Genomic DNA, 67,866 nt, shown 5'->3' with positions numbered 1-67,866 from the left:
CACCACAGAGACTGGGGCTGCAATCTCGCCTATGCCCTGACGTATGAGGCACGCTCGGCGTCGTTTTTTGCCCGAAGCCGGCACGGTGCTTGCCAATGGCGGGGGATTTCTCCCACGCCAAATGGTGGGGTCCTCAAAGCTGTGGCCAGCCCTCGGCCCCCACTGCCGCCGCTTCCACGCCACCACAGAGACTGGGGCTGCGAGCTCACCTGTGCTGCCTATGCCCCGATGTATGAGGCATGCTCAGCGGCGTTTTTTGCCCGAAGCCGGCACGGGGCTTGCGAACGTCCGGGGATTTCGCCAACGCCAAAGGGGCCAGCCCCCAAAGCTGTGGCCAGCCCTCGGCCTCCACTGCCGCCGCTTCCAAGGCACCAGAGAGACTGGGGCTGCAAGCTCCCCTGTGCTGCCTATGCCCCGACGTATGAGGCACGCTCGGCGGCGTTTTTTGCCCGAAGCCGGCATGGGGCTTGCGAACGTCCGGGGATTTCTCCCATGCCAAAGGGGCCAGCCCCCAAAGCTGTGGCCAGCCCTCGGCCCCCACTGCCGCCGCTTCCACAGCACCACAGAGACTGGGGCTGCGAGCTCACCTGTGCTGCCTATTCCCCGATGTATGAGGCACGCTCGGCGGCGTTTTTTGCCCGAAGCCGGCACGGGGCTTGCGAACGTCCGGGGATTTCTCCCACGCCAAAGGGGCCAGCCCCCAAAGCTGTGGCCAGCACTCTGCCTCCACTGCCGCCGCTTCCACGGCACCACAGAGACTGGGGCTGCGAGCTCACCTGTGCTGCCTATGCCCAAACATATCAGGCACGCTCAGCCGCGTTTTTTGCGCGAAGCTTGCACGGGGCTTGCGAACGTCCAGGGATTTCTCCCAGGCCAAAGGGGCCAGCCCCCAAAGCTGTGGCCAGCCCTCGGCCCCCACTGCCGCTGCTTCCACGGCACCACACAGACTGGGGCTGCAAGCTCACCTGTGCTGCCTATGCCCCGACGTATGAGGCACGCTCAGCGGCGTTTTTTGCCCGAAGGCGGCATGGGGCTTACCAATGTCGGGGGATTTTTCCCACGCCAAAGGGTGGGGCCCTCAAAGCTGTGGCCAGCCCTCGGCCTCCACTGCCGCCGCTTCCACGCCACCACAGAGACTGGGGCTGCGAGCTCACCTGTGCTGCCTATGCCTCGACGTATGAGGCACGCTCGACGGTGATTTTTGCCCCAAGCTTGCACGGGGCTTGCGAACGTCCGGGGATTTCTCCCACGCCAAAGGGGCCAGCCCCCAAAGCTGTGGCCAGCCCTCGGCCTCCACTGCCGACGCTTCCACAGCACCACAGAGACTGGGGCTGCAAGCTCACCTGTGCTGCCTATGCCCCTATGTATGAGGCACGCTCAGCGGTGTTTTTTGCCCAAAACCGGCACGGGGCTTGCGAACGTCCGGGGATTTCTCCCACGCCAAAGGGGACAGCCCCCAAAGCTGTGGCCAGCCCTCGGCCCCCACTGCCGCTGCTTCCACGGCACCACACAGACTGGGGCTGCGAGCTCACCTGTGCTGCCTATGCCCCAATGTATGAGGCACTCTCGGCGGCGTTTTTTGCCTGAAGCCGGCACGGGGCTTGCGAACGTCCGGGTATTTCTCCAACGCCAAATGGGACAGCCCCCAAAGCTGGGGCCAGCCCTCGGCCTCCACTGCCGCCGCTTCCACGGCACCACAGAGACTGGGGCTGCGATCTCGCCTATGGCCCGACGTATGAGGCATGCTCGGCGGCGTGTTTTGCCCGAAGCCGGCATGGGGCTTGCGAACGTCCGGGGATTTCGCCAACACCAAATGGACCAGCCCCCAAAGCTGTGGCCAGCCCTCGGCCTCCACTGCCGCCGCTTCCACGGCACCACAGAGACTGAGGCTGCGAGCTCACCTGTGCTGCCTGTGCCCCGATGTATGAGGCACGCTCGGCGGCGTTTTTTGCCCGAAGCTTGCACGGGGCTTGCGAACGTCCGAGAATTTCTCCCACGCCAAAGGGGCCAGCCCCCAAAGCTGTGGCCAGCACTCTGCCTCCACTACCGCCGCTTCCACGGCACCACAGAGACTGGGGCTGCGAGCTCACCTGTGCTGCCTATGCCCCAATGTATGACGCACTCTCGGCGGCGTTTTTTGCCCGAAGCCGGCATGGGGCTTGCGAACATCCGGGGATTTCTCCAACGCCAAAGGGGACAGCCCCCAAAGCTGTGGCCAGCCCTCGGACTCCACTGCCGCCGCTTCCACGGCACCACACAGACTGGGGCTGCGATCTCGCCTATGGCCCGACGTATGAGGCATGCTCGGCGGCGTGTTTTGCCCGAAGCCGGCACGGGGCTTGCGAACGTCCGGGGATTTCGCCAACGCCAAATGGACCAGCACCCAAAGCTGTGGCCAGCACTCGGCCTCCACTGCCGCCGCTTCCACGGCACCACAGAGACTGAGGCTGCGAGCTCACCTGTGCTGCCTATGCCCCGATGTATGAGGCACGCTCGGCGGCGTTTTTTGCCCGAAGCTTGCACGGGGCTTGCGAACGTCCGGGGATTTCGCCAACGCCAAATGGACCAGCACCCAAAGCTGTGGCCAGCACTCGGCCTCCACTGCCGCCGCTTCCACGGCACCACAGAGACTGAGGCTGCGAGCTCACCTGTGCTGCCTATGCCCCGATGTATGAGGCACGCTCGGCGGCGTTTTTTGCCCGAAGCTTGCACGGGGCTTGCGAACGTCCGGGGATTTCTCCCACGCCAAAGGGGCCAGCCCCCTAAGCTGTGGCCAGCCCTCGGCCTCCACTGCCGACGCTTCCACAGCACCACAGAGACTGGGGCTGCGAGCTCACCTGTGCTGCCTATGCCCTGACGTATGAGGCACGCTCGGCGGCGTTTTTTGCCCGAAGCCGGCATGGGGCTTGCGAACGTCCGGGGATTTCTCCCACGCCAAAGGGGCCAGCCCCCAAAGCTGTGGCCAGCCCTCGGCCTCCACTGCCGCCGCTTCCACGGCACCACAGAGACTGGGGCTGCGATCTCGCCTATGGCCCGACGTATGAGGCACGCTCGGCGGCGTTTTTTGCCCGAAGCCGGCACGGGGCTTGCGAACGTCCGGGGATTTCGCCAACGCCAAAGGGGCCAGCCCCCAAAGCTGTGGCCAGCCCTCGGCCTCCACTGCCGCCGCTTCCACGGCACCACAGAGACTGGGGCTGCAAGCTCCCCTGTGCTGCCTATGCCTCGACGTATGAGGCACGCTCCTCGGTGATTGTTGCCCGAAGCTTGCACGGGGCTTGCAAACGTCCGCGGATTTCTCCCAAGCCAAAGGGGACAGCCCCCAAAGCTGTGGCCAGCCCTCGGCCCCCACTGCCGCTGCTTCCACGGCACCACACAGACTGGGGCTGCGAGCTCACCTGTGTTGCCCATGCCCTGACGTGTGAGGAACGCTCAGCGGCGTTTTTTGCCCGAACCCGGCATGGGGCTTGCGAGCGTCTGGGGATTTCTCCAACGCCAAAGGGGACAGCACCCAAAGCTGTGGCCAGCCCTCGGCCTCCACTGCCGCCGCTTCCACAGCACCACACAGACTGGGGCTGCGAGCTCACCTGTGCTGCCTATGCCCCTGTGTATGAGGCACGCTCAGCGGCGGTTTTTGCCCAAAGCCGGCACGGGGCTTGCGAACGTCCGGGGATTTCTCCCACGCCAAAGGGGACAGCCCCCAAAGCTGTGGCCAGCCCTCGGCCCCCACTGCCGCTGCTTCCACGGCACCACACAGACTGGGGCTGCGAGCTCACCTGTGCTGCCTATGCCCAAACATATCAGGCACGCTCGGCGGCGTTTTTTGCCTGAAGCCGGCATGGGGCTTGCGAACGTCCGGGGATTTCTCCAACGCCAAATGGGACAGCCCCCAAAGCTGGGGCCAGCCCTCGGCCTCCACTGCCGCCGCTTCCACGGCACCACAGAGACTGGGGCTGCGATCTCGCCTATGGCCCGACGTATGAGGCATGCTCGGCGGCGTGTTTTGCCCGAAGCCGGCACGGGGCTTGCGAACGTCCGGGGATTTCGCCAACGCCAAATGGAACCGCACCCAAAGCTGTGGCCAGCACTCGGCCTCCACTGCCGCCGCTTCCACGGCACCACAGAGACTGAGGCTGCGAGCTCACCTGTGCTGCCTATGCCCCGATGTATGAGGCACGCTCGGCGGCGTTTTTTGCCCGAAGCTTGCACGGGGCTTGCGAACGTCCGGGGATTTCGCCAACGCCAAATGGACCAGCACCCAAAGCTGTGGCCAGCACTCGGCCTCCACTGCCGCCGCTTCCACGGCACCACAGAGACTGAGGCTGCGAGCTCACCTGTGCTGCCTATGCCCCGATGTATGAGGCACGCTCGGCGGCGTTTTTTGCCCGAAGCTTGCACGGGGCTTGCGAACGTCCGGGGATTTCTCCCACGCCAAAGGGGCCAGCCCCCTAAGCTGTGGCCAGCCCTCGGCCTCCACTGCCGACGCTTCCACAGCACCACAGAGACTGGGGCTGCGAGCTCACCTGTGCTGCCTATGCCCTGACGTATGAGGCACGCTCGGCGGCGTTTTTTGCCCGAAGCCGGCATGGGGCTTGCGAACGTCCGGGGATTTCTCCCACGCCAAAGGGGCCAGCCCCCAAAGCTGTGGCCAGCCCTCGGCCTCCACTGCCGCCGCTTCCACGGCACCACAGAGACTGGGGCTGCGATCTCGCCTATGGCCCGACGTATGAGGCACGCTCGGCGGCGTTTTTTGCCCGAAGCCGGCACGGGGCTTGCGAACGTCCGGGGATTTCGCCAACGCCAAAGGGGCCAGCCCCCAAAGCTGTGGCCAGCCCTCGGCCTCCACTGCCGCCGCTTCCACGGCACCACAGAGACTGGGGCTGCAAGCTCCCCTGTGCTGCCTATGCCTCGACGTCTGAGGCACGCTCCTCGGTGATTTTTGCCCGAAGCTTGCACGGGGCTTGCAAACGTCCGCGGATTTCTCCCAAGCCAAAGGGGACAGCCCCCAAAGCTGTGGCCAGCCCTCGGCCTCCACTGCCGCTGCTTCCACGGCACCACACAGACTGGGGCTGCGAGCTCACCTGTGCTGCCTATGCCCCAATGTATGAGGCACGCTCGGCGGCGTTTTTTGCCCGAAGCTTGCACGGGGCTTGCGAACGTCCGGGGATTTCTCCCATGCCAAAGGGGCCAGCCCCCAAAGCTGTGGCCAGCCCTCGGCCTCCACTGCCGCCGCTTCCACAGCACCACACAGACTGGGGCTGCGAGCTCACCTGTGCTGCCTATGCCCAAACATATCAGGCACGCTCAGACGCGTTTTTTGCGCGAAGCCGGCACAGGGCTTGCGAACGTCCAGGGATTTCTCCCATGCCAAAGGGGCCAGCCCCCAAAGCTGTGGCCAGCCCTCGGCCTCCACTGCCGCCGCTTCCACGGCACCACACAGACTGGGGCTGCGATCTCGCCTATGCCCTGACGTATGAGGCACGCTCGGCGGCGTTTTTTGCCCGAAGCCGGCACGGGGCTTGCGAACGTCTGGGGATTTCGCCAACGCCAAAGGGGCCAGCCCCAAAGCTGTGGCCAGCACTCTGCCTCCACTGCCGCCGCTTCCACGGCACCGCACAGACTGGGGCTGCGAGCTCACCTGTGCTGCCTATGCCTCGACGTATGAGGCACGCTCGACGGTGATTTTTGCCCGCAGCTTGCACGGGGCTTGCGAACGTCCGGGGATTTCTCCCACGCCAAATGGACCAGCCCCCAAAGCTGTGGCCAGCCCTCGGCCCCCATTGCCGCCGCTTCCACGGCACCACAGAGACTGGGGCTGCGATCTCGCCTATGCCCTGACGTATGAGGCACGCTCGGCGTCGTTTTTTGCCCGAAGCCGGCACGGTGCTTGCCAATGGCGGGGGATTTCTCCCACGCCAAATGGTGGGGTCCTCAAAGCTGTGGCCAGCCCTCGGCCCCCACTGCCGCCGCTTCCACGCCACCACAGAGACTGGGGCTGCGAGCTCACCTGTGCTGCCTATGCCCCGATGTATGAGGCATGCTCAGCGGCGTTTTTTGCCCGAAGCCGGCACGGGGCTTGCGAACGTCCGGGGATTTCGCCAACGCCAAAGGGGCCAGCCCCCAAAGCTGTGGCCAGCCCTCGGCCTCCACTGCCGCCGCTTCCAAGGCACCAGAGAGACTGGGGCTGCAAGCTCCCCTGTGCTGCCTATGCCCCGACGTATGAGGCACGCTCGGCGGCGTTTTTTGCCCGAAGCCGGCATGGGGCTTGCGAACGTCCGGGGATTTCTCCCATGCCAAAGGGGCCAGCCCCCAAAGCTGTGGCCAGCCCTCGGCCCCCACTGCCGCCGCTTCCACAGCACCACAGAGACTGGGGCTGCGAGCTCACCTGTGCTGCCTATTCCCCGATGTATGAGGCACGCTCGGCGGCGTTTTTTGCCCGAAGCCGGCACGGGGCTTGCGAACGTCCGGGGATTTCTCCCACGCCAAAGGGGCCAGCCCCCAAAGCTGTGGCCAGCACTCTGCCTCCACTGCCGCCGCTTCCACGGCACCACAGAGACTGGGGCTGCGAGCTCACCTGTGCTGCCTATGCCCAAACATATCAGGCACGCTCAGCCGCGTTTTTTGCGCGAAGCCGGCACAGGGCTTGCGAACGTCCAGGGATTTCTCCCAGGCCAAAGGGGCCAGCCCCCAAAGCTGTGGCCAGCCCTCGGCCCCCACTGCCGCTGCTTCCACGGCACCACACAGACTGGGGCTGCAAGCTCACCTGTGCTGCCTATGCCCTGACGTATGAGGCACGCTCGGCGGCGTTTTTTGCCCGAAGCCGGCATGGGGCTTGCGAACGTCCGGGGATTTCTCCCACGCCAAAGGGGCCAGCCCCCAAAGCTGTGGCCAGCCCTCGGCCTCCACTGCCGCCGCTTCCACGGCACCACAGAGACTGGGGCTGCGATCTCGCCTATGGCCCGACGTATGAGGCACGCTCGGCGGCGTTTTTTGCCCGAAGCCGGCACGGGGCTTGCGAACGTCCGGGGATTTCGCCAACGCCAAAGGGGCCAGCCCCCAAAGCTGTGGCCAGCCCTCGGCCTCCACTGCCGCCGCTTCCACGGCACCACAGAGACTGGGGCTGCAAGCTCCCCTGTGCTGCCTATGCCTCGACGTATGAGGCACGCTCCTCGGTGATTTTTGCCCGAAGCTTGCACGGGGCTTGCAAACGTCCGCGGATTTCTCCCAAGCCAAAGGGGACAGCCCCCAAAGCTGTGGCCAGCCCTCGGCCCCCACTGCCGCTGCTTCCACGGCACCACACAGACTGGGGCTGCGAGCTCACCTGTGCTGCCTATGCCCCAATGTATGAGGCACGCTCGGCGGCGTTTTTTGCCCGAAGCTTGCACGGGGCTTGCGAACGTCCGGGGATTTCTCCCATGCCAAAGGGGCCAGCCCCCAAAGCTGTGGCCAGCCCTCGGCCTCCACTGCCGCCGCTTCCACAGCACCACAGAGACTGGGGCTGCGAGCTCACCTGTGCTGCCTATGCCTCGACGTATGAGGCACGCTCCTCGGTGATTTTTGCCCGAAGCTTGCACGGGGCTTGCGAACGTCCGGGGATTTCTCCCACGCCAAAGGGGCCAGCCCTCAAAGCTGTGGCCAGCACTTTGCCTCCACTGCCGCCGCTTCCACAGCACCACACAGACTGGGGCTGCGAGCTCACCTGTGCTGCCTATGCCCAAACATATCAGGCACGCTCAGACGCGTTTTTTGCGCGAAGCCGGCACAGGGCTTGCGAACGTCCAGGGATTTCTCCCATGCCAAAGGGGCCAGCCCCCAAAGCTGTGGCCAGCCCTCGGCCTCCACTGCCGCCGCTTCCACGGCACCACACAGACTGGGGCTGCGATCTCGCCTATGCCCTGACGTATGAGGCACGCTCGGCGGCGTTTTTTGCCCGAAGCCGGCACGGGGCTTGCGAACGTCTGGGGATTTCGCCAACGCCAAAGGGGCCAGCCCCAAAGCTGTGGCCAGCACTCTGCCTCCACTGCCGCCGCTTCCACGGCACCGCACAGACTGGGGCTGCGAGCTCACCTGTGCTGCCTATGCCTCGACGTATGAGGCACGCTCGACGGTGATTTTTGCCCGCAGCTTGCACGGGGCTTGCGAACGTCCGGGGATTTCTCCCACGCCAAATGGACCAGCCCCCAAAGCTGTGGCCAGCCCTCGGCCCCCATTGCCGCCGCTTCCACGGCACCACAGAGACTGGGGCTGCAATCTCGCCTATGCCCTGACGTATGAGGCACGCTCGGCGTCGTTTTTTGCCCGAAGCCGGCACGGTGCTTGCCAATGGCGGGGGATTTCTCCCACGCCAAATGGTGGGGTCCTCAAAGCTGTGGCCAGCCCTCGGCCCCCACTGCCGCCGCTTCCACGCCACCACAGAGACTGGGGCTGCGAGCTCACCTGTGCTGCCTATGCCCCGATGTATGAGGCATGCTCAGCGGCGTTTTTTGCCCGAAGCCGGCACGGGGCTTGCGAACGTCCGGGGATTTCGCCAACGCCAAAGGGGCCAGCCCCCAAAGCTGTGGCCAGCCCTCGGCCTCCACTGCCGCCGCTTCCAAGGCACCAGAGAGACTGGGGCTGCAAGCTCCCCTGTGCTGCCTATGCCCCGACGTATGAGGCACGCTCGGCGGCGTTTTTTGCCCGAAGCCGGCATGGGGCTTGCGAACGTCCGGGGATTTCTCCCATGCCAAAGGGGCCAGCCCCCAAAGCTGTGGCCAGCCCTCGGCCCCCACTGCCGCCGCTTCCACAGCACCACAGAGACTGGGGCTGCGAGCTCACCTGTGCTGCCTATTCCCCGATGTATGAGGCACGCTCGGCGGCGTTTTTTGCCCGAAGCCGGCACGGGGCTTGCGAACGTCCGGGGATTTCTCCCACGCCAAAGGGGCCAGCCCCCAAAGCTGTGGCCAGCACTCTGCCTCCACTGCCGCCGCTTCCACGGCACCACAGAGACTGGGGCTGCGAGCTCACCTGTGCTGCCTATGCCCAAACATATCAGGCACGCTCAGCCGCGTTTTTTGCGCGAAGCCGGCACAGGGCTTGCGAACGTCCAGGGATTTCTCCCAGGCCAAAGGGGCCAGCCCCCAAAGCTGTGGCCAGCCCTCGGCCCCCACTGCCGCTGCTTCCACGGCACCACACAGACTGGGGCTGCAAGCTCACCTGTGCTGCCTATGCCCCGACGTATGAGGCACGCTCAGCGGCGTTTTTTGCCCGAAGGCGGCATGGGGCTTACCAATGTCGGGGGATTTTTCCCACGCCAAAGGGTGGGGCCCTCAAAGCTGTGGCCAGCCCTCGGCCTCCACTGCCGCCGCTTCCACGCCACCACAGAGACTGGGGCTGCGAGCTCACCTGTGCTGCCTATGCCTCGACGTATGAGGCACGCTCGACGGTGATTTTTGCCCCAAGCTTGCACGGGGCTTGCGAACGTCCGGGGATTTCTCCCACGCCAAAGGGGCCAGCCCCCAAAGCTGTGGCCAGCCCTCGGCCTCCACTGCCGACGCTTCCACAGCACCACAGAGACTGGGGCTGCAAGCTCACCTGTGCTGCCTATGCCCTGACGTATGAGGCACGCTCGGCGGCGTTTTTTGCCCGAAGCCGGCATGGGGCTTGCGAACATCCGGGGATTTCTCCAACGCCAAAGGGGACAGCCCCCAAAGCTGTGGCCAGCCCTCGGCCTCCACTGCCGCCGCTTCCACGCCACCACAGAGACTGGGGCTGCGATCTCGCCTATGGCCCGACGTATGAGGCATGCTCGGCGGTGTTTTTTGCCCGAAGCCGGCATGGGGCTTGCGAACGTCCGGGGATTTCTCCCATGCCAAAGGGGCCAGCCCCCAAAGCTGTGGCCAGCCCTCGGCCTCCACTGACGCCACTTCCACAGCACCACAGAGACTGGGGCTGCGAGCTCACCTGTGCTGCCTCTGCCCCGATGTATGAGGCACGCTCGGCGGCGTTTTTTTCCCGAAGCCGGCACGGGGCTTGCGAACGTCCGGGGATTTCTCCCACGCCAAAGGGGCCAGCCCCCAAAGCTGGGGCCAGCCCTCGGCCTCCACTGCCGCCGCTTCCACAGCACCACAGAGACTGGGGCTGCGAGCTCACCTGTGCTGCCTATGCCCCGATGTATGAGGCACGCTCAGCGACGTTTTTTGCTCAAAGCCGGCACGGGGCTTGCGAACGTCCGGGGATTTCTCCCACGCCAAAGGGGACAGCCCCCAAGGCTGTGGCCAGCCCTCGGCCTCCCCCGCCGCCGCTTCCACGGCACCACAGAGACTGGGGCTGCGATCTCGCCTATGGCCCGACGTATGAGGCATGCTCGGCGGCGTGTTTTGCCCGAAGCCGGCAAGGGGCTTGCGAACGTCTGGGGATTTCGCCAACGCCAAATGGACCAGCCCCCAAAGCTGTGGCCAGCACTCTGCCTCCACTGCCGCTGCTTCCACAGCACCACACAGACTGGGGCTGCGAGCTCACCTGTGCTGCCTATGCCCCGATGTATGAGGCACGCTCGGCGGCGTTTTATGTCCAAAGCTGGCACGGGGCTTGCGAACGTCCAGGGATTTCTCCCACGCCAAAGGGGCCAGCCCCCAAAGCTGTGGCCAGCCCTCGGCCTCCACTGCCGCCGCTTCCAAGGCACCACACAGACTGGGGCTGCGATCTCGCCTATGCCCCGATATATGAGGCACGCTCGGCGGCGTTTTTTGCCTGAAGCCGGCACGCGGCTTGCGAACGTCCGGGGATTTCTCCCACGCCAAAGGGGCCAGCCACCAAAGCTGTGGCCAGCACTCTGCCTCCACTGCCGCCGCTTCCACGGCACCACACAGACTGAGGCTGCGAGCTCACCTGTGCTGCCTATGCCCCGATGTATGAGGCACACTCGGCGGCGTTTTTTGCCCGGAACCGGCACGGGGCTTGCGAACGTCCGCGGATTTCTCCCACGCCAAAGGGGCCAGCCCCCAAAGCTGTGGCCAGCCCTCGGCCTCCACTGCCGCCGCTTCCACGGCACCACACAGACTGGGGCTGCGAGCTCACCTGTGCTGCCTATGCCTCGACGTATGAGGCACGCTCCTCGGTGATTTTTGCCCGAAGCTTGCACGGAGCTTGCGAACGTCCGGGGATTTCGCCAACGCCAAAGGGGCCAGCCCCCAATGCTGTGGCCAGCCCTCGGCCTCCACTGCTGCTGCTTCCACGCCACCACAGAGACTGGGGCTGCGATCTCGCCTATGCCCTGACGTATGAGGCACGCTCGGCGGCGTTTTTTGCCCGAAGCCGGCACGGGGCTTGCGAATGTCGGGGGATTTCTCCCACGCCAAAGGGGCCGGCCACCAAAGCTGTGGCCAGCCCTCGGCCTCCACTGCCGCCGCTTCCACGGAACCACAGAGACTGGGGCTGCGAGCTCACTTCTGCTGCCTATGCCCGAATGTATGAGGCACGCTCAACGGCATTTTTTGCCCGAAGCTTGCACGGGGCTTGCGAACGTCCGGGGATTTCTCCCACGGCAAAGGGGCCAGCCCCCAAAGCTGTGGCCAGCCCTCGGCCTCCACTGACGCTGCTTCCACGGCACCACAGAGACTGGGGCTGCGAGCTCACCTGTGCTGCCTATGCCCCGATGTATGAGGCACGCTCGGCGGCGTTTTTTGCCCGAAGCCGGCACGGGGCTTGTGAACGTCCGGGGATTTCTCCCACGCCAAAGGGGCCAGCCCCCAAAGCTGTGGCCAGCCCTCGGCCTCCACTGCCGCCCCTTCCACGGCACCACACAGACTGGGGCTGCGAGCTCACCTGTGCTGCCTATGCCTCGACGTATGAGGCACGCTCGGCGGTGATTTTTGCCCAGAGCTTGCACGGGGCTTGCGAACGTCCGGGGATTTCTCCCACGCCAAAGGGGACAGCCCCCAGAGCTGGGGCCAGCCCTCGGCCTTCACTGCCGCCACTTCCACGGCACAACAGAGACTGGGGCTGCGAGCTCACCTGTGCTGCCTATGCCCGAACATATCAGGCACGCTCGGCGGCGTTTTTTGCCCGAAGCTTCCACGGGGCTTGGGAACGTCCGGGGATTTCTCCCACGCCAAAGAGGCCAGCCCCCAAAGCTGTGGCCAGCCGTAGGCCCCCACTGCAGCCGCTTCCACGCCACCACACAGACGGGAGCTGCGAGCTCACCTGTGCTGCCTAAGCCTCGACGTATGAGGCATGCTCGGCGGCATTTTTTGCCCGAAGCCGGCACGGGGCTTGCGAACGTCCAGGGATTTCTCCCACGCCAAAGGGGCCAGCCCCCAAAGCTGTGGCCAGCCCTCGGCCCTCACTGCCGCCGCTTCCACGGCACCACAGAGACTGGGGCTGCGAGCTCACCTGTGCTGCCTATGCCCTGACGTATGAGGCACACTCGGCGGCGTTTTTTCCCGAAGCCGGCACGGGGCTTGCAAACGTCCGGGGATTTCTCCCACGCCAAAGAGGGGGGCCCCCAAAGCTGTGGCCAGCCCTCGGCCTCCACTGCTGCCGCTTCCACGGCACCACAGAGACTGGGGCTGCAGTCTCGCCTGTACTGCCTATGCCCCGACGTATGAGGCACGCTCGGCGGCGTATTTTGCCTGAGGCCGGCACGGGGCTTGCGAATGTCGGGGGATTTCTCCCACGCTAAAGGGGCCAGCCACCAAAGCTGTGGCCAGTCCTCGGCCTCCACTGCCACTGCTTCCATGGCACCACAGAGACTGGGGCTGCGGTCACACCTGTGCTGCCTATGCCCCATCTTATGAGGCACGCTCGGCGGCGTTTTTTACCCGAAGCTGGCACGGGGCTTGCGAACGTCCACGGATTTCTCCCACGCCAAAGGGGCCAGCACCCAAAGCTGTGGCCAGCACTCGGCCTCCACTGCCGCCGCTTCCACAGCACCACAGAGACTGGGGCTGCGAGCTCACCTGTGCTGCCTATGCCTCGACCTATGAGGCACGCTCGGCGGTGTTTTTTGCCCGAAGCCGGCACGGGGCTTGCGCACGTACGGGGATTTCTCCCACGCCAAAGGGGCCAGCCCCCAAAGCTGTGGCCAGCCCTCGGCCCCCACTGCCGCCGCTTCCACGGCACCACACAGACTGGGGCTGCGGTCGCACCTGTGCTGCCTATGCCCCGACGTATGAGGCACGCTCGGCGGCGTTTTTTGCCCGGAGTCGGCACGGGGCTTGCGAACGTCCGGGGATTTCTCCCACGCCAAAGGGGGGGCCCCCCAAACCTGGGGCCAGCCCTCAGCTCCCACTGACGCCGCTTCCACGGCACCACACAGACTGGGGCTGCGAGCTCACCTGTGCTGCCTATGCCCCGACATCTGAGGCACGCTTGGCGGCGTTTTTTGCCCGAAGCCGGCACAGGGCTTGCGAACGTCCGGGGATTTCTCCCACGCCAAAGGGGCCAGCCCCCAAAGCTGTGGCCAGCCCTCGGCCTCCACTGCCGCCACTTCCATGGCACCACAGAGACTGGGGCTGCGAGCTCACCTGTGCTGTCTATGCCCCGACGCATGAGGCACGATCGGCAGTGATTTATGCCCGAAGCTTGCACGGGGCTTGCGAACGTCCGGGGATTTCTCCCACGCCAAAGGGGCCAGCCCCCAAAGCTGTGGCCAGCCCTCGGCTACCACTGCCGACGCTTCCACGGCACCACACAGACTGGGGCTGCGAGCTCACCTGTGCTGCCTATGCCCCGACGTATGAAGCACGCTCGGCGGCGTATTTTGCCTGAAGCCGGCACAGGGCTTGCGAACGTCCGGGGATTTATCCCACGCCAAAGGGGACAGCCCCCAAAGCTGTGCCCAGCCCTCGGCCCCCACTGCCGACACTTCCACGGCACCACAGAGACTGGGGCTGCGATCTCGCCTATGGCCCGACGTATGAGGCACGCTCTGCGGCGTTTTTTGCCCGAAGCCGGCACAGGGCTTGCGCACGTCTGGGGATTTCTCCCACGCCAAAGAGGCCAGCCCCCAAAGCTGTGGCCAGCCCTCAGCCCCCACTGACGCCGCTTCCATGGCACCACAGAGACTGGGGCTGCGGTCACACCTGTGCTGCCTATGCCCCATCATATGAGGCACGCTCGGCGTCGTTTTTTGCCCGAAGCCGGCACAGGGCTTGCGAACGTCCGGGGATTTCTCCCACGCCAAAAGGGGCCAGCCCCCTAAGCTGTGGCCAGCCCTCGGCCCCCACTGCCGACGCTTCCATGGCACCACAGAGACTGGGGCTGCAAGCTCACCTGTGCTGCCTATGCCCTGATGTATGAGGCACGCTCTGCAGCGTTTTTTGCCCGAAGCCGGCACAGGGCTTGCGAACGTCCGGGGATTTCTCCCACGCCAAAGGGGACAGCCCCAAAAGCTGTGGCCAGCCCTCGGCCTCCACTGCCGCCGCTTCCACGGCACCACAGAGACTGGGGCTGCGAGCTCACCTGTGCTGCCTATACCCCGACGTATGAGGCACGCTCGGCGGCGTTTTTTGCCCGAAGCCAGCACGGGGCTTGCGAACGTCCGCGGATTTCTCCCACGCCAAAGGGGCCAGCCCCCAAAGCTGTGGCCAGCCCTCTGCCTCCACTGCCGCCGCTTCCACAGCACCACAGAGACTGGGGCTGCGGTCTCACCTCTGCTGCCTATGCCCCAATGTATGAGGCACTCTCGGCGGTGGTTTTTGCCCAAAGCCGGCACGGGGCTTGAGAATGTCGGGGGATTTCTCCCACGCCAAAGAGGCCAGCCCCCAAAGCTGTGGCCAGCCCTCGGCCCCCACTGACACCGCTTCCACGGCACCACAGAGACTGGGGCTGCGGTCGCACCTGTGCTGCCTATGCCCTGACCTAAGAGTCATGCTCGGCGGCCTTTTTGGCCCGAAGCCGGCACGGGGCTTGCGAACGTCCACGGATTTCTCCCACTCCAAAGGGGCCAACCCCCAAAGCTGTGGCCAGCCCTCGGCCTCCACTGCCGCCGCTTCCACGGCACGATAGAACCTGGGGCTGTGGTCGCACCTGTGCTGCCTATGCCCCGATGTATGAGGCACGCTCGGCGTTGTTTTTTCCCAAAGTCGGCACGGGGCTTGTGAACGTCCGGGGATTTCTCCCACCAAAGGGGCCAGCCCCCAAAGCTGTGGCCTGCCCTCAGCCTCCACTGCCGCCGCTTCCATGGCACCACACAGACTGGGGCTGCGAGCTTACCTGTGCTGCCTATACCCCGATGCATGAGGCACGCTCGGCGGCGTTTTTTGCCCGAAGCCCGCACGGGGCTTGCGAACGTCCGGGGATTTCTCCCACGCCAAAGGGGCCAGCCCCCAAAGCTGTGGCCAGCCCTCGGCCTCCACTGCCGACGCTTCCACGGCACCACAGAGACTGGGGCTGCGGTCTCACCTGTGCTGCCTACGCCCCGACGTATGAGGCACGCTCGGCGGCGTTTTATGCCCGAAGCCGGCACGGGGCTTGCGAACGTCCGGGGATTTCTCCCACGCCAAAGGGGCCAGCCCCCAAAGCTGTGGCCAGCCATCGGCCCTCACTGGCGCCGCTTCCACGCCACCACAGAGCCTGGGGCTGCCAGCTCACCTGGCTTGCCTACAATTCTGGGCATTGGTCTGTGGGATCTCTAGCGATTTATGGACGCATCTGTGCCTGGGGCATGCCCTGCTCCTTCCCTTGTAACAGTGCTCTCTCTATGGGAACTCCCTTGGGCTGCCCTGACCCCGCCCACCTCCAGCTGCCCAGCAGCCTTCCGCATCAGGAGTTTTCAACGTTTCCCTCCCGCCAGCCCCGGGTGCCCGGCGGGCAGCAGAGACCCCTGCACCAACCAAAGGGGCTCACTCAGTTCACCGCTGCTCCTGGTTCTCACCCAGCAAAGCCTGCCCCGCTTTCTCCCTTACAGGGACTCCTCTATTCCGCCCCCCCCCCCCGAGCCCTGCCAAGCTCTCTGCTCAGCCCCATGCTCCTCAGGCAGCCCCCCCAAACACGGCTGCAGTACGGCCCAGCCCCCCCCCCACCCGCGGCACGAAGCAGCACCCCCCCACGCCCAAATTCCCCTCGCTGCTAGCTGCGGCCCGACCCAGCAGCCCCACGCCCCCACCCACCCGCCCCCCAGTCCCTCGCCCAGTCCCCACTCACCTTCTCCTTTGGTGCAGCCATAGCCCAGCAACCGCTCCGCTCTTTCCTTGGCTCACACCAGCCCCTCCACAGCCCCCTGGGGCAGGGCAGCACCAGTCCCCTCCCCCCCCAGCCACCCCTTTATAGGAAGGGGCCCTGGCCATCAGCCTCACTGCCCGCACCTGGGGCTGCTCCAGCCCCGGCCCGCAGCTGGAGCCCAGCAGCAAGAGGGGGCCATCACCTGAACCCTGCAGCGCGTCACCCCCCACCCCGGTGCCCTCGTTTGGGCTGGGACAGAGTTAATTTTTTTGCTGCGGAGCTGGCATGGAGCTGGGTTTCGGATTGAGCATGACAATGATATTGATGATACGCTGATGGTGGAGGTGTTGCTCAGCAGTGCTTGTACCCGTCAAGGACTTTATCAGCTTCCCATGCTCTGCCAGGGGCCCGAGAAGCTAGGAGGGGGCACAGCCAAGACAGACCCAACCCACCCAAAGGGACATTCCAGCCCAAATGACATCAGGGTCGGTATAGAAACTGGGTGAGGGGGGTGGAGAACCGCTGCTCTGGGACTGTCTAGGCAGGGGTCAGGGGGTGGTGAGCAATTGCACTGTGCGCCACTTGCTTTGTATATTCTTTATTATTATTATTATGCCTTCTTTTTCTGTCCTATTATACTGTCTTTATCTCAACCCAGAAATTTTACTTTTTTTTTCCCCCCCAATTCTCTCCCCCATCCCACTGAGGAGGGAGCACACAGCTGTGTGGTGTTTGGCTGCAGACCGGGTTAAACTGCAACACCTGGATCTGTCGCAGCCCCTTGCCCAGTGCAAAGGGAGTGTAAACACAGCCGTGAGGGCAAAGGAGCCGGCCAGTGTTTATTCAGTCACACGCATAACAAGTCCTGGGAGCAAGTCTGCTCTAGGTCTCGGGGCCCCTGATGCTCCCCCTGCCCCTGGGACACGTCGGCAGTCGTTACCGGAGCAGCAGATACAGAAAATGAAGAGAGAGCGATGGGGAGCAGGACAGAGGAACAGAAAGAAAAAAAATAAAATGAGGGAGAAAGATTGAGGAGCAGAGAAAGGAAGGCACAGGGCAAAGGACAGCAAGATGCGAACGTCTAAAAAAGGCACGAGGAGCCCTGCAGGGACATGGTGGAGGCAAAAACAGGGTCAGGGAGCAGGCCAGAGGGAAAGAGAGAGAAAGGGACAAGCAGGGAGCTGAACAGCCGGATCAAGATGGAGAATGGAAAAAAAAAAAAAAAAAGAGGGAAAGAGGGAGGCGAAGCAGGACAAAAGCGCAGAGAGAAAAAGCAAAGGGAGCAGTAGAAGAAGGGAGATGAAGGAAGAGCGGAAGAGGGAGCGGGAGAGAAGAACAGAAAGGAGAAGAGAGGTGCAGGGAAGGGGGGGAAATCACAGCGGCATGGGAAAGCGAGGGGGCCAGGGGCGGGGCAGGGCAAGGAGGGACCCAGATGCACGAGAGGGGAGACAGGGCCCCAAGGGTCTCTCGCTCTCAGCACTGCCAGAAGAATTTGCCAGTTCGGACACTGCTTTTCAGCTTCTCTCCTCCCTTCCTCTTCTGTAACTCCGGTCGCTCGGCTGGCCTCCCCCTAACAGAATACACAGGGCTCTCACAGCTCTCCCGAGACCACGTGGCCAGCGGGCAGGCGACACCCCCGCACCCCCAAAGGGGCTCGCTCGCCTCACCAGGGCTCCTGCCCACCGCCCGCCACCGCTCATCACGCTCAGCACCCTGCCGCGCTGCAGCAGCAGCCAAGGCTGCGGCGGCGCTGCTGCCAACCCATGCGGTGCCAGCGCTGCAGGAGCCGCACTCACTCAGGGGCAGCACCAGCGCTGCTGTTCCGCTTCGTGCGCGCCAAGAGCACGGCCGGGGGCGGCAGCGGCGTTTCCTTACCGGCAGGCAGCGCCGAGCACAGTGGCATCGCCCTGCAGGCGCCACAGCATTGCGTGGCTGTTACCAATGGATGGCACCGTGGATCACGTGGACGTGCATGTGCGGGTCCTGAGCTGCAGCAGTCACTGGGCGGCAGCAGCATCTTGAAAGTTCTTTTCTGATTATTCTGTAGAATAAGAAATTAATAAAAAGTGAGGAAAACTCATGGCTTGAGATAAAAAGAGTTCAACCACCAACCACCAGTAAGGCAAAGAGGAAAACAAAAACACAAAAAAACAAAAAAAAACAAAGAGAGAAAAATAAAACCCAAGACAGACAAGCGATACCAATGAAAATAATTCCTCGCAAACAACCCACCGATGCCCAGCCAGTCCCCGAGCACCAGCCCCATCATGGTTTAGCCCCAGGCAGCAGCTCAGCACCACGCAGCCGCTCACTCACTCCCCCTACCCCGATGGGATGGGGGAGAGAATCGGAGGAGTAAGAGTGAGAAACACTCCTGGGGTGAGATAAGGACAGTTTAATAATTGAACTAAAGTAAAATAGTAATGATAATAATAACAGTATAATAATGATAACAATAATAACAATATACAAAGCAAGTGATGCACAATGCAATTGCTCATCACCCGCCGACCGATACCCAGACAGTTCCCAAGCAGCGATCGCTGCTCCCTGGCCAACTCCCCCCAGTTTCTATACTGCCCATGACGTCTTATGGTATGGAATAGCCCTTTGGTCAGTTTGGGTCAACTCTTCTGGCTGTGCCCCCTCCCAGCTTCTTGTGCACCTGGCAGAGCATGGGAAGCTGAAAAGTCCTTGACTGGCATAAGCAGTACTTAGCAACAACTAAAAACATCAGCATGTTATCAACATTCTTCTCCTACTAAATCCAAAACACAGCACTGTGCCTGCTACTAGGAAGAAAATTAACTCTATCCCAGCCGAAACCAGGACACCCCCCACCAACCTCCCCACACATTTTATCACCGAACATGGCATCGTATAGCCTGGAACATCCCTTCAGTCAGTTGGGGTCAGCTGTCCCCCCTGTGTCTCCTCCCAACTCCTTGTGCCCCCCAGCCTGCTTGGTGGTGGGGCGGTACAAGGAGAGGAAAAAGCCTTGACTCTGTGCCTCGACGACACCGGCCCGCAGCGCCTGGAAGGCCGCGTGGATGGCGAGGGCACTGCCTTTGCGCGAGGACCCCAGGTTGTTGAGCGGCGTGTGGCACACAATGGCATCCAGTGCCACCTGCGTGGCCCGGCACTCCTGCCTGGACAGCTTCTTCCCTGCGGGGAACATCAGTGTGGCAGGGACAGGACCGCTGGCCTCTGCCCAGCCACCTCCAGCACCTCCTGGCTATGACTGTCCCCTCCTGGCCTCCCCGGATCTCCGCCCTTCCCTCACCCTATCTGTCCCCTCTTAGCTGCACCCAGAGGCACCCCCGGCCCCTCTGATGCCCTCCCCCCACTCTCGGTCCCCTGCCAGACCCCATCCCCTCCATCCCCACCGGCCATAGCGGTCTTGGGTGTCCAGACAAAGCGCAAGGCCAGGAAGTCCTGGAGGTCACTGAGCAGGGTGTAGATGACGGTGAAGCGGTGCCAGGCCCGCACTGGGGACTCGCAGGCAGGCATCATCACAAAGCGCAGCCACTCCGGGCAGATGCTCAGCAGCCTGGGGGTGGCAGGGGGGGTACTGACGTGGGGACAGCCACCAGGAGCCACGGGGACATGGGATTAGCAACATGGGACAGCCCCGCAGGAGCTCTGAGGATATGGGGACAGGGACATGGAGACAGCCACGTGGCAGCCCCAGGACATCAGTTCGTGGCACAAGCAGGGGCAGGGGTATCTCTGGGTCCCCCTCCTTGGGGCAGGAGGACCTGGGGGCCCCTCCCGGCTTGGGGACAGGGCACATCAAGGACCCTCGGGGCGGCTCTCACCGGTAATGCATGTAGATGCTGCTGGTGAAGGGCAGTTTTGGTGTTGACCACTGGGTCACGGCCACCACCGGAACCTCCAAGCCCTGGGTGGGAGGACAACAGGTCAGAGATGTCCCTGTCATCACTGCTCCCAGCAGGGACAGTCCCCAACATCCCCACGTCCCCCTCGGCTCCCTGGCAAGGACTGTCCCCCACAGTGAGGACGGTGGCCCCATGTCCCAGCCAGGGCGGTCCCTGCTGCCCCAAGGGAGGACAAGGCCTCCTGGACAAGGACAGCATCCCCCAGGCCACCAACGGGGACCGTGGCCCGCGATGCTGATGGAGACGTCTCCCAACTAGGACAGTCCCTGCCCAGGATGTCCCCCAGTGGCCGCCTGTGCCTGGCCTTGGAGCAGTCACCCCAGTGTCCCCCCAGCCCTGAGTGTCCCCCCAGTGTCCCCTCACCTCCCTGGCATCCCTGGGGGGTCTCTCAGGTGCCTGGAGCTGGAAGAGGAGGCAAGGCAAAGCCGGAGCCCCAGTCTCTGTGGTGCTGTGGAAACGCTGCCAAGGGAGGCCGAGGGCCGGCCACAGCTTTGGGGGCTGGCACCTTTGGCGTGGGAGAAATCCCCGGACATTCGCAAGGTCGGCAGCAGGCTCGGGCAAAAAATGCGACTGAGCAGGCAAGGCGAAGCAGAGCCCCGGTCTCTGTGGTGCTGTGGAAGTGCCGGCAAGGGAGGGTGAGTCAGCTGTAACAGCTTCAGCTGTGCTGCAACTGGCTGTAACATTATGGGGCTTGCAAAGGCTTCAGTACTGGGGCTGGATGTAACCATCAGCTCAAATGGGATCAATGTGCCATGGTGTGACGCTGCCCCATCAGGAACACCAGATGGAGTGACACGGCCCTACAGCGTGAGCCCCCACAAGTGATACCCCCACAGGGTGCCCCACAGTGTCCCAACACCCACTATAGGTTGACACCTCCACATAGCGTGATCCACTCTCCATAGGGGCACGCCCTGCAGGGTGACACCCCCCCACTGGGTGTCCCGTCCCCACAGGGGGGACCTCTATAGGGTTGCAGCTTCCCGTAGGGTGATCCCCTCCCCATAAGAGAGGAACCCCCCTGAGGGTGACACCCTTCCATAGGGCGATCCCCTCCCCATAAGAGAAGAACCCCCCCGAGGGTGACACCCCTCCATAGGGCGATCCCCTCCCCATAGCGGCATACCCTATAGGCTGACCCTGCCTCCAGGCCCGCTGCCCTGCTGCTGTGCTGCTCTGTCCCGCGCCCTCCGCACAGCGCGCACACTCGACTCCCCCCCCCCGTCAGCGCGCCCTACCGCCTCACTTACCGTCACGTCCGGCGTCGCCGCGCCTGGCGTCACTTCCGTTTCCGGTTGCCTCGTTGCCGGCAGCCGCCACCGGGCCCGGGAAAGGCGCGCGCGCCCTCGGTACGCATCTTTTTCCGGTTAGCGCGGCCGGGCCGCGGGGGGCGGCGGTGGCGGGCCTCAGCCTCTGCCTGCCCCGGCCGGCGGCTCCGGGGCGGGCAGCCGGCCCCAGCCGGGCGCGGCGTGTGCGGGGCAGCCGTACCGCCTCAGGAGTAAGCGCCGGGAGGCCTCGGCCGGTACCGCCAGCCGCTCCCTCTACCCGGCGGGAGCCCCGGGGCTGCCGCCAGCCTGCTTCTGGCGCTGACCGGCGGGGCCCTGCCTTACTCTGACTTCTTCATTTTTAGAAGGAAAACCGGAGCCGCCCGCTGCTCTCCGAGCCGGCCCGGCCCCTCGGGATAGAGACTGCTCCGCCGCCTCTCCTCTGCCGTCTCGGGGCGGGGGGGGCTGACGGGGGCTCTTCTTCCCCAGATGCGGCCGCGGAGCCCATGAGGATGGAGGCCCGGGACGCGGCACGGGCCAACCACGGCTCCATGTTCAAGGCTTTTCCCCTGCCCTCGCGAGCCAGCCTGCGGGATCCACTCTCCCAGCCGGACAACAAGGTACGGAGGCTGGGTGATCCTTGCCTGCTGTCCCTGGGCCCCAGTGTTGCTGCAGTGACCTCCCACCGGTCGCTGTTTGGGGAGGGGCACACATGGGTTTTGGTGTTGGTGACTTCTCTTGTTCCCTTTTCCCTGTGGCTGTTCCCATGGGTCGGAGGCGCCCATGGGCAGGGTCTCTCTGCGCAGCATCCCCCAAGCCCTGAGTTAAAAACTTGCCAGGTGGTTTTGACAGCCCTATCTTGGTAATGCCCAATGCTTCTGTGTTGTGAGAGGCCCACTTGCGCTGTTAGTTACCGCCGAGCATATAAAACCAAAATCATCTGTGGAATCTGCCCATGGATGTAAACCCGCACATGGGCATGCTCGGCTCGTGGCCTCAGCAAGCACGTGTGCATATGTTGACGTTGCGGTCATGTCTTGGAGTCAGCAGCATAGCTGTAAAGCTGATGTTTTGCCCTGTAATAAGGTGAAAACAGTATTTGTTTATTTCACTCCACATTAAAACTGCTATCACACCAGCAGAGTGGATTTTAGGAGGGGATGGGAGAGCGAGTGACACTGTGGCTGCATTGTCAGACCAGCACTGGCGTGTTATTACGCCAGTCTGTTTCAGTAATTACTAATTTATAATGACATGATTGGGGAGGAGCTGTAAATTTTCACCTGTCCCCATACTTTTATTGTGCCTGGGTTTTAAGATTGAGCTGTGCTTTCTTCTAATAAAAAGCTGTGATTTTTACCCAACAGTTTTTACCCAACAAGATCAGTGGTTTTGCTTGCCCTGCTGGAAATGCATCCTGCGCTCTCAATTACAGCCCAGGTAAGACATCATTTTCTGCCCTGGAGTGTCAGTTTTTTGGCTGTTTCCTTCCCCCAGCAGCTTGGGGAAGGAAGATTTGGCTCTTTCTTGACCGCTGCTGTGTTTCTCCCCTGCAGAAGTCCCCTGCCCTGAGAGCTACCGGGCAGCAGGGGAGCCTCGAGCCTTTGGTTCCAGCGCCAACGGGCAGTGGAGGGGCTTGGTTCCACCTCTGGGCTCCGTGCCACAGAAGCCGAGGGTGAGCCGAGGCTCTTACCTTGAAGCTCGCAAAAACTCCAGGTGTGTACAGCTCCCCTCCACATTTAACCTTCCCTGCAGAGCCCCGTGGGAGCTTCATGTGGAGATTTTACCCACACAAACCATTGGTGTCAATACAGAGTGAATTTAGGGTGGAAATAGTAGCGTGGGTTGAGGTTGGCCAGGTCCATAGGTGCCTTTTGGTTGTTTATAAACCTTCCTGTGGCAAAGACAGTTCATAAAGGGCATGGGTGCTGGTTTTGAGAGAGTACAGCGTGGCGTAACCTGCCTCTCACGGAAGCTAGTGGTGTAATGGATCGGTTTTGAGTGTATCAGGAGTGCCACTGGGAAATTGGGGGAGAAATAGTACGTCGTCATCTTGTGATGAAAACGTGCTGGTAGTGCATGTGGTGCTGGGCGCAGGAGCTATTTTTGCAGCTGATATAAATTCGTGTTGCTTCAGACCTTTCCAGACCAGGTCAAGTCTTTATTGCTCCTGAAAATCCCTGCAGTGGCCAATGCTTGTTTGCAAACAGGGAAAATTAATTTCAATGGAAGAAACGCCAAATCAACCCATGTATTTTTTCATGGGCAGTTAGGTGAGTCTGAGCGTGGGAGTGGGGAGGAGCAAGGTGAGGGGAGGCACCTGCTCTTATCAATAAATAAAAATGGCGAGAGCGGTGTCTCCAGGCAAGGTTCGGCCATTTTGTGGTGCATGGATGGAAGCGGGAGCTGGTGGATCTGGCGGGAAGGTCTGGCCGGGGGTTTCCAGGCTGTGGCTCCTCGGCCTCGCAGTGCCACCTGGTGGCATCTGTTTGGCCGCACAGGCCTCAGGAGTGGCTGCAGATCAAGCTGATGGAGAGCACCAGCCTTCAGCTTTGAGGCAGTTCTTAAAACATACATAAAATACCAATTTCTGATCACAGTTGGGTAGCCTCATTCTTGGCTGGGCTTGGGGATGGGGGAGAATGAGATTATGGATTAAAACAAGCATAAAATCAAATAAAATAAAAGTGTTTCTTTCCTCACAGTGGGACGTCCAACAGTTTTGTAGGAAAATCAAACCACCATTGCCATGCATCAGCTTTTCCGATCAAACCCGCTCAGAGTCCTTCCTGGAGTGGTCCGTGTCGCCGCAGCCTGCTTAGCCCCAAGAAAACTCCCCGGCGGTTCATCAGCACAGCGGAAGAGGTAAAGAAAAAGCTGGGAGTCAGTCTAGTGGGTGGTTATTTCTGAGGAGATCTCTTTTGTGCCCCATGGAGTGCTTGAGATGGCTCTAACCAACTGTCTTGTACTGGATTTGCTCCTTCTGCTAGGCAGAAGCTGGCTTCAGCTCTGCTCCTGTTCAGACTTCAACTGCGGTTGCTCTGATCAAGGCTGATGTTTGAACTTTTCAAGACTCCTGGATGTGCTTCCACCAATAAAATCTCTACTTCCATGTGTATTGTCTTTGTTGAAATCACGTTGGATAGACATATCTGGTTGTTTCCCTGCAGACTGTTCGAGAGGAAGAGCGAGAGATCTACAGACAGTTGCTTCAGATGGTCACAGGAAAACAATTTTCCACGTCCAAGCCCTCTTCGCTATTCCCCTTCCATCTGTGAGTATGTAATATGCTCTGCCACAGCTGACAGCGCTGCATGTATTTGCTGGGAACTTACTTTCTGTTGTTCCTAGGTCCAGGTGTTCAAATTCCAGCAAAACAGTAGTGAAAGAAACTCCCAGAAAGAACTCAAAGCTGTTTGAAGCTCACAGCATTGTACCAGCCAGTTCAGCAACCAGCATCCTCAGAGCACAGGAGCAGCCATCACACAAACCGTCACTCTACTCTACCCCTAGCTATCCCTCCAATATCTTTGAGTCCAGTAACTCCACAGCCCAGCATCAGCAAGAAAATCTACCAGCATCTAACACACAGTCTGAAGGTAAAAAAAAAAAAAAAAAAAAAACCACACCCAAAACAAAACAAAACCCCAAAACCTGTCAGTTGACTTAAATGTATGTGACAAACCCACTTTTTCCCTCCCCCTCTGTATTTGGACTCCTGCACCAGTTGGGGAACTGGGTAGTAGTTGGGAGGATAACAACATTCTATAAACTGTACTCTCTTTAGGGTCAGACTCTGTCATTTTGCTCAAGGTAAAGGATTCCAGAACCCCAGCACCAAGGTAAGAGGCTGTAAAATGGTATCTGGAGGGAGGGGTGGATTATGTTAGCTTTTTTTAATTCCATGGAGAGGTGAGAATGCAGAGTAAAAGGTGACCGTGGCTTTCTCAATATCTTATGAAAAGAGAGAAGTTTGCTGTAGTTACAGGAACTTGAGTGAGATGCATCGAACCTCTTCCTTGAGACCTGGCTGCAAATCGCTGGCAGATCTGTCTGTAGCTCTTACTATCACTCTAGCTATAAGAATGTCCTCAGATAACACTTACAAATCGCTTTTCAAGCAATTACTTACTCTCCATGTGAAGGAGACCACTTACACCTCTCCTTTCTCCCCCTTTCTAGCCTCCCATTCTTCCAGGCAGAACTGTGGATCAAAGAACTGTAAGTACATGTGGTTTTTCTCTTTTTTTTTTTTTTTTTTTTTTCCCCTGTCATGACTGTTCACATGTAGAAGTAAACACTGATTTGTTCACATAAACTGTGCTTTTCAGGACCAGCGTCTATGATTCACGAGCTCGGGAGAGGTGGCGGCAAATTGAAGAGCAGAAAGCACTGGCCTTACAGCTGCAAAGCCAGGTAACAGGTCTTTGCAAGTCCAAATGTTAAACCACAGAATAGAAAGCAAATTGGAAGTGGAAAAATGACAAAAATTGACTCCTTTGGGGTCTGGTGTCTTCGTTGCTTCCCCTTCCCATGGCAGGGCCCTTGGTCGTGTCATGGCCAGTATAAATGCTCCCCCTCTATGCCCCTTATTGCATCTACTGGAACAACTGGCCCCACGTAGCTCCCTCGCAAGCTCTGGAGAGGTGACTCCCTTGGACACCACCTAATCTGAAGGCCTCTCCTTCAGCGGTTGCAGGAACAGGAACACTCAGTGCAGGATCTGGTGGATTTAAATCTTCGAGTACCCCTTGAGAAGGAGATCCCTGTCACGGTGGTCCCAGAAGAGAAAGAGGATGCTAAATCCGCTGACGGCGAAGAGGAGTTCCCTGAAATCACCGAGGTAAGTTTGCTTGGATCTAGTGTACACAAACAGACGCTTATGTGCGTAAAAGATCAAAATATTAATGCGATTTCCTAAAATCTGTGCATAGAGACAGATAGCTCTTCTCTTTTGTCATGTACATTTTGTAGCAAGTTTATCTTCAAGGAGCAAAGAATAAACCTGGGTTTGAATCCAGCCTTTGTGATGGGAATAGCAGGAACTCTCCCTTCCAATGCTGTCTGTGTCCTCCCTGTAGGAAATGGAAAAGGAAATAAAGAACGTATTCCGAGGTGGGAACCAGGATGAGGTCCTCAGTGAAGCTTTTCGGTTAACAATCACTCGGAAAGACATTCAGACCCTCAATAATCTGAACTGGCTCAACGATGAGGTGAGGAGTCTACCTTGGGCCGTTAAACCGTTTTTCTTTGGCAATTTGAAGTAGATTAAAGTGAACAAACGTGTCTGCCTTATCTGTGCTGAAAGAAATCAGTGAATAGTAGGTGTGGGCTGTGCTTCATGCTCTGGAGCAGTGAATCTGTGGAGAAAACCCACTGTAGACCAGGCACTTGAAGAAATAATAATATTAGGAGGAGTGGGAGTGACTGTGGACATGATCAGGGGAAAAAAAAATGTGAATCTTAAATATAGAGGACTGCATTCCTAAAGCTTTCTGGATTTTTGAAGGTTTTAAGGCTGTTGAGCTATTGTAAGTCCCACCAGGGACAGGTCTTCAGAGCAACAGGTGGAAGCAAAAACAATTTCTTACCTGATTTTGCACAGGGGCAGAGCACCTTATGCAGAAGTGTCAACACTCTAACATGTCCTGAATGCTTTTTCTTTCCCAGATAATTAATTTCTACATGAATTTGCTGATGGAGCGGAGCAAAGAGAAGGGTTTGCCGGCAGTTCATGCATTCAATACTTTCTTCTTTACCAAATTAAAAACGGCGGGGTACCAAGCTGTGAAACGGTGGACTAAAAAAGTGGATATCTTCTCTGTGGATCTCCTCTTGGTGCCTATTCATCTGGGAGTGCATTGGTGCCTGGCAGTGAGTGCTTTAGTTATTCACAGTGGAGCATAGCTGGAGCAGGTCATCCTATGAATTCACCTGTGACTGAGGCTAAAATTTCATGGCTCTTGAGCGCTGCAGTTGTCAGGTGTTTGTGCAATGGGGGAAAATTCGTGTTTGTGGCTAAAATCGAAGTCTAGAGTGAGCGAAAAAGATAGCTGCAACTTTTTGGTGTGTTTCTAGTCTTTAAAGAAAAAATAGACAGCTGTGAAGATCACATTAGGCTACCTTATTCTCAGGAGAAAGATCTCGTTTCCACATTCCCACAAACTTGCCTTTAGAGACATTGCCACAGGATCGTTTTAGAGAGATTTAGATGACAGATACCGCACAGCTTTCTCTGCCTCCTGCCCCTGATTTGTTCCGTCCCTTCTCTTGGGTGCTGGCACCTGTGCAGTAACACATCGCGTGTGGCTTTTAAGCCTGCATCAGCCTCCTTCGTTCAAACCTCCTCGGAGGGTTTTTAAGCTGTCCAGAGAGGCGGCACTGACACAGGTGGGCAGTGGTGTGGAAATGGGGCATGGGGTCCCAAAAAAAACACCTGGGGGACTTGCATCTTGAACCGTTCAGTATGTACACACATCAGGTGGAGCAAAGCCTCTGTAAACCTATCTGTCTGCAGCTTTAACAGTAAGGATAACAGAGTGCTCTTGTGTTTTACCGGGGTGCTCTGAGGAGAGTCTGATTTAGAGATTCAAGTGCTTAAATAACACAGCAGCAAGGGGGGGATTTGGGGGAGGGCTATACCAAGGGCGTTAGAAGTCCTCTGAAAGCCTTCTCTTCTGTGAAATGGTCTAAACTTCTTTCTAGCAGCAGCATGTGTGTCCTGGCAAAGAGATGAGCTCCTTTTCTTGTGCATTATTAACAAATCTCTCTTTGTGTAGGTTGTAGACTTCAGGAAAAAAACCATCACCTATTATGACTCCATGGGTGGAATAAACAGCGAAGCCTGTAGGATACTGTTGTGAGTAGCATTTATTTGAGTTGTGCCTGTTTAAAAATCGGACAGCTTCTGATCTTGCTCTGGAAGCGACAACCCTTTCGTGGGGACCATCCCTTTCTGGGTCCTGAAAGGAAGATTCAGAGGAACATCCTGGTTTTCATGCTTCGTGTTTCGCTACGCGTTGTTGACACAGTCTGCAGTTACAAAGCTGGTCTGCGAGAGAGTGCTGTGCCCATGCCCTGTCTTCACCACTTCCCAGAAGATCTGTCAGTGAGGCTGCTGCTACCTGCGTGGGTATAGACAGCTTTCAGACCCGTTCTGTTGAGGACATCAGGCTTTACTAGTCTTACAGAGTCTTCTTGGGCATCATCTTTTGGAGGAAAACAGCTTCTCAGACCCTGAGGGATAGGGGTCCTTCCCTTGTCCTGCAGCTACTTGAAGAAGCGGCATCTCCTGGCCCCTTCTTCCAGGTGGGAGCTTTTCCTGCCTGTGGCAAAGATCAGCTCAGTAGCTTGGCCCTTTGTTTCAAGAAGGAGATTCTGGAGAGCACGATGGTATACGTATGGTGTGGGAGTGTCTTTTGCATCAGGCCATGAATAAAGGTTTGCACAGGTCTCTTCTGTACTGAGTTCCAGCAGGGTGTTACATGTAGTGCCATGCCTCCAAACCAGAGCTGGGTGAAAGTTGTTCTTCCTGAGTTTGAACTGCAGAGGAGGTCTTGGTTTTCCTATCCTGAGCAATGCTCCAGGAGGGAGCAGAGCTGGCTGCTTACTCTCAGCTCTTGTAGAAGAGAGGTGCTTCCATGTCAAATCGAGAACTGTTTTCCCATATTTGGAACCTGCTCCTGAATGGATTGCAATTAAAAATGAGCTACTCACTGAGCAGGGGTGAAAAAAAAACCTCTTTTAGAAGGTTCCTAGTCACGTAGGGCCATCAGGCTTGATACAAATCAGATTGCAAAGTGATTTATGAAACTCAGTCGCCAGCTCCTCTATCGCTCCAACGCTGACCTGGGGTTGTCTGTTGGTTCTCTTTCTCATCTCACCTTTGCTCCAATACTGGCTTGGGAATCTGATCCTGAGTCTTCTGGCATGAGGTTGAGTATGTCAGCAGAGGTGTCATTCATTCAGTCAAGGAATGTGAATAACGATAGAGACAGACAGCAGACAAATGCCATTTCTGGTCCATTTAGCACCTTTGTTTTCCAGTTCAGGTGCTTTGCAGTCTGTGTGCATCAGGTTCACTTAAATAACTGTAAAAATAGATGTTTCCCTTTTCCACATTGTTCTGTGATGGTGGTCTAAAGGGAGGAAAGGGAAAGGAAAAGTGTAAAATCTTTGGAAATGGCTCAGGGCAGTGTCTCTCTTAGTTGTGCTGTGTGGCTTGTGCCTCTGTGTTCAAGAATGGTGCAAGCAGAGCTGGCCTGCCTTGGGGCAGGGATGGTCTGGGTGAAAGCAATTCCTTTCAGTCTGACTTTCTTTGATTCCAAGTAAAAAGGCATGGATGTCTGGTGAGATGAAACACCTGGGATGTGAGAGGGGGACCCAGGAGTCCTGCCCATGCTTTGTTTGGGGGTCTGGGATGAGGAAGCAGGTCCCCAAACTGGTAGCAGAGGGTACCAGAGGATACAAGGTGTTTTGGCCACACAGAGTGAGTGGTAGAGAGCCAGGATTTCAGGTCACTGTTGGCCTGGACATAATTGTTTTCCCTCTGTTTCCTTTTAGGAGGCTTTTATTGGTTGAATGCAGTGGGAGGATCACACCGGGAAGAAGGGACGGAGGTCCTATTCATGGTTAGTGACCCTTTCATGCTTTCAATCTTTAGAGCTTCCTAAAGGTGGTGAGAGTTGTACCATGAGCCAGACTTTACCGAGGAGGGCAACTGAGGCGCAGGGAAGGTAACTGATTAAACACAATGGCCACTGGCCAGGCTACGAGGGAGTAGGGACCACAGACATTCATGGTTTGGTGGCTGTCATGCTTTGTTTCAGCATCTGGGCTTTCACACAACTTGGGTGTGAGACCTGGAGAGGATTTTAAGAAAGCTGCCTCTGTTTTTATGGGGTTTCTCCTTGGGAAACACAGTGCTCAGTATCTCAGCTCTGCTGGAAGGGTCTGTGTTTTGGAGCGGACATAAACCAACCTGTTAAAATTAGTTAAGTACTTGATTCTAGTGTACCAAGGCTGGAGGAAGGCTTAGGGAGTGCACAAAGCGACTCATGCCTGTGAAATCGTATCTCCTGCTAGCAGCAGCACTTGAAATGCTCACCTTTACATGCCCTTTACTTCAAGGCTTTCAGATATTTAGCAGTGTGCTGTGGAGTTGATTTCAACAATTCCCTGAGGCACCTGCTCAGGTTTTTGTGTGTGTGTGTAAGCACTGTAGAGGGCAAAAATCCATTTTCAGGTTTAGGAAAGCGAGATTAAAAGCCTGCTGTATGTGATGGGGCATCTCAGGCATGTTGGGTTTTGATTTGGCTTGTAATTCTGCTTAAAAATTCTGTGTCAAGCTTTTTCTCCTTGAGGTCCTGACAAAGTTCATCAATTAAGTTTTGCCTCCCAAAGCTGTCTCGCAATTTGAAGTCAAGGTGTCTTCTTTCAGTCTCCTCCTAAAAGGTGATTCAGGTTGTTACCTAGGCAGGACCAGTGCTGTATTTCTTACACGATGTGTCTGATGTTCGCTGATCTCTGTGTGCAGGCTAGATTGCTGGAGGCTGCTTTTAGGAAACCACACAGGTGGTGGTAACGGTTAATGTGAACTGTGCGTAGTGAGTTATTTCCTAGCTCTTCTAGAAAACAACTCAAAATTTCCTGGCTGTCATGCATGTCTCAGCATTGCAGTTGTGGCTTGTGGCAGTTGGAGATAAAACTGGATGTGCAGAAGCTACCTCATCGCTTTATCTGCTGAAGCTCTGGTGCCATTTAAACTTCACCGGTTTCGTCCCTGTCTGCTAGACGAGTCTTGCACTCAGATCCTCTCTCCGCCCCTGCTCCATATGTGTAGACCCAGTCTATGCGGAGACATTGCTTGGAGGCTTGTCCCGGTTCCTTGTGTGATTTTTGTGTCCTTTTAGTTATCTGCACTGCTTCATTCCCTGTCTCTAACGTGCAGAACAGAGTGGGCTGTTAATGCTGCTTTTTTTTTTTTTTTTTTTTTTTTTGTTTAGCTGAGGATTCAAGTGGGTTCCGTAGTAGGCAGTAACTGCCAGGATTTTTTTTAATTGCAATTGAAATGAAATGATGATGTTTAATAAACATTGTGAAAACATTAGTATTGTGGTGCAGATAGTCTGCTCCGTTCCTCCAGCCACTGTGCTGGAGGCTCAGCTCACCCTTGTTTTGAACTCATTGCAAGGAGTTTCTTCTCCATGCATTAGGTTTTTATTTGGATATGAGATATGGAGACTTCTCATGTGCAGTGAAAGGGTTTTTCTTCTGAGATTTACCCCCTGCTGATCTGGTCTTGTCCAAACTGCAGTTGAGTCAAAGCAGCCAAGCAGAGAGCTTCCATCGAGCAATTACAGCAGTTGCTGGCAGCCAGCAGACCCTGTGCTGGGGAACTGGGCTGGGAGTGTGCGTCCAGCTAATGAAGGCTGATAGAAAATGCTTGTCTGGACCTGATCTAGTCTCAGGGGACTGCCAGGAGGGGCACTCCCCTCCTTGACACTCTTACATCCAGCAAAGCCTATTTCTGGCTATTTTCTAGAGACACAGTCACTAGGATGGGACTGTATCTGCATTCAGAGGTTGCTGGTTGGTTCTGCTGCCACTTTGACCACTTGGTTCAGTGGCCTCTGGGTGTTTCAGGGACTCTTCAGCCCAGGAGTTTTCTTTGAGTAGTTCTTTAAAGTTATGATAGAAAAAAGTTCCCCGACTGGCACCAGGGCAGCAAGTTCGACCCTACATCTTTTGGGCTTGTCTGCGGGTCGCATCACCCCCTTTTCCCATCACGTTTCAGCGTTTACTAACAGCAAGATGCGATTTAGCCAAGTCTTTGTGGATCAGATTTCCAAAAGATGGCACATCTCCCCGTGTTGGCAGCCAAACCCGCCTCCCTCTCCATGCCAGATGCTCTCTTGACCCCTCCATTCAAGCCAGCAACATCTAATCCCTTGCTTTTGCTTTCCAAACTTTCTGATCACAGCCACGACAGTGAGAAGGCTCCTCAGGCTGTTTTGAGAAGATGCCAAAGGTGAAGGAGATGGTTTCTGTAGGTCTTCCTGGTCATTTTGGTAATCAAGATGAGCAGAAGGTGTCTGCAAAGCTCAGTGTCACTCAATGATGCCGGCAGCCAACAGAGAGGGGCTTCTTTAGGGCCATTTAAGAATGTCTTGGGCCCATCGCCTTGTCTCCTTAGGTTCCCTGTAGTTCACCTTTATGTCTATGTCCTTCCTGAGCTCCCCTCTCTGCACTTCCCAGTGAAGGGAATGGTTCAAGGTGTTTATGTCTGCAAAGGAAAACACATGGCAGTTGTTTGGGCATGGTCTTGGTAGAGTTTCTAAACTTTTTCAAGGAGACGGGAAAAAACCACCACTTTTCTGTTCTTCCAGTGGTATAATTTAGGCCAAACTGGTGGAAGCCTCTTTGGGCAGAGGAGATGGGCCAGTACCTGTGAGCTTTCCTTGTTCTCCGGTTCTAGGAACTGGAATGGGACTGGCTCTGCAGCTCTTCTCCCTCTGCTGAAGGCTTGTGAAAGGTATTTGACATCCCACCCCCACCACAGCTGCCTCCTTCTCCCACTTGTGCTCCCTGCTTGACTCAATCCCTGTAAAAGCATCTCGGAGAAGACTGGTGTGGCTTTTCCCAGGGCTGCCTCCCCTCCATCCCCAAGCCTTGGACCTTATTTGAGAAAATCAGGGTCATCTTCCCTGGTTTTCCTCTCCTTGAAAGCACTTGCCATCTGTCTTCTGCTGTGGTGAGAAGAAATCATATCAAGAGTGGAAGGGAAACCTGGGAGAAGAGCTCCAGGACAGCATCTGCCAGTGAGCTGAACCCACCACCAGCCTGGAGAAGAGCTTTGTGGTGGTTTTTTGATGCTTTACACACAGGGCGATTGTTCCAGAGCTGCTGGGATGCTGTTAAGGCTGTGACAAATTTGCTCCTGTCTACCTTTATGCTAAGTAAGATCCTCAAAAGACAAGAGGCACCAGTTCACAGGATGCCATCAGAGTTCAACTCTCCAGCCTCCCCTCGAGTATAACACTCCGCTTGCAGGAGCCTGTTGAGGCAGCCCCATGGCTACTGAGCTTTTCTCTGCCATGAGTCACTCTCTGATGAATTAGATTTGTTCTTGCTAGTTTGTTTGTGGTTTTGACTCTCTGCTTGGCAGGTACTTTTTTTGGATGAGTTTTTAAGTTCTGCTTGGTCCTTCTTTTGACTGCCTCAAGGCCTGGGTCTATAGAGCCCTTTTTAAAATGGCCAATACCGAGACGAAAATATTGGACTTGCATTAATTCTGCAAGCATGGAAGAGGACATCTTAAGTAAACTGACATATAGTGTACTGGCTGGTTTTCCCCCCATTCCTCTAAGTAAGCTTTCTTTGTTTTTTTGTTCCTACAGGCAATACTTAAAACAGGAAAGTCTTGACAAGAAAAGGAAAGAATTTGACACTAATGGCTGGTCCTTGCTGAGTAAGAAGAGTCAGGTAGGTTTGTGCAGTCAGAGGTTTGGAGAAGGGGGTCTCTCTTAGTCCTTGTTTTTGTTCTTGGCCCTGATGCACCTTTCCTGGCTGGATTTCCCAATGGACACATTCTCGTGGTGACTCCAGGGGGTGAACAAATCCCAGATCTTCAGTGGCAGGCTGCTTTGCTGCGGATGGCCATCCAGACCTACGTGGAAGTAGGGAGGCTTTTCTGAGCCAGGGGTGCCCCAGTGCCACCTCGATTCCCGCTGCCCACCCTCTTGTCTTCATCTCCCCTTACTCAGTGCCGGCATTTGCCCATCTGTTGCAGACCTGCTGTTAGGACTTGTTTGTAAGAGGTCCTTCACTTGGATCTCTTCATCCTTAGAAACCAAAACATAAGGACTGACTCCACTGGAAATGATGTTTGGGTTTTGTGTCGTTTCGTTAAAGGAGATCCCGCAGCAGATGAACGGCAGCGACTGCGGCATGTTTGCCTGCAAATACGCTGACTGCATTACCAAAGACAAGCCCATCAACTTCACTCAGGTAAACCCCACCCTGGCATGCCCCTCATGCTCAGGGAGAGACGGACACATGGCACTTGTTTGTGCATATTCTGATTTTTCCAAATGCCCTTTGCCCCCTTCTCTGTGGGTTTAAAGTGCCCCCAGCCCATGTGGGGTCATACTCCTGCTCTTTGGAGTAGAGCTGACACAAGGCACTGCAGCAGTTCTTTACACCATGCAAAACTGTTCCTCTAAAGCCATCCTCGGGTCTTCCGTTGTACTCAAATCCATGGGGCATGTGACCAGTGCAGCTGGGGAAAGCTCACAATTCCATAATTCCACAATTACCACTCATAGTGGTAATGAAAGTGGGACATTGTAACCCAAATCCAAGGGAATTTCAGTGTTACTTAATATTGTCAGCCTCTGTGGAATATCCCATGTGTGAATATTTTACTTTAATTATTAGAGAATATCATCAGAGCTACATTATTACCTAGATCTCATCAGCTATCCTGTTTTCCATAATTGGAAAGTAAATTTTCCCCCAAGAAAGGCACCACTTAAAAAGCTGCACCCAGGAGAGTAGCTGCTTGATAAATAGTCCAGCAGTGAAAGACATGCTGATGTTAGTTTTCTTTCTCTTCTCTCTCTTTCCTCCCCACCCAAAGCAACACATGCCCTATTTCCGAAAGCGAATGGCCTGGGAAATCCTTCATCGCAAGCTGTTATGATGACGTTGTGCCGAAAGCCGCTTCCTTGCGAGATTGTATCAGAAGTGCCCAGATTTGCCCTGCTCAGCAGCCTGAGCCGTGGCAGGCGTGGACCTGCCCAGGGCTTCAGTCAAAGACAAAGCAAATGAACTCTGTATCATATTTTTGATAAAACACCATTCACGGACCAATGCGCAATAGAAATGTTCAGAAGCACACTTGCCTTTTTTTCTTTTTTTTTTCCTATTTCAAGACCTATTTTTACAAGCAATTTCAGGTGCTGAGACTTGAGGGAGGCAGCTTTGGACATTCAAGGAACTTTTTCTGCTTTTTGGGGCTCTTGCTGCCAGCTTTGCTGAGCTGATGGCGTGACTTCGCAGGGGAAGGCTGTATTTCAGAGGAGGGGAAGGCACTTACATGGCTCTGGATGCTCTGCGCACTGGGAGAGCTCTAAGTTGGGTGGGCAAAAACCTGTTTGAGGGTGGATGTAGGGAGGGTTTTCTTGTAGAGGAACATTTTTTATGTGTTCTCTACTCCTGTATTATCTCCCCTCTGGCCTCAAAGCCAGCATTTTCTCACCCGTGACAAACACTGGCCCTTATCACCTATCCTAAGATTATAACCTGGTACCCTCGGTGCTTAGGACAGCCTGGCCATGGGCTTCAGAGAGCCGGGCAGGGGGCTGGAGGCAGGTTGGGCATCCCTTGAGGGTGGCAGGCAGGAGCTGGGGGATCTCTAAAAGTAGCTTGTTTGTTAAATGCCACTTCTGCAGAGCCATTTTTCTGCCCGAGGAATTGGTCTCCCAGTTCTTTAGCATCAACTGTTTACATAAATTCAGGTACAAAACTGTAGAGTAGAGCCAATGCACCATTGAATTGTTTTGTATATATTTCCAAATGTTTTTCCGGCATGACAAAGAACAAAGTCTGCGTGTGCGTTGGGTTTTTATTTTTCCTGCCCTGGCTTTGCCTCCTTGCAGGAGCTGGGGCCACGGCTTCTTGCCACCTTTGTCCTTGTGCAGAGGGCCCCAGCTGAGCGGAATGAATCGTTCCTCTCTCTCTGTGATATTTTGCACATGTTTTGCCTGGGGATAAAGGCTGACGCAAGGTCAAAGGTTGCATTGAAGGCAAGGCACCGTAGTCAAGTCGAGAAGTGCTTCCAAAGGTATCTCCGAGTATATTCAGTGTGCAGCTCCCAGGAGCCTTGAGGACGAGCTGCATCTCTATCAGTCACAGGGGGAGAAGTAAAATATTCAGAAGCAATTAAAACCTTCCAAAAATGGGATTTTTTGGGGATGCCCTGATGCTTCTGAACATTTTACCCCAAACGCCTCGCTCCTCTGGGCTCTCCAGGCGGTCTCAGATGGGGCTGTGCTGATGCTTTCAACTGTTTTAATTTATTCTCAAGTGCGATGTGGGAGGAAGCGGTGAGTGTTTGACAAGCTTCCCAAGCCCCTGAACCTGCTTCTTTTCTCTCATGTACATAACCTTTTTAAGTGTAAGTAAAGAATGAAATAATGTCCACTTTTGTATTTTTGTCTCCAGATAGGGAGGGATATTTTATACTTTTTTCTCTACCTGTAAGCAGTAGTTTTGTACAAAATTTCTCCCTTTCCCCCCTTGCTCCCGCCAGGTTGTGTTCTTTGTAGGCTGGTTTGTACCCCTTCCCTCTCCTCTCTGTGTGTTTTATACCAAGTTCATTTACTACCTTTTTCTATCTTTTACTGCAAGTAAAGATCTGAGGAAAAAAAAAAAAAAGTAACATATCTTTTTTTGTGTGTGTGTCATGATTCATGGTTAAATAAAAGTACATGTGAGCTGCATTCCTGCACCAGGAGCCAAACTGTCGCTGTTGGTGAACAGCCCTTGCTCAGGAAAGGCTATTTTGCGTAATTCACTCTCTAGTTAAAATAAATCACTCTCAGCAGGCTCGGGTGCTTGCAATATGGAGGTCTTCTAGCCCAATTTGATGGAGGAAGGAGCCAGAGCTGCTGCGAGCTGGAGTTAAAAGGTCTTTACAGTCATGCACTGGCTGTTACTGCTTTTGATTTTGCTGCTTGCTGGAGCTGGAGGTGGTGAGTTGGGAATGGGGATCCTGTCCCAGTAACCTGCTTCAGGGTTTTGTCCCTTCCCACCTCTGGGAAGGAGCTTCCAGCCTCCACCGCCCTGCTCTGAACAGTAGTTCTGGGCTGAAAGAGCCCCTTACAATGTCGCAGGAACAAAAATCAACAAGTCCCTTGTTTTCCTTGGCTCCCTGCTCCCAAAAAAGCCAGGGAGAAAATGGCCCCGTCAAAGGCGGCTTGTGCCTCGCCTGTGCTGGTACCCCGAAGAGGTTCACACCCTCTCCCTGGCCGCGTGGCTCCCAGCCCTCTGCGGCCACCAAAAATGCATTCAGCATTTATTCCTGCCCTCTTTCTGGCTTATTAATAGAATAAATCATATTGCCTGGCCTGCCTGGCTGTCCTAGTCTGGGGATTTTCAGGTCATATTGACTTTTTCCTCCTTCCTGTATCCTTATTCCTAGACATGAGCAAGATTTTTGCCCGATATTTCCAAAGAGCCAGTTATTAGCGTCTCTGACATTCCTCACAAACATACACGTGGTTTCTGTAAATACTCACGTCGCTGTCTCCCACCCCAGGGCTCAATGCTCCATTCATCTGCTCCCAAAGCTGTGCCTAGAAGTTGGGAATTACCTGCCTTACTCTATGTGCTAACTAGCTTTTATGGCTTGGATGCCTCCAGAAGCCCTTCTGGCGTGATTTGCATCTCCCCAGGCCTCCATCTCCCCCACCCCGAGGAGGGGGTTTGCTGGGGGCTTCTTGCAAAATCTTGCAGGAATCAGGGTGGACGCAAGGAGCAGTGCTGTGGGACAGAGAGCCAGTGCTTCTCCAGATGCTGCTGCTTGCTGCCGCAAAGTTTTGGAGTGACGTTCCCTGATCTGTTTCCATGCAAAGCGTGGTGTGCCTCTGGGAATGCACTAGCCAAAAACCTTTGCAGATTATTGCTGAAAAGGATCAGGTTTGTTTCTCTTCTCCTGTAGGTGAGGTGGTCCCTTCTGCCCCAGGGACCCTTCTCAATCCTTTCCTCCCACCTTAGGCATCCTTCTGAGTTCCCAAAAGGAGGAAAACAAAAGTTTTATCTGCTGAGAATTCACAGTTATCCCTTTTTCCTGGCTCCCCTCTGCAGCCGGGCTTGGCAGGACGTCCCCAGATCCCATGGCGGCCCCGCTGGTTTCCGCAGCAGGTTTCAGCGTTGCCTCTGGCCGGCGCCGAGCAGCTCCAATATTGACCTGGACCAGGTGGATTCAAACAGGGAGTGAGCCCATTGCCAAGACACTGTTGGGGTCATCTCGATATGATGCCTCGATGGAGAACTTCTGGCTTCCTGCTCAATGTGGTGGTTAAACAGATGATCTTCGGCTCGGTGTAGAGTGGGGATGGGCCAGAACCCTCTCTTGGTCCATTGGGCCACCTCTCTCTGGGCCTCCTAGCCTAATCCTTGCCTTCCTGGGTAGAGGAGCTTCTCTCCATGGAATATGGATCCCAGAGCCATGGGCTTCCTCCTAGCACCTCCAGCCACTGATGATGGTGAAGCAGGTCTGGCTTTCAGAGCTGCAGTGGATCTGGTCTTCTTTTTGTTGTAATTTTCACCACAGGTTGGCCCATGGGTGAAGTATCCAGCCAAATACTAAGCTCTGGCTGCAGCAGTTTTGGGGTCTGCTGACCCCAAGTCTCTTGAGCAAAGGACAGGACCCAGACTGGAGGTCCTGACACCAGGAGGTCCCTTACAGGGATGGTTGGGTGACATTATCTGTCCAAAGGCCATGCCTGGAGTAGCTCAGTGTCCGTATGGATGGTTGCGGGACCGGGCAGGAGGCATCACTGGAGTCTTGATGCCCAAGTGCGGACAGCATGTGCCGTCCTGGAGATCTTCCCATCCCCAGGAGATCCTCATCAAGCCACCCCAGGCATCCCACCGCAACTCATCGCCCCAAATCCCATTGGCAAAGCACATTCCCCTGAGCCCGCCTGGGTGCAGAAGGTGACACGGTGACAAGCATCGGGCCATCTCCCACCCCCTCAATGCTGAATCCATCATGGGTGCTATGAAAAAAAAAATTAAAAAAAAAAGCCATCTGGGGACAAAAATGCCCTTTGTGGGCTGCAGTGAGTGGCGGCGTGTTGCGATTGGCATCCGCATTGTTGGGTAAACTTTGTCCAGCCCAGCCGCCTCGCTTGCCGGCGCTCCAGCGAAGTAATTAGGCGAGCTCCTATAAAGCAGAGTCCCGGATTTATGGCGTGTGTGGACACAGATGCCCTTGTGCCAAGGCAGATGGGGGGGGGCATCCCTGTGCCATGGCCCCCTTGTACCCTGAAACTGGGGGCAGGTGCCCCAAAACCCAGGGCAGATGCCCTGGGGGTGTGTCAGACCGTGAGTCCTGAAAGTGGCTGGGAGAGGAGTTTCCATCCAAGCTCTGGGTGTTTTTTTGGGGTGCCTCCACCCAAATGTGGGGGTGCTAAAGGCTTGGGGGGGGCGCGGGGCTCCACTTTAGGTCCAATTCTTGGCACTTAGGGACCTGGCAGGGGGGGTTATCCCAGCGTTCGTCTTGTCCCCTCATCTTTTATTTCCTGGGGCACTGGGTTCACCTCAGGGGAAGATTTGGGACACCACCCCCCCAAATCCACAGCAGCCGGGGACCCCCGAAGCCCCCTCTCCACGGCAGCTGGGGACCGCACAGCTCAGAGACGGGCAGGATGCAGGATGCAGGATTCAGCTGTGCTGACTCAGCCCCGGAGGACCCCACATCTGCTGCAGGAGCGGGGGCGGTTTTGCCTCTTGCCCCCCAGCTGCCAACAGCTGGAGGGAGGGGTGGGGGGTGTGTCACTTTAGATGTCACTGTCCTCCCCAAGTGCCACCGCTGTGCAACTTTTGGTCCCCAAAGTGGGGCAAGGCGGGGGGGGGCTGCACACTCCACAACACTCCTGATCGTAATTTCTCCTAACGACGGGCCCTGCCCAGTCCCGGTGCCCCGCCGCCCAGCCAGGGTCCCCCACAAATCCCCCCACACCCTGCTAATCCCTCCATCACCGGCGCCTCATTAGGCCCTCCCGACCCCGCTGCTTTTTTTCCGCTCCCTTTCCAAAAAAAAAAATCCCCAAACCCCCCCCTACAGCCCCATCCTGCCCCGAGCCCGGTCTCCGTTCAAGCCGCAGGACCCTCGAGCTGGCCCCTGTAAGAAACATTGCTTTTAGGGTTGGGGGTTTTTTTTTTTCCTGATTTATTTAATTTTTTTTTCTTTCCTTTTTTTTTCCAGCATCCTCTGGCCGGGGACACAGAGGGAGGCTTTGTGCTGGCTGGAGGATGCTGCGGGGCAGCGCTTGCAGCCCTGGCTCCCTGCCACCCCAAATAGGTGGCCTTTGCGGGGGGTGGGGGCTGGCATCAAAGGGTTGCTGAATCCCTCAGTATTCCCCCTCTTGCTCTGGTGGGGGAAAAGGGGGTGAACCCCCCTCCTGCGCCTTGGGTTTAGGAGCTGGGTGGGTTTTGGGGGGTGCTGAGGGGGTCCCTAATCCCAGAGCTGGGGGCTGTACCCTGGCAGCACTCAGACCTGCCTGGATTTGGGGTGCATTTTGGGGTCACCTTGTTGGGTTTGGGATGGATACTTTGGGGTTTGGTGTGGATAAAGGGGGGGTTGCAGCAGGGACAGGCTTTGGGGTGCTCTGAGCAGCCGGGAGGCCCCCAGGAGATGGAGGCTGGGGACGTTCCCACCCCCAGCAGCCAGTGACCCCACATCTCAGCCAGCACCCCCGGCCCCCTCACCCCCTGCAGGGACACAGCATCAAGGGCCCACCTTGGGGGGGTTCAGGTGGGCGATTCGGGGGACCAGGCTCAGAGGCAGGCCGGACCCCTGGGGCTGGATGCAGCAGCACAGGAGATAACTGGGGCCGGAATCAGGGTTTCTATTTCTGGCGGTTTATTTAACCTCCAAGCGGGCAGCGGCGGCGGCTGGGGAGGTATTTATAGCTCCCGAAACACCCGCTGTTCCCCTCCGGGGATGGATCCTGCCCCCATGGCCACCGCTGCTGATGGGCTCTGCCTTTGGGGCCCCTGAATGCCCCAAAATTTGGGTTCTCACCTTTATTCTGCCTTTTTTAGGGCCTTGGCCCTGGGGATGGAGGACAGGGATGGGGACAAGCAGGGCTCGCGGTGGCAGAGCATCCCAAGCATGGGGTGACAGGGCAGCCAGTGATATCCCCACCTCACCCCCCTTTTTATTTGCACCCCAATGACGGAGCATCGAGGCCATGTCCATCATTAGACTAATAAAAATAACACTTTTTGCATCACCCGTCCCAAACTTAACAGGGTTTGGCCCCAAAGCCGAGGGGCAGCAGCCGTTCCCGCGCCAGGATGGTTTTATCCAGCCCCGCCAACCCCCTGCAACACCTCGAAACCTCCCCCCGGCCCCGCAAACATCACCAGCCTCTTCCCAGCCCTCATTAATTTGCGATAATCATGGCGCTCATTAGCGGGGGCGTGCGCCTGCCAGTGCCCGCCGTCCTGCCCCCGCCCTGGCACGGCGCCCACAGCTTTGTGCACTCTTTTTTTTTGGCCGGGGCGGGGGAGAAGCCATCCCCCCGGCCCAGGAAGGGTTCTGGGGGCTCTTGGTACCTCAATGTTGGGCGTTTTCCCAGGCCCGAAGCTGGTTTTGCCCTGGGGATTCTCTGATGTCTTGTACGAGGGTTGTGCCGGGGGGGGGGGGGGGGCGGTGTCACTTCACCTCTTTTTTTTTTAAGGGATCCTCCAAACATTTTGAGGAGCTGATGTCCCCTAAAAGGGGGGGGGGGGGGAGGGGGGCTGAATGGCTGCGATTTGGGGTGCTCCTCCCAAACCTCTGCATTTGCAGCAAAACTCCCCATTTTGAGGGTACAGCTTCCCCCTATGCAGAACATGCTGGACCCCCAGCCTTAAGGCTGTCCCCCCCAGCCCTGCCCCAGATGTGGGGCACGGGGGTGTGAATCCCCCCCAAAAAAACCCAAATCACCACGATCACCCTCAACCCCCCCCCCCACAAGGCGGCTCTGAGCCGGAGGCTCAAAGGGGCTCTTTGTGCGGCTCTACCTTCCCCAAAGAGTCGCCTTTTCATCCCAACCTCCGCGAGGAGGAGGAGGAGGAGGAGGAAGAGGCCGGGTTCGGGGGGCCTGAACGAGGGTGAATTATTTGACATCATCTCACAAAAATGCCGGCGTCTTCCCCCACCCCGGGGCCCCCTGCCCACCTTTCCATCAGGGGCCGGGGGCAGAAGAGCCCCTTGGTGGGGGGGGTTCAGCAGACAAAGGGCTGTGTGTGAAAAACTCCCCCTAAAATGGGGGGGAAAAAGGCATTTTTTGGAGCTTCGAGTGAATCCGGATCAGCTGGGAAAGGAGCTGGGGGTGGATTCCCAGACAGAGACGGGATTGGGATGGGGGGGGGGGGAGGAAGGGAGTGAATTGGGGATCACAGAAGGGTTTTAGGGGGGTCCTGGGTCTTTATTGAGCTTAAAGGTGGCTGCGAGCTTGCAGGATCATCCTGTCCAGTCCTGCGTGTCCCCAAAACCAGCCTTTTTGGGGCAAATTCACCCAAAATAGGGCCGCTGGTGGGATGCTGTGTCCATCCCCCCCGACACCAACTCGGGGCTCAAACCCCGTTTGGGGGGAACTGAGCATCCCCCCCGCACCCACCCTGATATTAAAAATATAAAATTAAATAGCAACAAGTGAGGAGGGAAAAAAAAAAAAAAAAAAGTCCTTTTTCTGGCCATGCAGCCACAGCTGGGGGCACAAAGGTCCTTTCTGCTCCCTGTTCCCATGCCGGCCAGGGGAAATATTTGGGGGAAGGTCTGAGGTTAATGGGAGGTGCCAGCATCGAAAAATGGCATTTTTTTTCCCTTTTACTGAAAAACGCTCTTTTTAAAGAAAAAAATACAGGGGGGAAGAGGGGGAGAGGGGGGGTCATCCCTGCCTGCCCTGTAAAGCAAACAGCCGAGCGGGTGTCGGGGCCAGCGGGCGAGGAAGTCCCTCTGTTTTGAGGTTATTTTTATGGGCTCGAGAGTATTTTGGGAGATCTCCAAAAAATGGGGAGTAACAGGGCTGAAATGGGGCAAAACAGAACCCGGCAGCTGAATTTCCCCATCCCACCCCTGGGTGGTTTTGAGCCCCAAGTTCTTGTTTGGAAATTAAAAGCAAAACTGGGTTTTTTTGGGGGGAAGCAGCTGTTTGGGGGGGGGTCCAAGTGGGGTTGGGGGTTTTGGGGTGGGTTTGGGGGGTTTTGGGTAAAAGGCTCCATGTGGGGTGGGAGAGGGGAGACTTCATTCACCTGGAAAGAGTTTGGTCCCAAATCCAAGTGATGACGGTGGAATGGAGACGGATGATGCTCCTGGGTGGTGGCATCACAGTGGGGACATTTGCCCTGGAGGCCATCAGGCTGGGGACACTCACCCAGGCTGGTGGCATCAGGACAGGGAGAGTGTCCCGGCTGGTGGCATCATTGTGGGGACGCTTGTCCTGGGTCCTGGCATCAGGCGGGGGACACTCACCTGGCTGGTGGCATCCAGGTGAGGGACAGTCCCCATGGCTGGTGGCATCAGGGTAGGGACAACCTCTTGGCTGGTGGCATCAAGGCAGCGTGGTGGCATCAGACTGGGCAGAACTGGTGGTATCAGGGTGGTGACAGTGTCCCCGGCACGCACCACCAAGGTGGGGACATTCACCCAAGTGGGTGGCATCAGGGTGGGGACAAAAACCCAGGGTGGGAACAAAACCCTTAGGTGGGGACCTCCCTTTCGAGTAGCAGCATCAGGGCAGGGCCGTCCCCACCTGATGGCATCCTGGGCCTTGCGGTGGCGGTGCTGGTGGTGATGCCAGTGGCAACGCCAGCGCCGGTGCTGACAGGTGACCGGTGTTGACGGTGATGGTGGCAGCAGAGCCCCCGGGGCAGGCAGAGTTAAGGCCGGGTGCTCTCATTCCTTCCACGCCAGCCACGGTGAATTCCTGAGCTGACTTGGATGTTTCCCTGCGATTCCCTGATCGCCTTTCCAGAGCCCGAAACCAGGGAAAACCGGGAAAGCGCCCGGAGACAGGATTCGGTAAAAGGGGGAAAAAAAGCAAAGGGATGGGCGCTTTTTTTTTGGTGGGGGGGGGAATCAAGGTTTGATTAAAAAAAAAAAAAAAAAAATCCCAATTTTGGGCCACCTGCCCAGGCTGGGTGATGCCCCAACGCCCACCTGCGCTGGGAGATCCGGCAGCTGCCGGTGACAGTGGGAACCGCACAGAGCCCCGGCCCCTTGGGCACTTTGAGGGGGGTGGTGAGAGAGACCCCGAGGAATGCGGCCCCCCGCTCCCTGTGCCCCTCACCCAGAGTCGGGGCACGGGGGGATGCTCCATCCATCACCCTCCTCTGCCAGGCTCTGCCACACTGCGGAGCTACTGGTGACAGCGGTGGCCCCGCAAAAAAGCAGGGTGGGGGCAGGGGAGGGGGCAGCCATCGCGTTGTTATTTACTCCCAGCCCCGTTTTCCAGTGGAAAGCGGCGGCCAGAGCCAGGTGCTGGCCCCAGTCCCGGGTGTGATCCCCAGCCAGAGCTGGCTGCCGCCGAGGGCCCAGCACGGGCTCCTCCACCTGCTCAGCATGGGACCCCCCAGACCCCCCCAAGATGCAGCAGCAAACGGGCTTTGCTCCCCTTTAGCACCTGGGGAAATTGAGGCATGGGGGGACTCATGGAGGCACGCAGGAGTGCGCCCTGCAAATAACGGGGGGAGTCGCCCATCACCTGCGGAGCGTTTGGGGGCACAAAGGTGGAAGCAGGGAGCAAAGCAGACTGGAGGGGGGGGGCCGGTTAGTTCACCTGGGGGGGGCCGGGTTCAGCCGGAGCCGCTGCCGTCCCAGCGACAGCCCAGGGAGTTATTTTTGGCCGAGTTTGCCGGTGCCCCACGGCAGCATCGGTAACACACGGGCTTTGTCCGCGGCAGCCTCCCGGGAGGCTCCGGGGCAGCAGGGAGGCTGGGGGGGCTCTGGGGGGGAATGGGGAGGATCTGGGGGGGCCGGCTGGTGGCTGCAGAGCGAGGGGCTGGCTCACCGACGGCCATCCCCAGGCCCATCCTGCCCTGCATTCACGCAGCCAGCCATCCCCGTCCCTTCCCAGCTCCATCCCTCCCTGGTTCCATCCTTCCCTGGTCCTGTCCTTCTCCGGCTCCGTCCTCCCCCACCCCACCCCTTCCCAACCAGGAGAGCAGGGGCAGCACCCAGCGCCCCGCGCGCACCCCCAGCGCCCCGCACAGCCCCGGCCCAGGGCAGGATGGAGCCCCGCACGCCACAGGCTGGCCCCCAGATCTGTGAACCCCAACATCAAGCCCACCGCCAATGCGCCCCCCCCCCCCCCCATTTATCCTCACGGGGTGTTTGTGAGCAGTGGGTGGAAGGGAGGTGGCTGGGGACCCCCATGTTGGGGACCCCCATATTGGAGACCCCCCATGTTGGGGACCCCCTTTCAGCTGCAGGGTGGGGGACACGGGGGGGGGGGGGGGTCTTGGGCTCGGCAGCCTGGGGCTGCTGGGGGGGAGCCCCAAAGCTCTTTTAAAGGCCGGGGCAGGCCTCCACCATCACCTGACTGCGCCCAGCACCCTCCCCATCGGGGGGGGTGGCCCAGGGGTGGGATGTCCCCCCCCGTTTGCTCTGGACTCCAGATGTCACCGGCCGGGGGAGGCCGCTTTGCCCATTCTCAGGCCCCCCCTCCCCAGTGCGGGGGCCAGGCAGAGCCGGGGTGCGCACGTGGCGGGGGGGTCAATCCCCCCACTTTGGAGCTCGGCCCTGGGCTGGGAAATGTGTGTGCATCCCCTAAAACCCCACAGCAAAGCCCCCACTGTGCCCCCCCCGCTGCCTTGGGGTGCAGAGCCCCCCCAGTCCTCCTGAACCCCTTCCCCAGGGTGGGGGGAAGCCTTGGGGGTTGGCTTGGGGGGGGTGGCTTGGAAGGGGTCAAGCTGTTTCCTGCCCCCCCCAACCCCTTGGGCCCCCTGGTTTCGGGGTGGTGGTCATGGTCCGAGGCCCAGTTCCAGGCACAGGAATGATGGCGGGGGGCTACACTGAGCTGGGGAGGGGGGGTCCTATAGTCCCTCTTGAACCTCCCCTTTCTGCTATGAATCAAGCAGAAATGGGGGGCAAAAGGACTGGGGGGGGGGAGCAGGGGGGCTGCAGGGGGGAGAAGATGGGTAAGGGCTGGAGCAAGGACTGGGGGCACCCAGGGTGGGGAGGGGGGATTTGGGGCAGGGACTGGGGGAGTCCAGGTCCCCCCAGGGGCTTGGCACCCATGTGTGGGTGGGGTTCAACCCCTCCAGGACCCCTGGCATAGGATGGGGCCCTCAAGCTGCCTTGGCCCCCCTGGGATGGGGTGTCAGTCTCCCTGGGGACCCCTGGCATGAGATGGGGGGGGGGGGGGGGGGGTATCAGCGCGCCGGGACCCTCCGGATGTGAAGGAGTGGGGGGGGTCTCAGTCTTCCCAGGACCCCCAGAATGGAGGGCGGGGGTCTCAGCCCCCAGGGTCCCCCCGGCGTGGGGGTCTCGGCCCCCCCCAGGACCCCCGGGACGGGATGGGGTGGAATGGGGGGGTCTCAGCCCCTTGGGACTCCGGGATGGGATGAGATGGGGGGGTCTCAGTCTTCCCAGGACCCTCGGCAAGGAAGGGGGGGGGGGGTCTCGCCCCCCGGGCTGTCTCAGCCCCCGGTCACACCCGACCTTCGCAGCTCCCGCAGCCGGGCTGGGGGCCGTCCCGGGCGGGGGGGCACACGCAGCGCCGGCCCCCGCCCCCCGCCCGCTCCCTCCCCCCCGGCCGCCGGTGCCGTCCCGGAGGAGGGCGGGGGGGCCGGCCCGGCTCGGGTTACGCGGCCCGGGGGGCCGCGCCGGGACATATACGCGGCGGCGGGGCGGCGCGGGCACTGCTCGGCCCGACGCACGGTGAGGGGCGCCGCCGCCTCGCCATGCCCGGCCGCCGCCCGCGCCGCCTCGCCGCCCTCGCCATCCTCTTCCTCGCCGCCGTCGCCGCGCAGGACCGAGACCTCCGTGAGTACCGAGCCCCGTCCCGAGCCAGGACCCCCGGGAGCAGAGCTCCGGCGTGGGGGTGATCGCAGGGAAATGGGGGGGGGAGGGAGGGGGGCGGACACGGAGCGGGGGGCGCAGCGTGGGACACGGGGGCAGCGTGGGATGGAGGGGGAAAGTTTAAGGGTAGTGGGGGGGGACAGTCCGGGATGGCGGGGACAGCGTGGGACACTGGGCGACGATATGGGGTGGGGGGACAGCACATGGAGAGGGGGGGACAGCGTGGGGACACGGGGGGACAGCGTGGGATAGAGGGGGATGGTGTGGGATAGAGGGGGATGGTGTGGGATAGAAGGGGACAGTGTGGGATAGAGGGGGACAGCGTGGGGACACAGGGGGACAGTGTGGGATAGAAGGGGACAGAGTGGGATAGAGGGGGACAGCGTGGGGACACAGGGGGACAGCGTGGGATAGAGGGGGACGGTGTGGGATAGAGGGGGACAGTGTGGGATAGAGGGGGACAGCGTGGGATAGAGGGTTACAGTGTGGGATAGAGGGGGACAGCGTGGGGACACAGGGAGACAGTGTGGGATAGAAGGGGACAGAGTGGGATAGAGGGGGACAGCGTGGGGACACAGGGGGACAGCGTGGGATAGAGGGGGACGGTGTGGGATAGAGGGGGACAGTGTGGGATAGAGGGGGACGGTGTGGAACACTGGGGGACAGCACAAAGAGAGTGGGGGGACAGTGTGGGGTGACGGGGACGGCGTGGGACAGAGGGGGACAGAGTGGGACGGATGGGGAAAGTTTCAGGGTAGTGGGGGAGGCAGCCTGGGATGGGAGGGACACATTGGGGGACAGCGTGGAACAGGGAGGGACAGCGTGGGACACTGGGGGGGCAGCACAAGGAGAGTGGGGGACAGCGTAGGAACACTGGGGGACGGTGTGGGACACTGGGGGACAGCGTGGAATAGAGGGGTGTGGGGTGGATGGGGAAGTTTAAGGCTAGTGGGGAGGACAGCCTGGGATGGAGAGGGGCAGCGTGGGACACCAAGGGGACGGTGTGGGACAGCGGGGACAGTGTAAGGGCAGTGAGGGACAGTGTGGGACAGCCTGGGATGGGGGGGACAGCATTAGGGCCACGGGGTGCAGATGGCACAGCAGGGTGCAGCTTGGGAACAGCAGGTTACGGTGTGGGGACAGTGGGGGACAGCCTGGGGTGTGGGAGGTGGGCTGCAACAGGACACGGTAGACACTGGGGTGCTGCTGGGGGACAGTGGGGGACAGCCTGGGGGCATGGGGTACACCCTGGGATAGCAGGGAGCAGCCCAGGGACACGGAGGGCAGCCTGGGGACAGCAGGGTCCAGCCTGAGACTTGGGGTCCAGCTGGGGACACAGGGTGCAGCTGGGGACAGGGGGTCCAGCCCTGGAGTATGTCCTGGGGATGCTGGGGCACATCCCGGGGACCCTGGGGACTGGCATGGGGACACTGGGGAACAATCTGGGGACCCTGGGGACACCAGGGAACATCCCAGGGACCCTGGGGACACCAGGGCATCTCCTGGGGATCCTGGGTCACATTCCGGGGACCCTGGGAACACCTCCCGGGGCCACCGCAGCACATCCCGAGGTCCCTGGGGTCACCAGGGCACATCCCAGGGACACTGGGGCAGCTTCTGGGGACCCTGGGGTCCAGCCTAGGGACCCTGGGGCACCTCCTGGCGACCCTGGGGGTACCTCCTGGGGACACCAGGACACGTCTCAGGGACCCTGGGTCACCTCTGGAGACCCTGGGGTGCAGCCTGGGGACACCTGGGCACCTCCTGGGGACCCTGGGGTGCAGCCTGGGGACACCGGGGCACCTCCTGGGGACACTGCAACACGTCCCAGAGACCCTGGGGCAGCTCCGGGGCACCCACGGGTGCAGCCCAGGGACGTCAGCCCCCGCCCCAAGACCCGGGAGGCACTGGAGACGCTCCCCACGGCCCACCAGAGGTGCAGGGGTTGCAGGGACGCGCTGAATGCCCCCAAGACAGGGGGACGCTGAGTGCCACTGGGGTCCTGGGGAGGGGGCACCCCCCGCTTCAGGCTGGAAACCCCTCGCTAAGCCACCACCCTGCTGCTCCGGGACCCTTGGGGGCCTCGCTCCTCCTCCTCCCTGCAAACTAGGGGGACTTCGAGGGGGGCCTCTCAGAACCAGTGGGGTGGCAATGCCACTACCCCCATCACAGGTGACCGCGGTCCCCAGCTGTGTCCCCCCCGCCACCCTCAGCCCCCCCGGGGGTGATGCCACCCCCATCTCCCTGCCGTATCCCCCCCCTCCTTCAACTTCTCCCCGCAGCCGAAGCAGGCAGCTGCCTGCAGGATGGGCAGAGCTATAGCGATAAGGACGTGTGGAAGCCGGAGCCGTGCCGTATCTGCGTGTGCGACACGGGGACCGTCCTCTGCGACGAGATCATCTGCGAGGAGCTGCGGGACTGTCCCAGCCCCGAAATCCCCTTCGGAGAGTGCTGCCCCATATGTCCCACTGACCAACCCAGCGGTTGTAATTTATTTATTCCCTCCTTTCGTTAATAAATAAATTACCTGGCCATGGATGGGCCTGGGGGGGGAACATCCATGGGGAGCCCCAGGGAAAAGGCAACTTGGCCCCCAGGGGGTAAAAAAAAAAATCATCCCAGGGTGGAAAAATCCTTTTTTTACCCCAAATGGCAGCTGGCTTCAAAGCCTGGAGGGTTTTGGGGTGTTTTTTATAAAATCCAGTGAAAGCAGATGGGTTTGGGGTGCAGGGGGTGATGCCTGGGGGGGACTGTGGCCATGGAACCCCCCCAGGGCATCCCAGCAAAAGGGACATTCAAATGGGGCTTCCCTCCCCAAAATAATAATAATGTGATAATTCACCCGGAATGATGGAAAAACGCACCGGGAAGGGCCGTGACCCCAATTCCCCAAACCCTCAAAAGCCCCAAAGTTGCCTTTTTTAACCCTTCGCCGCCCCCTCTGGGGAAGGGGGTGGGTGAAGGATTGAGCACCCGCCCAACTGCCCCCCCAAGCCGTGTGGCCCTGCTCCTGCATGCTGAACCCCGCTTTGCCCCCCACCCCACCACTGCGCTTTGGGGGAGTCCCCGCGCTCCTCTGCCCCCCGCTGTGGCCCCACAGCCCCCCAGGAGCACCACCACCCCCCGGGCTGGGGACAGAGGTGCCTCATGTCCCCCCCCAGCCTGTCCCCCCTCTAATTTCTCTTTCTTTCATTGTTTTTCCAACAGGGCAACCTGGCCCCAAGGTGAGGCTGGTGTGTGTGTGTCCGGTCCAAATTTCTTGGGGTTTTCCCCCCAAAATGGTGGGGAGGTGGGGGGGGGGGGGGGGCGTGTCAAGGCAGGACCCTTGGGCACCCGCATGGGGCAAGCGGCTCTGGGGTTGTCACCTCCCAGGGGGTTTTGTCACCTCCCAGGGGGTTTTGTCACCTCTTGGGGGGGGGAAGTTTGGGGGGGGCCTGGGGGTGCCCCCCTTGGCTCACACCATGCTTTGCCTTGCAGGGACAGAAGGGTGAACCTGGTGACATTAAAGATGTAAGTGCCCCGGGGCGGGGGGCGGGGGGCCCTGCCGCTGCGGGGAGGGTCTGGTCCCCGCCTGCACCTGCCTCACCCCACCCTCGTGTTCCCCCCCTCCACAGGTCGTAGGACCCCGAGGGCCTCCGGGACCGCAGGTGGGAGCGCGTTTCTCCGGGCGAATTGCTGGAATATTTGTGGGAGGGGGTTGGAGGGATGGGGGGGGGCGTGGGGGAAAAGCTGATCCCCCCCCTCCTCTCACAGGGCCCGGCAGGCGAGCAAGGACAACGAGGGGACCGTGGTGAGAAGGGGGAGAAGGTGAGAGCATACCCCCCACCCCCAGGACCGCCCCCCGGCAGTGGTGGGGTGCTGCAGAGAACAGTCGTGCTCACTGCAGGCGTGACCCCCCCTTTTCCTCCCCGTCCCAGGGTGCTCCTGGGCCCCGGGGCAGGGATGGAGAACCCGGCACCCCTGGAAATCCTGGCCCACCTGGCCCCCCCGGCCCTCCCGGCCCCCCCGGCCTTGGCGGGGTGAGTATCGGGGTTTTTTGGGATGAAACGAGGGTGTTTTGGGGCGGCCGGTGTGCTCAGCCCCCTTCCCCTTGCAGAACTTCGCGGCTCAGATGGCGGGTGGCTTCGATGAGAAGGCCGGAGGCGCGCAGATGGGCGTCATGCAGGGACCCATGGTAGGAGGGCCTCCCCCTGGGACCAGGGACCCCCCCGTCGCCCCCCACACACCTCAGGGGGACGTGGCAGCGGGTCCTGTCTTGGGACATGGTGGACCCTGTGTCTCCAATGACGGCAACCATCCCCATTTTGGGGGCAGCCCCCCTTGGTTTGGTGGCTGATGGGGGGCAGCCACCTCGCCCCCCCACCATGACACCGTTGTCTCTCCCCCCAGGGCCCCATGGGACCTCGCGGCCCCCCTGGACCTTCCGGTGCTCCCGTAAGTACCCCTCCCACCCGGCCAGGCTCAGGGGGCTCTGGGTGCGCACCCCGCCACCCCTCTGATGCCACCGTCTCCCTTCCAGGGTCCCCAAGGATTTCAAGGCAACCCCGGCGAACCTGGCGAGCCCGGTGCTGCTGTGAGTGTCCTCCCCTGTACCCCCAATCCCCCCAGCTAGGGGACATGCCACCCACCAGATCCCACTCACCCGCTGCCTCTCTGTCCCCTTTAGGGTCCGATGGGTCCCCGGGGACCGCCAGGACCTCCTGGGAAACCCGGCGATGATGTGAGTCGTTCGCTGCTCCGGCACCAGCTGGCAAACCCCAGCTGAGAACAGGCAGCTCATTGCAGCAGTGGCCCTGGCCAGAAGCCAAAGGGTGATTTTATTTCCCCCATCTCATTTGCCTGCAGGGCGAGACCGGCAAACCTGGCAAATCTGGCGAGCGCGGCCCCCCCGGCCCCCAGGTAAGGTAGCACCAGGCTGGATCTGGCCCCCCCGTGTCGGAGCCCCCCGTGTCCCTCCGCCCCCAACCACCTTTCTCTCCACTTGCTCACAGGGTGCTCGTGGCTTCCCCGGGACACCCGGTCTCCCCGGAGTGAAAGGCCACCGGGTAAGTGTGTGTTGTGCGTCCCTTGCACCCCCGGTGTCCCCATCACCCCGTGGCACAGGGGGTGACCCCCCCCATCTCTGTTCCCAGGGCTACCCCGGCTTGGATGGTGCCAAGGGAGAGGCGGGGGCTCCTGGAGCCAAGGTAGGTGTTGGGTGACCATCCCCATGGCGTCAGGGCTGGCAGGGTGACCATCCCGTGGCATCAGGGCTGGTAGGGTGACCATCCTGTGGCATCAGGGCTGGCAGGGTGACCATCCCCGTGGCGTCAGGGCTGGCAGGGTGACCATCCCATGGCATCAGGGCTGGTAGGGTGACCGTCCCGTGGCGTCAGGGCTGGTAGGGTGACCATCCCGTGGCATCAGGGCTGGTAGGGTGACCATCCCCGTGGCGTCAGGGCTGGTAGGGTGACCGTCCCGTGGCATCAGGGCTGGTAGGGTGACCATCCCCGTGGCGTCAGGGCTGGTAGGGTGACCGTCCCGTGGCATCAGGGCTGGTAGGGTGACCATCCCCGTGGCATCAGGGCTGGCACGGTGCTGCCCGCCAGGCTCACCCTCTGTCCCTTCCCCACAGGGCGAATCCGGCTCACCTGGCGAGAACGGCTCCCCCGGCCCCATGGTGAGTTGTTGGGCTGGGAACGGGGGAAACTGAGGCACGGCGGGGGGTGAGGGGGGTGTTGCCCACCCCCCAGCCCTGGGCTGGGCACCACAGAGCCCAACCCGCTGCCACGTCCCCCCCAGGGTCCCCGCGGGCTGCCCGGAGAGAGAGGACGTCCCGGCCCCTCCGGCGCTGCGGTGAGTGTGACGCTGCCTGGGTCTCTGGTGGCACCCCGGTGGCAGGGGGCTGCCGGTGGGAGGGGGTCGCCCGTCCCCCCGCGGTGCCCCCCGTGACTCCCACTGCCATCTCCCCCTAGGGTGCTCGTGGCAACGACGGCCTCCCCGGCCCAGCTGGACCCCCTGTAAGTAAAGGGCTGCTTGTCCCCTTCCTGGGCTGCCAGACCCCGTGTCACCCCGTGGGGGACAGCAGGGTCCCCCGGGACCCCCCAAAGCCTGGGCAGACCCTCACGCTTTTCTCGCCCCCAGGGACCTGTCGGCCCAGCCGGAGCCCCCGGCTTCCCCGGCGCCCCCGGCTCAAAGGTAAGGGGGAAAGGGCTGCTCCCAGCAGGGAAAACTGAGGCACGGCGCCGGCTGAGCCCCGCCTCACCCCCCCTTTCCTCCCTCCAGGGTGAAGCTGGTCCCACCGGCGCACGAGGTCCCGAGGGTGCCCAGGGCCCCCGCGGTGAATCCGGCACCCCCGGCTCTCCTGGCCCCGCCGGCGCGCCCGTAAGTGCTGTCACTTGCTGTGTCCCCCCACGGTGGCTTGTCCCTGCATGTCCCCTGGCCTGGGAGCCACCGGGACAGGGCTGATCCTGCGAGCAGGGGGGGAAGGGGTCGTCCTCTGCCTGGTGGTAGGGAAACTGAGGCACGGGGGACAGAGCCAGCCTCAGCGGTGTCTTCTTTTAGGGTAACCCAGGGACTGACGGCATCCCCGGTGCGAAGGGCTCAGCGGTGAGTATGGCTGGGGACGGGGACGGGGTGTCCTGAGCCCCTGGGCAGGCCGGGGCTGGGGAGGGGTCTGGCCCTGGGCGGGAAGGGGCTGCCAAGGGCTGAGCTGGGATGCGGGGGCACAAGGGGACCCTGGGGGTCATGGGGGACAGAGGGATGCGGGAGGATGCTTGGGGATCGGAGGATGCGGGATGCTGGGGGATGTGGGATGCTGGGAGATACTGGGGGATGCTGGGGAGCATGGGACGCTGGGGGACATGGGGACGCTGGGGGATGCGGGGACATGGGGATGCAGAGGGATGCGAGGGTGCTGGGGGACACGGGGGATGCTGGTGGTTGCTAGGGGATGCACGTGGGATATGGGGGTGCTGAGGGGTGGGGATGCTGGGGGGCGCTGGGGATGCTGGCGGAAGGGGGGATGCTGGGGGACACGGGGTCCCTGGGGGCTGCGGGGATGCTGTGGGACACGGGATGCTGGGGGACGCGAGGATGCTGGCAGATGTGGGATGCTGGGGGCTGCAGGGGACAGCGGGGATGCTGCGGGAGGCGGGAGGACACAGGGGACATGGGGACATCGGGACACAGGGCAGTGCTGTGCCCCCCTGACGGCGGCTGGCTGCCCGCAGGGTGCCCCGGGCATCGCTGGCGCTCCAGGCTTCCCCGGCCCCCGTGGCCCACCCGGACCCCAGGGAGCCACTGGCCCGCTGGGACCCAAGGGACAGACGGTAAGAGACCCCCGAGATGGGGACCCCGGCCATGGCCCCGCCCACTGCCAGCTGGCCCCGCCCACCCTGCCACATGCCCCACCCATTCTGACACAGGCCACGCCCCCCTTCCCAACCCCCTGCCCAGTCGCCCCTGGTCACTCCCAGGTCATCCGCTCCTGGTCCCAAAGGGGCCGTCGGGGACAGGGCAGGGGTGGGACGGGGTGGGATGGGGTGGGATGGGATGGGGACTGGGATGGGATGGGGTGGGATGGGATGGGATGGGATGGGATGGGGACAGGGACGGGGATGGCATGGGATGGGATGGGGACAGGGATGGGGATGGGATGGGGACAGGACGGGGACAGGACAGGGACGGGGATGGGGATGGGGACAGGTAAAAGGACTGGGATGGAGATGAGGATGAGGAAAGGGATGGGGACAAGGATGATGATGGGGACAGGCATGGGGACAAGGATAGGGCTGAGGCTGGGGTCTGGAATGAGGACAGGAGTCGGGGAGAGGAAAGGGGATGGGGACAGGGATGGGGATGAAGATGGGGACAGGGATGGGTTGGGGACAGGGATGGGGATGGCGACAGGAGTGGGGACAGGGGTGAGGATGGGCACAGGAAAGGGGACAGGGATGGGGTGGGGACAAAGATGGGGGTGGGCATGGGGACAAGGATGAGAGCAGGAATGGGGGATGGGAAGGAGGATGGGGAAAGGAGATGGGGACGGGAATGGGAATGGGGGATGGGGGTGGGGATAGGAATGGGGACGGGAATGGGGATGGGGACAGGGATGGGGGTGGGGACGGGAATGCAGATGGGAGTGAAGGTCAGGACAAGGCTGGGACGGGGACAGGGATGGGGATGGGGACAGGGACAAGCAAGACAACGGACACAAGGATGGGCCCATGGCCTGGAGAGGGGCCTGGGGACGGGCGCAGCCGTGGGGATGCTGTGGCCCTGTCCCTCACCGCCCTCTCGCTCCCCAGGGAGAACCCGGCATCGCGGGCTTCAAAGGCGAACAAGGACCGAAGGGCGAGACGGTGAGTCCGGGGGGGCCGCATGCAGCTGGGGGTCCGTCCTGCGGCCCCTCGCTCCCCGTCCAGGACTGGAGTGTCTCAATGGCGTCTAACGAACCTCTTCCCCTAATGAGGCCCCTCGAGGGGCAGCGTCCCCCCTCCCGCAGGGGAACAATAGCTGCTGTGTTCGCCCCCCCCCCCAGGACATTCCCCCCTCGCTTCATTAACCAGCCTCAATGCACAGGCCGGATCCCCGCCGCGGCAGCCGCCGAGCCCCGGCGCCGGCGGGACACGTGGCACGGAGAGGGGCTCCTGCCCAGCACCCCGGGGTCTGTGATTTACTGAGGGGGGGGGGATGATGCGGGCAGGGACCCCCTGGTGTGCCGTGGGGGAGGAAGGCTCCTTGTGACCCTGTTTCCTCTTCCTCAGGGACCCGCAGGACCCCAAGGTGCCCCCGGGCCAGCTGGCGAGGAAGGCAAGAGAGGAGCTCGTGGTGAACCTGGTGCTGCCGGCCCCGTGGGACCACCTGGAGAGAGGGTGCGTGGCCTGCCTGCACCCCCACCCCCAGAGAGGTGCTGCCCCCCAAACCTCCCCTGACTTCGCTCCTCCTCTTCTTCCTCCATAGGGTGCTCCTGGCAATCGCGGCTTCCCGGGGCAGGACGGGCTGGCTGGACCCAAGGTGGGATGGCGGGGCCATGGTGGGGGGGGTGTCCAGGGGGATGACCACCCCCTGAACCCCCAAACTCACCCCTTCTCCCCCCTCCCGCCCTGCACAGGGTGCTCCAGGCGAGCGTGGTCCCGCCGGCCTCGCAGGTCCCAAGGGAGCCACTGGTGATCCTGGGCGCCCCGGAGAGCCCGGGCTGCCCGGAGCCAGGGTAAGAGCCAGGGGGTCGGATCCTGCACCCCCGCAGGGGGCAGGCGGGGGCAGGGGGTTGCCTGAATGGGGGCTCCCTGCTGCGCTGGGGGGCCTCGGCCAGAGCAGGACCGTGTGGGGACAGTGTGGGACCTGCTGGGGTCAGCAAGCAGGCTCTTCGGGGTCCGTTAAGGTGCTTTTGGGGTCAGTAACACGCTTTTGGGGTTCGTTAAGGTGCTTTTGGGGTCGGTTAAGGTGCTTTTGGGGTCAATAACACGCTTTTGGGGTTCGTTAAGGTGCTTTTGGGGTCGGTTAAGGTGCTTTTGGGGTCAATAACATGCTTTTGGGGTTTGTTAAGGTGCTTTTGGGGTCGGTTAAGGTGCTTTTGGGGTCGATAACACGCTTTTGGGGTTGGTTAAGGTGCTTTTGGGGTCGATAACATGCTTTTGAGGTCAATAAGATGCATCTGGGGTTAGCCAAGATGCTCTTTGGCATGAAGATGCTTTTTGAGGTTGATTCAGTTGCTCTTTGGTGCTAATTAAGATCTTTGGGGTTATCAAAGATGCATTTGGGGTTAGTGAAGATGCTCCTTGGTGATAATTAAGATGCTCTTTGGGGTTAGAGAAGATGTATTTGGGGTTAGCAAATGTGCATTTGGGGTTGGCAAAGGTGCTCTTCGGAGTTAAGATTCTTTTTGGGGTTAGTGAAGATACTCTTTGGGGTTAACAGAGATGCTCCTTGGTGCTAATTAAGATGCTTTTTGGTGCTAATTAAGCTGCTCTTTGGGGTTAGTTAAGATGCATTTGGGGTTAGCAAAGATGCTCTTTGGGGTCAGCCATCATGCTTCTGGGGTTAGGTAGACCCCTGGGCGAGCTCCAGGCCCAGAGCAGCAGCCGGGAGCCAGGCAGGATGGGGTGCCTGGCATCCCCCGCCTCGGGCCCAGCTGCTGCAGCCCCCCCCCAATTCCTTCCCTCTGCTGCAGGGTCTCACCGGCCGCCCAGGCGACGCTGGTCCTCAAGGCAAAGTCGGCCCAACAGTAAGTGATGCTCCTCAGGGGGCTGGCACAGGGTGGGGGACCAGGGGCTGGCGCGGTCCCTGCTGACGTCCCCCTCCCCACAGGGCGCTCCCGGTGAGGACGGCCGCCCCGGCCCCCCCGGCCCGCAGGGTGCTCGCGGCCAGCCTGGCGTGATGGGTTTCCCTGGTCCCAAGGGTGCCAATGTGAGTATCGACTGATTTCTACCCAAAACGGGGCTGCGGCCCGGATGTGGAGCCCATCACGGTCACATCTCTCCTCCCTCTAGGGTGAGCCTGGAAAAGCTGGTGAGAAAGGACTCCCCGGCGCCCCGGGGCTGCGGGTGAGTTGGTTTTGCTCCCTTGCTGCCCCCCAAAGACACATCTTGGGGTTGCTCCAGCATCGCAGTGCCCTGAGGCATCTGCAGTCTCCGGGTGGGGAAACTGAGGCATGGGGGCTGGGAGGGTGAAGTGGGGTCTGCAGCATCGCGCCTGGCGCTCAGCACCAGGGGGTCTTTCTCCTCTCTAGGGTCTCCCAGGCAAGGACGGTGAGACGGGAGCTGCTGGCCCCCCGGGACCTGCCGTGAGTGTCGCAGCCTTGTTCACCTGGGGCCAAAACCCACTTGAAACAGGGCGGGGGGGGGGGTCAGGGGTTGTAGCCCCCCCGGATCTGGGCAAAGGACCACCCTGGGTCTGCTGGGGATGGAGCCTCTGCGCCCCCTGGCCCTCGTGGTCTTGGGATTTCAGGATCCCCCATGATTCTGTCTCTACCCAAAATCCTGGGGTGGGTGAAGCCCGAACCCCGGGAGGTTTTTGGGGTCCTTCACCAGTGTCCTTCCCACAGGGTCCTGCGGGTGAGAGGGGAGAGCAAGGAGCCCCCGGTCCCTCTGGCTTCCAGGTAAGCACATGGAAGGGGGGGTGGGGTGCTGGGGTCAGGGTGATGCTCACGGGTGACCCCGAGCCCCCATCCCCGGGGGTCTCACTGCCGCCGTGCTAATGCTGCTGCTTTCCCCTCCCAGGGCCTGCCTGGGCCACCAGGTCCCCCCGGAGAGAGCGGCAAACCCGGAGATCAGGTGAGGCCCCGTTTTTTCCCTCCTCCCAGATGTTCCCTGGCTGCAAAGAGGGGGTCAGGACCCCTGGCAACCCCCAGGACTGACCCCTGTCTCTTTTTCCCCCTGGCACAGGGTGTTCCTGGAGAAGCCGGTGCCCCCGGTCTCGTTGGTCCCAGAGTAAGTATCACCATCTTCCTGGCTGCGGGGACAGGATGCTTCTCCCTCTCCCACAGGGGATTTTGGGGGGCTCGAGGGGGTCAGCAGAGCCTCGTCACCCCCATCCAGGGCCATCGGCTCCCCCAGTCCCAGCGGCTCAGCCTCCACCGCAGCCCGTCCCCTCTCTTCCAAATGTATCGCAGCCCCTTCGGGACAGTGTGGGATGGGTGCGCTGCCTTCCGTCCCCAGGGACACCCACGCAAAGGGCACCATGACCCTAATGCTGTGTCCCCCCACCCCAGGGTGAACGTGGCTTCCCCGGTGAACGTGGCTCTCCCGGCGCACAAGGGCTGCAAGGTCCCCGTGGGCTCCCCGGCACACCGGGCACCGATGGACCCAAGGTGGGTGACAAGTGGGGATGGGGCTCAGTGGCTCGGTGCCACCGGCAGAGCTGTGAGGCTGGGGGGGGCGGGGGTTGGCACCCCAATAACGGCACCTTTGCTCTGCTTTAGGGTGCAACTGGACCAGCCGGCCCCAACGGCGCCCAGGGTCCCCCGGGACTACAGGGAATGCCCGGCGAGAGAGGAGCAGCCGGCATTGCTGGTCCCAAGGGAGACCGGGTAAGTGAGGGGTCCCAGAGATGTCCCGAGTGCCATCAGGTCTCAGCTCGGCTCACACTGCCTCCGTCTCGCCCCGCAGGGAGACGTCGGAGAGAAGGGCCCCGAGGGAGCCCCCGGAAAGGATGGTGCACGCGTAAGTGGGAAGGGGACATGGTGGGAGTGGGGTGGCCAGTGAGGGATGTTTGCGGTGGCCTGGTCCTCATCTGTCTCTCCCCCGTAGGGTCTGACGGGTCCCATCGGTCCCCCTGGCCCTGCTGGCCCCAACGGTGAGAAGGTGAGAGCCCAGGTGGCCCCTCGGCTGCTGCCGACTGAGGAAGATGCCATCCACACCCCCCCAACTCTCCATCCTTTCCTTTGCAGGGTGAATCTGGCCCTCCTGGTCCATCTGGCGCTGCTGGTGCCCGCGGTGCCCCCGTAAGTCAAGTCCCCACAGCCCCCCGGGTGCTGGTGGTGCCACCACTGGCTTCCTGCCCCCCATCCCCCCCATTTATCTCCCATCTCTCTCCCGCAGGGCGAGCGTGGTGAGCCCGGTGCCCCTGGTCCAGCCGGATTTGCCGGCCCCCCGGTGAGTATTTGGCCCCGATCCCCCGGCACAAGTCCAGCAATGGCTCAACCTGCTCACGGCAGCTGCTTCCCTGCAGGGCGCCGACGGGCAACCCGGTGCCAAAGGCGAACAAGGAGAGCCCGGGCAGAAGGGTGATGCTGGCGCTCCTGGTCCCCAAGGTCCCTCTGGCGCACCTGGCCCACAGGTGGGTACAACTGGGGCACCCCAAAACAGGGGGCGAACCCTGCGGAGCTCCGTATTCCCAGGAAATTTGGGGCATCACCTGGCAGGTATGTTGCAGGCCCCTCGTGGCATGTTTCTAACCCATTTTTCTCCTCTTCCCAGGGTCCAACTGGAGTAACTGGTCCCAAAGGAGCCCGGGGTGCTCAGGGTCCCCCTGTGAGTATGGGTGGGTGGGCTGCAAGAGCGGGCAGCTGGGGGGAGTGCAGTGCAGCATCTGACCCGCCTTTCTCCTCTCCTTCCCCAGGGAGCCACCGGATTCCCTGGCGCCGCTGGCCGCGTGGGACCACCTGGCCCTAACGTGAGTCGGGGCAGCCAGGATTGCTCAGGGTCAGCCAGGATCACTTGGGAGCAGCCAGCATCATTTGGGGGCAGCCAGGATCGCTCAGGGGCAGCTGGGGTGGCTTGGGGGACAGCCGGTATCGCTCGGGGGGGCAGCCAGGATTGCTCATCCCCAGGGCTGGGGGCTCGGGAGATGCTGCTTGCTCTGTGCCAGGGACCAAGCAGCGGAGGGTTCCCAGCTAAACAGCCCCTGGTCAACACTGGGCAGCTCATCAGCCCATAAAAAAGGGTATTTTCCTGAGGGTCTTCAAGCACAGGAGCTGACCCGGAGCCCCGAGTGGTGCCAGGATGCGGGCGATGAAGGTGGAAAAGCCTCCTCCATTTGCACTAACCCCATCTTCTCCCCGGCAGGGTAACCCAGGCCCCCCCGGTCCCCCTGGCTCTGCTGGCAAAGATGGTCCCAAGGGTGCTCGTGGTGATGCTGGTCCCCCGGGCCGTGCCGGTGACCCCGGCCTCCAAGGCCCCGCTGGCCCCCCTGGCGAGAAAGGTGAACCCGGCGAGGACGGCCCCGCGGTACGTTTTTTTGGGGGACACATCCCTCCATGCTCGTTCAGTGCTGTGCCAGCACCCCACCGGGTCTGATCCCCCCTCTGCCTCCCCACAGGGTCCTGATGGTCCCCCCGGTCCCCAAGGTTTGGCAGGACAGCGCGGCATCGTTGGTCTTCCCGGACAGCGTGGCGAGAGAGGCTTCCCCGGGCTGCCGGGGCCATCGGTGAGTTATCACCGACCAGGCTCAGCCCCTTCCACCCCGTACCCGGTGGAGCAAACCGCTCCCAGCAGCAGCATCATTCCTGCTGAGAGCTGTTGGAGTGGCCAAGCTTGGCTTTCCTGACCTCAGCACCATGAATTTGGGTGCTTTGAAGCCTGCACAGCAGCTCAGAGGCTGTTGAAGCGCCGGGGGGCTGCAACGAACTGGTCACGGGGCCACCAGCCCCCTTGGGTGCAGCTTGAGTGCCCCAGGGACACCAACCCCAGGTGCGGTTTGGGGTTTTGCAAAGCTACCAGGAGCCGCCGGTGCCAGCAGCTGGGGCTGGGCAATAACCCATGCTTATTTGGGCAGAGGAGTCTGGCAGCCTTAAAATGAGGCATATGTGCGGTGAAGGGCTGTGCTGGGACCTCCCGCTCACGCATGTTGTCTTTTATTTTCCCTTCGTTTAGGGTGAACCTGGGAAACAAGGAGCACCCGGCTCTGCAGGCGACCGTGGCCCCCCCGGCCCCGTGGGTCCCCCTGGTCTGACAGGTCCCGCCGGCGAACCCGGGCGCGAGGTAGGCAGCACCCCGGCAGCTGGGGAGGGGGCGAAGCGGGACGGTGCCGCTGTCCGAGCCAGGCGTGGGATCACCCCAGCGTTAACCCAGCAGCAGTGCTGGACATCGCTGATCCCGCAGCCAGAGAGCCCTGCGCAAAAACTTGGCGTTTGGCAATTGCTGGCACCTTTTCGCCGGCAATTTTTGCTTTGAAAGGGGAATTTGGGCATGTCCTGCTCCATCTCAGGTCAAGACTTAATTTCTCTTCCTCTCCCAGGGTAACCCCGGCTCTGATGGACCCCCTGGCAGAGATGGCGCAGCCGGCGTGAAGGTGAGCTTGCCCACGCGCTTCCTCCAGCACTCGCTATCCACGTGCCGTCCCGTCCATCCGAAAATCCCGTGGGTCTGACCATCCCATTATCTCTGCGCAGGGTGATCGTGGTGAGACTGGTCCCGTAGGTGCCCCTGGCGCTCCCGGTGCCCCTGGTGCTCCCGGCCCCGTCGGTCCCACCGGCAAACAAGGAGACAGAGGCGAGACGGTGAGTGCTGGCACGTTGGCGAGGGAAATGGGTCATTCAGTTTGAGGTCTTGTTAGGGGAGATGGGAACCACCCCGAGCGCAGACAAATGATGAAATAGCAGTGGCCCCCCAGGAGCAATTACCTACTCGGAGTAATTGGGAGAGCCAGGCGGGTGCCGTTAGCGGCTGTCACTAATTCAGCGGTGCCCCGAGTGCTGTTAGCAGCTCTGAGCATCTTCCTGAGGATTCATGAGCACCAAGAGCCCAGTTCGGGCTCTGCCTATGCACAAGCACTGCCCGGGGAGCTGTAAGCACCGGGACACTTAACCGGGGAAAATCTGCCAGGGTATTTATTTGCAAGGATCATTACCTGGTGCAGATGCTCCAGCTGAGAGTATTTAAAGATGCCGTTCGGTGCTGGCAGCTGCTGATTCCTGGTGCTGCAAGCAGGGCAGCTCGCAGGCAGCAGGACCGATTCAGACACCCCCAAAGGCACAGGGCACCCCCGGCTCCTGCCCCCTTTCAACTCCCCTCTTTTCTCTCCCCAGGGTGCACAAGGTCCCATGGGTCCCTCCGGTCCTGCTGGCGCTCGAGGCATGCCGGTGAGTGATGCTGAGCCTGTCAGGGCATCCTGCCTGTGATGCACAGGGTCCTGGGGCACACTGGGTGGGGGTCTGCCACCCTGAGCCTGACATGTCCCCTTCTCCCCTTCCAGGGTCCCCAAGGGCCTCGTGGTGACAAGGGTGAGACAGGAGAGGCTGGAGAGAGAGGGCTGAAGGGCCACCGTGGCTTCACTGGTCTGCAGGGTCTTCCCGGACCACCCGTAAGTGTCGGTTTTAGGACCCCAGCACTCAGCACCCTCCATATCTCGCTGTGGAGCTGGATGCGGCTCCTTCGGGGTCTCTGCAGCCATGCAGGGAGCTCTGAGCCCGTGCAAGGGCTCTGCTAAGGCTGAGCATCCCTCGATGCTGGATGTGGAGCTGTAACCATCCACCCTCGCTTCCTCCTCAGGGTCCTTCTGGAGACCAAGGTGCTGCTGGTCCTGCAGGTCCCTCTGGTCCCAGGGTAAGTCTGGCCCGTGGCATCTGGGGAGATGAGAGGAAAAGGAGGCACCTCCATCCTCAAGCCCCCCTGGCTCTCCTGCCTCGCTCGCTAACACCTCCCCAGCACCTTCCCTGCCTCCTTGCAACGACCTGACCCCCCCCCCACCTTCGGGGCTCTCTCCTAGGGTCCCCCCGGCCCCGTTGGCCCCTCTGGCAAAGATGGCTCCAACGGCATGCCTGGCCCCATCGGTCCTCCCGGTCCCCGTGGACGAAGCGGCGAACCAGGTCCTGCGGTGAGTAAAAACGCCAGTGGCGGCAGGGAAGCGGGGGTCCAGCTCGCAGAGCAGCCCAACAGCATTCCATCTTCTTCCTCCCGTAGGGACCTCCTGGAAACCCAGGTCCCCCCGGTCCTCCCGGCCCCCCAGGCACTGGCATCGACATGTCAGCTTTCGCTGGCCTGGGTCAGACAGAGAAGGGTCCCGATCCCATCCGCTACATGCGGGCGGACGAGGCTGCTGGCAGCCTGCGGCAGCACGATGTCGAGGTGGACGCCACGCTCAAGTCCCTCAACAACCAGATCGAGAACATCCGCAGCCCCGAGGGCTCCAAGAAGAACCCAGCCAGGACCTGCCGTGACATCAAGCTTTGCCATCCTGAGTGGAAGAGTGGTAAGAACGTCCATCCCTGCCTCCTCCCCTCCTGCCCCTCTCCCCGAGGCCCAAGAGGACAGTGAGGTCCACGATGCTCTTTGCTCTGACCTCCAAAACCTCATGTTCACGCACCATTTGTCCTCCCCGCTGCAGGAGACTACTGGATTGACCCGAACCAAGGCTGCACTTTGGACGCCATCAAAGTTTTCTGCAACATGGAGACGGGCGAGACCTGCGTCTACCCCAACCCCAGCAGCATCCCTAAGAAGAACTGGTGGACCAGCAAGACCAAAGACAAGAAGCACGTCTGGTTTGCAGAGACCATCAACGGCGGTTTTCACGTAAGCGTCCGCCGGGGCTGGTGCTGCGCACTGGGAGTGGGAAGGGAGGCTGAGGAGGGGAAGGCACTGCGTGGCTGGTTGGAGGGTTGGGATGTTGTTGTGGCTTAACCTGGCAGGCAGCTAAACACCACACAGCCGTTCACTTGCTCTCCCTCTTGCCAGTGCGATGGGGAGGAGAACTGGGAAAAGAAAAAAAAGTAAAATTCATGGGCTAAGATAAAGACAGTTTAATAGGGCAGAAAAGGAAGGGAAAATAACTAATAATAATAATATACAGAGCAAGTGATGCACAATGCAGTTGCCCACCACCCGCCGACCGATGCCCAGCCAGTCCCTGAGCCACGATCGCTGCCCCCCAGCCATCCCCCCCCCCAGTTTCTATACTGCCCATGCCACCGTATGGTACAGAACTGACCCTCTGGCCAGTTTGGGTCAGCTCTCCTGACTCTGCCCCCTCCCAGCTTCTTGTGCGCCTGGCAGAGCATGGGAAGCTGAAAAAGTCCTTGACTGGCATAAACTCTCCTGAGAAACAACCCAAACATCAGCGTGTTATCAGCGTTATTCTCATACTAAATCCAAAACACAGCACTATGGCAGCTACTAGGAAGAAAATTAATTCTATCCCAGCTGAAACCAGGACAGATGTCCTTTTGGGGTTATGTTGATGGACCTTATACGAGGGACTGGCTGTTGGAGTTGGGTCAGTTGGGCTTTGATTTTTGCAGCCATCCAGGAACATAAAGTATGGAAGTCCCCTCAAAAGGTGGCTGAAAATAGGGTTGTTGTGACACCTGCAGGCTTTAATGTCTCACCTCTTCCCTCCAGTTTAGCTACGGCGATGAAGACCTGGCTCCCAACACCGCAAACATCCAGATGACCTTCCTCCGCCTCCTGTCCACCGAAGGCTCCCAGAACGTCACTTACCACTGCAAGAACAGCATTGCCTACATGGACGAGGAGACGGGCAACCTGAAGAAAGCCATCCTCATCCAGGGATCCAATGATGTGGAGATCAGAGCCGAGGGCAACAGCAGGTTCACATACAGCGTCTTGGAGGACGGTTGCACGGTAAGTTCATGGGTGCCTGCAAAGAGAAAGATGTAGACGGTGAGTTGGGGTTCAACCCATGAGGTTGCTGTTGGTTTGGAGGGCTCAAGAGCATCTAATAACATCCTTCCTCCTTGTTTCCTCCCCAGAAACACACTGGCAAATGGGGCAAGACAGTCATTGAGTACCGATCACAGAAGACCTCGCGCCTGCCCATTGTAGATATTGCACCTATGGACATTGGTGGAGCTGATCAGGAGTTTGGCGTGGATATTGGCCCAGTCTGCTTCTTGTAAAAAGAATTGTTTTATTTGTGTGTTTGTTTGTTGTTGTTGTTTGTTGGTTGTTTTTTTTTTTTAAATCCAGCCCAATACCATAAAAGAAAACTAAAATCCCAACCCCACCCCAAGGACCAGAGTACTTTCCAATCGCTCGTACGACTTCTGCACTGAATGGCTGCAACGACCCCTTGATTCACGCCCTTCCGTCGGGGACCACCGCCTCTTTCCAACGCCGTCTGGGCAGGCTGCGAAATAAAAAAACCCACGGTCTTATTTATTTATTCTCTTCCTGTAAGACCTATTTTTTAGGTCAGGTGGAGGTGGGAATCTAACTGGCAAGTACGATGGCCCTTCCCTGCAAAAGGGATCTCGCAAATCCAGGTATCACGAATCCCCTCCCGCCCCCCATCCCTCCCCCTGTGTATCACCAGCAGGAGTGCTAATGTATAATACGACAAAAAAAAAAAGGTGCTATTCTTGTAAAACAAGTCTGTATTTTTTAACATCAGTTGATATAAAAAAAAAAAAAAACTTTTGGTGGAAAGTACAAGTTGATCTGGGTTTTGTTTTTGTTGCTCTCTGGGGGTGTTTGCTGCCGTCTAACTCCTTTCTCCCCATTTCTCAACATGATAAAGGAAGGGTTTGGATCAAATCTCCAACTGTTCTGTGCTCAGGCTACCTCTCACTAAGGGGAAAAAAACGCAAAACAAATAAATCCCCCAAAAAGCCAAAAACAGGGAGGGGGGAACCATTTTAAGTGAAAAATCTTGAAGCAGCAGGAGCCAACAGAGCAGCTGTGAGGTTTCTGTTAAGGGATCTCTCGTCCCACTGCACCTCTGAACAGAATCGGGGCGAGTCGATGCAAGTGCTTGGGTCACCAGTTAAAGGAAACCAGTAAAACCAGTGGGGAGGGGGACACCGAGACCAATCCACATGCAAAGCAGTACGACCATGGCCAGGAGGTGCCCTCTAACCCTCCTCCCCAAACTCACTGTGGGATTTGCCCCATTTTGTGCATGTAAAAATATAATTTCGGGATACACTTTGCAATACTGAAGGCGGTAGAGTTTGCAGCCATCACGTGCACACGCTGATGTCTTGTAAGGCAGCTACGCCTTTATGGTTTCATAAAAAGTTACCTATGGAAATTCTTCTCTTAAACAGGCTTGCTATTTACAGGAAAAGCCTCAGTAGGTGTTTGGTTTTGGGGGGGGGGGGGTTGGGGTTTTTATTTTTTCATGGGTTTTTTTTTTTTTGTTTGGTGGTTTGTTTGGTTTTTTTTTACTATCTTAAAGAAAAGTAGCCCACTGACCCCACAAGAGCTACAACCGTGCTTGAGCTTTATGTGCAGGACATAACCAGCAGCTGTTGACTGGGGAGCTTATGAGCTTCATGACAGCGCTTTTGTTAACACTTCAGCTTTTTGCATCCGTCGATAGCATGGGCACTGCAGTTTTTCATTAAGTGAAATTATGACTTCAAAGGATTAAAAAAAAAAAAAACCCAACCTTTTAAAAAATGCTACTTTGGGGCCCTCATCTCAATTTTAAGCACTCACAGCTGGCAACACAGCAGCAACCACTCCTGCTAAAGCACCTGAGGCAGCCTCCACAGGGCTGGGATCTTTAAAAAACATTGGCAGAAGAAATTCATTAGAAAGGATTGGAGGATTAGGAAGGATTTTCAAAATAAAATGTCCTTTAAAAGGCCAAGTGCTTTGCCACATGACCCAGAGGGCACCCCTAATTATCAGTGCTCTGGCTCCCCGCTGCCTGCTGTCACACAACTAATTCAGGGCAAAGCCGCCCTCCTGTTCAGCCGAGCAGCGGGTTTAGGGTTCCTGCTGCAGACACCCAGTTAAAAAGCAACCCACCCCCCGCAGCAGACTGCTTTTAAGACGCAGCTATGAGGAGCAGGAGAGCAGGGCTTATCTCTGGGGCTGTAGCCAAAGGCAAGGACATGGGAAGAGGCAGTGCTGGGGTGCAGGCTCCCACAGGGAGAAACCAGATCAGCCAGGACCGAGCACCACCAGGCTGCTGAGAGGGGGGAAGTTCAGCAACTGAGATGGACAAAGAGCAAAGTTTGCTACTTCCTCATCTTCCTTAAAAAAAGAAAGTTAAACTCATCATAAATCAGTGGGTTTACGGAAGTTGTGCGAGAAGCTCGTGACCGCGATCGCAGGGAGCACGCAGTGTGACAGAGCTGAAGCTGGGTTGGTGACTCCGGTCACCGGTCTCAACTGCCCCAGGTGGGAGTGGAGGGGCTTCGCTGCTCCCTGGTTGAGGTGCTTGGCCCCCACTCCCCAAAAATCAGCAGCAATAGGTACTTCTGGGCAAAAGATGACACGATCCCAGTCACAACATAGAGCACTAAACTCTAGGACAAAGTTTGATTTCTACAGGGGAGAGCCAGAGCTTTTCTTCAAACAAAGGACACTGCACAGTAATATACAACTCAGCTTTAATAAGCAGAATTCTGTTCTAGAAACCCCGCTAGGCA

At 59.3% G+C, this 67,866-nt stretch overlaps 2 protein-coding genes across 3 annotated transcripts; both read left to right on the top strand.

The window, feature by feature from the left end:
* Nucleotides 1-21,787: 21,787 nt before the first annotated feature.
* On the top strand, nt 21,788-36,718 carry SENP1 (SUMO specific peptidase 1). 2 transcript variants are annotated; one of them, XM_009491692.2, is made up of 16 exons: nt 21,788-21,921; nt 22,669-22,741; nt 22,858-23,017; nt 24,007-24,166; nt 24,472-24,575; nt 24,653-24,900; nt 25,089-25,143; nt 25,484-25,522; nt 25,633-25,717; nt 25,992-26,144; nt 26,383-26,514; nt 26,972-27,175; nt 28,081-28,160; nt 33,700-33,784; nt 34,214-34,309; nt 34,941-36,718. In XM_009491692.2, the coding sequence occupies exons 1-16, from the start codon at nt 21,808-21,810 to the stop codon at nt 35,001-35,003; spliced, it is 1,851 nt and encodes a 616-aa protein (XP_009489967.2). In that variant the 5' UTR covers nt 21,788-21,807; the 3' UTR covers nt 35,004-36,718. The 2 variants fall into 2 exon arrangements, with proteins under 2 accessions (XP_009489967.2, XP_075581080.1); XM_075724965.1 differs by lacking the exons at nt 34,214-34,309; nt 34,941-36,718 and adding an exon at nt 29,864-29,931 and having other exon boundaries at nt 33,700-33,742.
* Nucleotides 36,719-46,987: 10,269 nt separating this feature from the next.
* On the top strand, nt 46,988-65,382 carry COL2A1 (collagen type II alpha 1 chain). Its single transcript, XM_075724896.1, has 54 exons — nt 46,988-47,069; nt 49,388-49,588; nt 50,313-50,329; nt 50,583-50,615; nt 50,720-50,752; nt 50,859-50,912; nt 51,023-51,124; nt 51,202-51,279; nt 51,495-51,539; nt 51,625-51,678; nt 51,772-51,825; nt 51,951-52,004; nt 52,097-52,150; nt 52,238-52,291; nt 52,720-52,764; nt 52,887-52,940; nt 53,060-53,104; nt 53,229-53,282; nt 53,370-53,468; nt 53,649-53,693; nt 54,317-54,415; nt 55,394-55,447; nt 55,853-55,960; nt 56,049-56,102; nt 56,200-56,298; nt 57,259-57,312; nt 57,396-57,494; nt 57,578-57,631; nt 57,817-57,870; nt 58,132-58,185; nt 58,307-58,360; nt 58,472-58,516; nt 58,798-58,896; nt 59,008-59,115; nt 59,195-59,248; nt 59,336-59,389; nt 59,476-59,529; nt 59,627-59,680; nt 59,757-59,864; nt 60,005-60,058; nt 60,147-60,200; nt 60,593-60,754; nt 60,846-60,953; nt 61,400-61,507; nt 61,764-61,817; nt 61,918-62,025; nt 62,554-62,607; nt 62,721-62,828; nt 63,017-63,070; nt 63,234-63,341; nt 63,428-63,716; nt 63,852-64,039; nt 64,865-65,107; nt 65,236-65,382. Exons 1-54 carry the CDS (start codon nt 46,988-46,990, stop codon nt 65,380-65,382), a joined length of 4,455 nt encoding a protein of 1,484 aa, XP_075581011.1.
* Nucleotides 65,383-67,866: the final 2,484 nt, after the last annotated feature.

The sequence above is a fragment of the Pelecanus crispus genome, chromosome 26 (assembly GCF_030463565.1).
Source record: "Pelecanus crispus isolate bPelCri1 chromosome 26, bPelCri1.pri, whole genome shotgun sequence".
In the NCBI taxonomy this organism is placed as follows: domain Eukaryota; kingdom Metazoa; phylum Chordata; class Aves; order Pelecaniformes; family Pelecanidae; genus Pelecanus; species Pelecanus crispus.
Note: the sequence above shows the minus strand (reverse complement) of the source record. Positions and strands in the feature narration are given on the sequence as shown.

What these genes read in the sequence shown, in the direction of transcription:
- COL2A1 (XM_075724896.1), top strand. Translation starts at nt 46,988, where the DNA reads ATGCCCGGCCGCCGCCCGCGCCGCCTCGCCGCCCTCGCCATCCTCTTC. An exon ending in CTGGCCCCCCGGGACCTGCC is followed by an intron (nt 57,871 to 58,131) that starts GTGAGTGTCGCA and finishes TCCTTCCCACAG; the next exon opens with GGTCCTGCGGGTGAGAGGGG. An exon ending in CAGGTCCCTCTGGTCCCAGG is followed by an intron (nt 63,071 to 63,233) that starts GTAAGTCTGGCC and finishes GCTCTCTCCTAG; the next exon opens with GGTCCCCCCGGCCCCGTTGG.
- SENP1 (XM_009491692.2), top strand. Translation starts at nt 21,808, where the DNA reads ATGAGGATGGAGGCCCGGGACGCGGCACGGGCCAACCACGGCTCCATG. An exon ending in CCTTACAGCTGCAAAGCCAG is followed by an intron (nt 25,718 to 25,991) that starts GTAACAGGTCTT and finishes CCTCTCCTTCAG; the next exon opens with CGGTTGCAGGAACAGGAACA. An exon ending in TGAACTGGCTCAACGATGAG is followed by an intron (nt 26,515 to 26,971) that starts GTGAGGAGTCTA and finishes TTTCTTTCCCAG; the next exon opens with ATAATTAATTTCTACATGAA.